This window comes from Pelophylax lessonae (assembly GCF_965119305.1).
Source record: "Pelophylax lessonae genome assembly, chromosome: 6".
Lineage (NCBI taxonomy): Eukaryota > Metazoa > Chordata > Amphibia > Anura > Ranidae > Pelophylax > Pelophylax lessonae.
Window position 1 is genome coordinate 49,026,770 of NC_138773.1, and position 72,089 is coordinate 49,098,858.

General features: G+C 45.5%; 1 protein-coding gene across 2 annotated transcripts; it reads left to right on the forward strand.

Moving 5' to 3' along the window:
* The first annotated feature begins 11,528 nt into the window (after window positions 1–11,528).
* FLCN (folliculin) lies at window positions 11,529–50,190 on the forward strand. Of its 2 annotated transcripts, none has more exons than XM_082260133.1 (12): window positions 11,529–11,607; window positions 14,147–14,444; window positions 15,524–15,670; window positions 20,660–20,881; window positions 23,497–23,657; window positions 27,012–27,103; window positions 29,623–29,804; window positions 32,740–32,853; window positions 34,814–34,937; window positions 41,216–41,341; window positions 44,742–44,847; window positions 49,529–50,190. In XM_082260133.1, the coding sequence occupies exons 2-12, from the start codon at window positions 14,196–14,198 to the stop codon at window positions 49,728–49,730; spliced, it is 1,725 nt and encodes a 574-aa protein (XP_082116259.1). In that variant the 5' UTR covers window positions 11,529–11,607; window positions 14,147–14,195; the 3' UTR covers window positions 49,731–50,190. The 2 variants fall into 2 exon arrangements, with proteins under 2 accessions (XP_082116259.1, XP_082116258.1); XM_082260132.1 differs by having other exon boundaries at window positions 41,216–41,344; window positions 49,529–50,183.
* Window positions 50,191–72,089: the final 21,899 nt, after the last annotated feature.

Genomic DNA, 72,089 nt, shown 5'->3' on the forward strand with positions numbered 1-72,089 from the left:
TTTTTCACCGCACACAGTTGCCAACGCATCATTGAGAAATATGCCTGGTAGACCAAGAAAAGGCATACGTGGCCCTGCTGCGGAAAGGGGCACAGCTTCTAGGGTGTCTAGAGGCAGGGGTGGACGTGGTGGTCAGTCCTCAGCCAGGCCACCATTTGGATTGTTCTCCGGCAGTGGCCAAGCTATACGTCCACAGTATGTACAGCAGTGTTAATTTCGTCGACTAAAACCGACTAAAACGTTTTCGTCGACTAACACAATTCAGATGACTAAAATACGACTAAAACTAAAATGGCATTTTAGTCTTAAGACTAAAATATGACTAAAACTAAAATGGCATTTTAGTCAAAAGACTATAACTAAAACTAAATCGAAATTTGCTGCCAAAAATTAACACTGGTGCATGCTCAAAGCATAAATAATAACATATTAGATTTTTCACTCCAGGACCAGCAGTAGTATATAATGAGTTTGAAAATTGTAGAGAAATGCTTAAATAATGCATTACAAATTACAATTGAACTTCACCCATTTGATTATAGATGACTAAAATGAGTTTTAGTCGACTAAAATGTAGGGCGTTTTAGTCGACTAAAATATACTGGAGTTTTAGTCTACTAAATACGACTAAAACACTTGCAGAAGACTAAAATGGGACTAAAACTAAAATGCCATTTTAGTCCTAAGACTAAGACTAAAACTAAATTGAAATTTGCTGCCAAAATTAACACTGATGTACAGGAGGTGGTGGACTATATGAACAAACCCTCATCATCGGCATCATCTGCAACTACAGTGACCCAGGCAGAGAAAAGTGGTCAGTCTTCTGCAGTTGTCAGAACAAATACAGATGAGTCCATGTCCACCTCATGTCCTCCCTTAGACCCAATTTCAGACATGGCAGAGGAGTCAGCTGAGCTGTTTGACCACAGTGTCGGCCATCTACTCCAGCCTGATGCTCAGTCCTTTATGGAGTCTGATGTTGGGTCTGAGTTTGAGGAGGAGGCAGAGCAAACAAGAGGGGAGAGCAGACGGCCCGCTCCATCTAAGGCCGCACCTGTTGTCTCCCAGGCCAGGCCTGATGCTCAGTCTTTGATAGAATCAGATGTTGGGTCTGAGGTTGAGGAGGAGGCAGAGCAAACAAGAGGGGAGAGCAGACGGCCCGCTCCATCTAAGGCCGCACCTGTTGTCTCCCAGGCCAGGCCTGATGCTCAGTCTTTGATGGAGTCAGATGTTGGGTCTGAGGTTGAGGAGGAGGCAGAGCAAGCAAGAGGGGAGAGCAGACGGCCTACTCCATCTAAGGCCGCACCTGTTGTCTCCCGGGCCACTATACACACCTCATCTTGCTGGGCCTTTTTTGAGACATCCCATGCAGATAAAACAGTTGCGATCTGCAAGATTTGTAAGAAGGGTATAAAACGTGGCAAAAATGTCAACCACCTGGGTACAAGCTGCCTAAACAGGCATTTGACAACCCACCACTCGGCCCGTTGGCAGGAGCATTTAAAGAACCCACAAAAGGGCCAAAGATTGGTCGGTCGGCCTCCTAGTTCTCCTCGCGCTCCTCCTCATGCTCCATCTGCTCCACCTGCTCCACCTGCACATCAGTCTGTTCCTGGCCCTGCTATAGTCACTCGTCACCTGTTGGCAGCCTCCACTGGCAGGGATGATGATATAGCAGGCAGTGTCGCATCTACCTCCAGCACACCACCAGCTGTATCATCTAGACGCCAAATTTCGATTCCACACATGCTGGAACGAAAAAAAATGTATACTCCCCGCCACCCACATGCCCAGCGTCTAAACAGTAGTTTGGCTAAACTACTGGCTCTGCAACTATTACCATTTAACCTGGTAGAGTCTGCTCCCTTCCGTGACTTCGCAAAATGTGCAGTTCCACAGTGGCAGGTGCCAAGTCGGCATTACTTTTCCCGTAAGGCCCTGCCATCCCTATACCAACATGTGGAAGGCAATGTAGTGTCATCCCTGGCCAAGTCAGTCAGCCGTAAGATACACTTGACGGCTGACACTTGGTCAAGCAAACATGGGCAGGGACGGTACATTTCTGTCACTGCTCACTGGGTGACACTGCTTGCCAGTGGAAGGGATTGTAGCCAGGGCTCGGTGCTGCAGCCAGTGTTGCCCCCACGTCTGCAAACAGCTGGTGGTGTCGCTGATCCGGGTAGATCGATCACTTCTACCCCCTCCTGCTCCTCCTCCTCTACCTCCTCCATGCCCTCCTCTGCAGAATGGTCCTTTGAATATGATGAGATACCACGTAAACGTTCAAAGGGCTATTCTATGTCTCAGGCCAAAAGGTGTCACGCAGTGCTGCAGCTTGTGTGTCTAGGGGACAGGCCGCACACTGCCCCTCAGATTCTTGGGGCTCTGCAGGCACAGGCCCAGAGGTGGTTGACACCACGCCAGCTGCAGCCAGGGATGGTGGTTACTGATAATGGGTCAAACCTCCTGGCCGCCCTTCGTCAGGGAAAGTTAACCCATGTGCCATGCCTGGCGCATGTCCTGAATCTCGTGGTACAGCGGTTTTTGAACTCGTACCCGGGAATGCAGGATGTGCTAAGGATGGCAAGAAGGGTGTGCAGTCACTTCAGGCGGTCGTACAGTGCCACTGCACGTTTGGCCGAAGTGCAGCGCGAGTTTCACCTGCCGGTACACCGCCTCATCTGTGACATGCCCACCCGCTGGAACTCCACCTTGGCTATGCTGCAGCGCCTGTACACGCAGCAGAGGGCCCTCAATGAATACCTATGCGAGTACGGCACTAGCACTGGCTCTGCGTGCCTGGGCTTCTTTTCACCACGGCAGTGGCTTTTGATTAAGGATGCATGCGCTGTCCTCTCGCCATTTGAGGAGGCCACAAGGATGGTCAGCCGGGACAGCGCATGCATCAGTGACACCCTACCGGTACTGTTTTTGTTGGAGCACACTCTGCGTGGCATTATGGACAGGGCACTGGAGGCAGAGCAGCAGGAGGAAGAGGAGGACTTCCTTGCCTCTCAAGGCCCCCTTTATCCTGAGAATCCTGACCCCATTATGCCTAGCTCCCAGAGGCCCGAGCAGGATCCAGGGGTGGAAGAGGAGGAGGAGGACGATTCTGCGGGAACTTTTGCAGGGTTTGAGGAGGAGGAGGAGGAAGACATGCGGCAATCTGCAAGGCCTAGTTTGACTCCCTCGGGACACTTTGGAGTAGTACGTGGCTGGGAGGAGGAGGAGCCCGTTGAAGATAATGTCGTTATGAGTGACCCCGAGGAGTCAGCTTCTCAGGCCTTCGCTAATTTGCGACGCATGGGAAACATCATGCTCCAGAGCCTGCGAAAGGACCCCAGAATCAAGGCCATTAAAGAGACTAACCACTATTGGTTGGCCACCCTACTTGACCCCCGGTACAAGTGTAAAGTCTCGGAGCTTTTCCCATCCACCCATAGAGTCCACAGGATCAAATCCCTTGAGGACAGTCTCAAGAGGAATCTGGTGAACATGTTCCCCGACTCCCGTAGGGTGCAGGGGCGGGGACAACCTACCATGGATTCTACTGGTGGTCACGAGAGGAGCGTTGGAGAAGGCGTGCGGTTGACGGATGCCTTTCGGTCTTTTTTTTAGTCCTCACCGCCCAGGCCTCTCAGCTGCCACATCGCATCGACACCGTCTGCATCACATGGTGGACGATTACGTGAGGGCACAAAGTGACACAGAGGGCTTTTCATGTGACGAATCCGATCCACTGGCATACTGGGTCTTAAGATTAGACCACTGGCCAGAACTGGCCCAGTATGCCATGGAGTTGTTGGCCTGCCCTGCTTCCAGTGTCCTATCGGAACGGGCATTCAGCGCAGCAGGAGGATTCGTCACAGACCATCGAACTAGACTCTCCACCGACTCAGTCGACCGTTTGACATTCATTAAGATGAATCAGTCGTGGATATCAAGCTTTGATGCACCTGATGCAGACCTTGTAGACTAGGCTATCGTTGTGATGTGGCAGTTGAGCCTCAGTTTAAGCCTGGACCATGGTGCCACCCTCAAACCCTCCTCTCATTCTCTTTACGTTCACAGAACCTCATTTTGGTTATGACAAAAACGACAATGTTTGCGCACCTGTTCCACAGGTGCACACCTTTACAATTTTTGGGCCTCCTTCAACACCAGCTCTTTGGGGTTAAGGTGGGGAGGCTATGCTAAAACAAAAACGACAATGTTTGCGCACCTGTTCCACAGGTGCACACCTTTACAATTTTTGGGCCTTCTTCAACACCAGCTCTTTGGGGTTAAGGTGGGGAGGCTATGCTAAACAAAAACTACCATGTTTGCGAACCTGTTCCACAGGTGCACACCTTTACAATTTTTGGGCCTCCTTCAACACCAGCTCTTTGGGGTTAAGGTGGGGAGGCTATGCTAAAACAAAAACGACAATGTTTGCGCACCTGTTCCACAGGTGCACACCTTTACAATTTTTGGGCCTCCTTCAACACCAGCTCTTTGGGGTTAAGGTGGGGAGGCTATGCTAAACAAAAACTACCATGTTTGCGAACCTGTTCCACAGGTGCACACCTTTACAATTTTTGGGCCTCCTTCAACACCAGCTCTTTGGGGTTAAGGTGGGGAGGCTATGCTAAAACAAAAACGACAATGTTTGCGCACCTGTTCCACAGGTGCACACCTTTACAATTTTTGGGCCTCCTTCAACACCAGCTCTTTGGGGTTAAGGTGGGGAGGCTATGCTAAAACAAAAACTACAATGTTTGCGCACCTGTTCCACAGGTGCACACCTTTACAATTTTTGGGCCTCCTTCAACGCCAGCTCTTTGGGGTTAAGGTGGGGAGGCTATGCTAAAACAAAAACGACAATGTTTGCGCACCTGTTCCACAGGTGCACACCTTTACAATTTTTGGGCCTCCTTCAACACCAGCTCTTTGGGGTTAAGGTGGGGAGGCTATGCTAAACAAAAACTACCATGTTTGCGAACCTGTTCCACAGGTGCACACCTTTACAATTTTTGGGCCTCCTTCAACACCAGCTCTTTGGGGTTAAGGTGGAGAGGCTATGCTAAAACAAAAACGACAATGTTTGCGCACCTGTTCCACAGGTGCACACCTTTACAATTTTTGGGCCTCCTTCAACACCAGCTCTTTGGGGTTAAGGTGGGGAGGCTATGCTAAAACAAAAACTACAATGTTTGCGCACCTGTTCCACAGGTGCACACCTTTACAATTTTTGGGCCTCCTTCAACGCCAGCTCTTTGGGGTTAAGGTGGGAAGGCTATGCTAAAACAAAAACGACAATGTTTGCGCACCTGTTCCACAGGTGCACACCTTTACAATTTTTGGGCCTCCTTCAACACCAGCTCTTTGGGGTTAAGGTGGGGAGGCTATGCTAAACAAAAACTACCATGTTTGCGAACCTGTTCCACAGGTGCACACCTTTACAATTTTTGGGCCTCCTTCAACACCAGCTCTTTGGGGTTAAGGTGGGGAGGCTATGCTAAAACAAAAACGACAATGTTTGCGCACCTGTTCCACAGGTGCACACCTTTACAATTTTTGGGCCTCCTTCAACACCAGCTCTTTGGGGTTAAGGTGGGGAGGCTATGCTAAAACAAAAACTACAATGTTTGCGCACCTGTTCCACAGGTGCACACCTTTACAATTTTTGGGCCTCCTTCAACACCAGCTCTTTGGGGTTAAGGTGGGGAGGCTATGCTAAAACAAAAACTACAATGTTTGCGCACCTTTTCCACAGGTGCACACCTTTACAATTTTTGGGCCTCCTTCAACGCCAGCTCTTTGGGGTTAAGGTGGGGAGGCTATGCTAAAACAAAAACTACAATGTTTGCGCACCTGTTCCACAGGTGCACACCTTTACAATTTTTGGGCCTCCTTCAACACCAGCTCTTTGGGGTTAAGGTGGGGAGGCTATGCTAAACAAAAACTACCATGTTTGCGAACCTGTTCCACAGGTGCACACCTTTACAATTTTTGGGCCTCCTTCAACACCAGCTCTTTGGGGTTAAGGTGGGGAGGCTATGCTAAAACAAAAACGACAATGTTTGCGCACCTGTTCCACAGGTGCACACCTTTACAATTTTTGGGCCTCCTTCAACACCAGCTCTTTGGGGTTAAGGTGGGGAGGCTATGCTAAAACAAAAACTACAATGTTTGCGCACCTGTTCCACAGGTGCACACCTTTACAATTTTTGGGCCTCCTTCAACGCCAGCTCTTTGGGGTTAAGGTGGGGAGGCTATGCTAAAACAAAAACGACAATGTTTGCGCACCTGTTCCACAGGTGCACACCTTTACAATTTTTGGGCCTCCTTCAACACCAGCTCTTTGGGGTTAAGGTGGGGAGGCTATGCTAAACAAAAACTACCATGTTTGCGAACCTGTTCCACAGGTGCACACCTTTACAATTTTTGGGCCTCCTTCAAAGCCAGCTCTTTGGGGTTATGGTGGGGAGGCTCCGCCAACACCAAAACTACCATGTTTGCGCACCTGTTCCACAGGTGCACACCTTCATAATTTTTACGCCTTCTTCAACACCAGCTCTTTGGGCTTACAGTGGTATGGCTCCGCCAACACCCAAACAACAATTTTTGCGCACCTGTCACACAGATGCATATCATTGTAATTTTTTTCCTTACAAAGGCAATTATTGCTTTCATTACCAGCACTTTCATAGGGATATGGTGTCAAGGCATCGTCCGCACCACCAAATGCCCAATTTTTAAGCATCCTTTACTTCTATTCAAAGTCAAGAGACAACAGTATTCATCCAAAACATCTCTAATCTTGTTCACTCTGCACTACATTGTGGCCCCTACCCCTAACCCTCAATGTATCCGTGCATATATGTCTGTTTCTTGTGAGATTTCAAGTTAAAGTGCACCAAACACCATTTTACATGAAATAAAGTGCAATTACATACATCTTTGGACTTCTTGAAACATTTGGTAATAAAAGCCCCATTGTGGAAATACACCCGTTAATTATATGCACATTTAAAGAGACAGCACCTTTTTCCAAAAAAACCTCTAATCTTGTTCCCAGTGCACTGCATTATGTCCCCATCATACACATTGGCTGAGCCGTTGATTAGGAGCAAAAGAAAGGTGCGGTTAAGCAAAAAAGTCATTTTTGAAGGTTTGGTATGCTGTAATTCTGGTTCTGGACATGCTACAGAGCTGAAACTTCACAGGTACACCTTTTAGACCCCCCAGACACTAAATCCAAAGAAATCTCTTTTTTTTTTTTTTTTTTTTTAATTTTTTCAATAATTGGCTATCTATCAAAAACGACAAATTTTAAGAACTTTTTTTTGTGTGATTAATAGTCCCTGGGGCATGACCCAGAACCCTAGGCACTTTTTAGGGGCATTTATTGGGTTTTAGGGCTTAAAAATGGTGTTTTTTGATTACAGAAGTTCGGGTCCCATTGATTTCAATGGGGTTCTGAAATCCGAACCGAACTTTCGTGAAGTTCGGGTGTTCTGGTCGAACCGAACTTTTCAAAAGTTCGATCATCCCTAGTAAGAACCCTACTTTTTCCTACATTGTTAAATTACATGATTATAATGTATACTTTTGTTGTACAGACTTATCTCAAACCCTTAATAAAAAATGTATAACTGAAAAAAATAAAACCCAATAAATGCCCCTAAAAAGTGCCTAGGGTTCTGGGTCATGCCCCAGGGACTATTATTCACACAAAAAAAAATCTTAAAAATTGTCGTTTTTGATAGAGAGCTAATTATTGAAAAATTATTGAAAAAAAAAATGAGATTTCTTTGGATTTAGTGTCTGGGGGGGTCTAAAAAGTGTAGCTGTGAAGTTTCAGCAATGTAGCATGTCCAGAACCAGAAAAAAAAGATCATTTTTCTTAGACATTCAGTAGCGCAGAGATGGTGTTACCCTCCTTTCACACCTATATGTGTGTATGTGTATATATATATATATATATATGTGTGTGTGTGTATATATATATATATATATATATATATATATATACCCCTTTACAGAAGTTCAGATGTCATGCCTGCCTCCAAAGACACCCAAAAAACGTCCAATAAACGCCTGAAACAAAAACGCCCAGGTGTGAAAGGAGGGTAACACCATCCCTGCGCTACTGAAATTCTAAGAAAAATTATCTTTTTGTTCTGGTTCTGGACATGCTTCAGAGCTGAAACTTCACAGGTACACTTTTTAGACCCCCCAGACACTAAATCCAAAGAAATCTCATTTTTTTTTTTCAAAATTTTTTTCAATAATTGGCTCTCTATCAAAAACGACAATTTTTAAGAACCTTTTTTTGTGTGATTAATAGTCCCTGGGGCATGACCCAGAACCCTAGGCACTTTTTAGGGGCATTTATTTGGTTTTAGGGCTTCAAAATTGTGTTTTTTGATTCCATATATAAATATATATACACACACATATATATATATATATATATATATATATATATATATATATATATCAAAAACGACAATTTTTAAGAACTTTTTTTGTGTGTGAATAATAGTCCCTGGGGCATGACCCAGAACCCTAGGCACTTTTTAGTTTTAGGGCTTCAAAATGGTGTTTTTGATTCCATATATATATATATATATATGTATATATATATATATATATATATATATATATATATATCTACATTACGGTCACCCTGACATGGAAGATTTCGGTCACCCTGGCATAGCAGAGTCAGTTCACCCTACACTACGGTCACCCTGACACTAAAACTTTCCCTACAAAAACTAGATTATTTAATCTAACTATAGTGGTATATAGTACCCTAACTACACTGCATATCCCTTTCCTCACACTAATAATTGCAAAATGACACTGGAGCAGCAGGAGTAACAGAAATACTTCCACTCTATTGCACAGCCTCTCTATTACAGTGCTAGAGATTTGGCGGGGCTATGTTATATACTGGGGGGCGTATTCACTCCTGATTGGCCTCTGGACCCCCTAGTCACTCCAATCAGCTTTTACTGATGTTTTGGGCCAATCACAGGCTTTTAAAGCCCAGTTCCAGTCCCATTGCATTTTGGGCGGTTCTGGTGGCCGAATTCTGAACTTTTACTGCAAAAAGTTTGGAATTCGGCCGAATTTTCGAACAGCCAATGTTCGGGTCGAACAAATGGTCGACCCGAACCGTTCAATCATCCCTAATGCAGAGGTTTACTTTACTTTAGTCTTCTGAGAAATTTGAGCTTTATTGAAAATCCAAGTGTACAAACATCACAGGCCCAGTGTACAAGATGACAGCAACAATGGATAATGTGTTTCATGCAGACTGCACTTAATCATAACAGATATCATGATCGTCCCTAAATACTATCAAGTTCAGCTGGATACAATCAGGTGGTCCCTCTGTCTACCTAGGTTTCACTAATTATGACATACATATACATTTAATAGTAAAACCAGATCTAAATTACCAAAAAAAGATCTCTAAACAGTACCAAACCGTAAATAAAACATAAAAAAGTTGCAGATATCTATCTATATATATATATATATATATATATATATATATATATATATATATATATATGGAAACCCTTAGCGAGGAACAGTGTTTTATGTCCCCGGTCGAACCACTCCAAACATACTATTAGAGGCAATTCAGTAGGCCAATTTTTACAGCTTTACTGTATTTGCAGCGAGTTGGTGGATTTTAAACAGGAGTCTGGCTCTACTGACATACACTCTAATAAACCCCCGATGTCTCCATAAAGACTTCATGGCATCCCAGTCTTAGATCTGAGGGGACGTGCAAGTAAAATAAAAAACATCAATTTTGCTTGCATGTGCTTGGACAATAGAAATCAGCAAAGCTTCCTCTCATTTCAGATCTTCCCCTCAGATCTACAGTGACTGCACTTCCAAGTGCACAGTGGATTTGCCTTTAGTAAATCAACCCCTTAGTTCGTAGGGTTGAATATTGAGTTGACCCACCCTGGCTTTGCAGCTATAACAGCTTCAGCTCTTCTGGGAAGGCTGACGCACTCCGCACCGATTCTCCCCTTGCCCCGTGTGCCTGAGCCCCCTACAGGTGGACTGGTGGTCCCCCCTATCAGCAGCCCTGTATATACATATATATATATATATATATATATACATATACATATATATATAATATCCAATGACTGCCACCACACACAAATCAGGGATGAGAAAAATGGGCCCGGGTGCACAACAGAGACTGCAGCGCATATAAAACCAAAAAAGAGAGCGGCACTCACGCGTCCTGAAAGGTAAACGCACAATAACGGTTTTAGTCAACATTTCGATGAGGCACAAGCTCTGCTTTTTCCGGAAGCTTGTGCCTCATCGAAACGTTGATCAAAAACCGTCATTGTGCGTTTACCTTTCAGGACGCGTGAGTGCCGCTCTCTTTTTTGGTTTTATATGCGCTGCAGTCTCTGTTGTGCACCCGGGCCCATTTTTCTCATCCCTGATTTGTGTGTGGTGGCAGTCATTGGATATTATATATATATGTATATGTATATATATATATATATACAGGGCTGCTGATAGGAGGGACCTCCTGTACGGGGCCCAGGTACACGGGGCATGGGGAATCGGTGCGGAGGGATAATTACTGAAGGAAGCCCTGTGCGGCTCTCTGCAGCAGCTGAAAGCCAGTTTCTCCCCCCTCTTGCCAGCTTTCAGCTGCTGCAGGGGGAGAGACAGACAGTGCATCATTCCTATAACTGCCTTTCTGACACCGATCCCCCCCTCCCTGGTCTGCCTGCTTCTGATCTCCCCCCTCCCTGTGTGCCCCCCTTTCACTGCAACACACACACACACACACAAATTCTAAAAAAAAAATAATAATAATAATTATATTTAAACATTATAATAAATAATTAAAAAAATTGTAAAATAAAATTCCTGTAAAAATTCTAATAAAAATTAACATTTAAAAAAAAAAAATATATATATATATTTTTTTAAAAAAAGTAAAACACAATTTATAAAGGGCTAATTTGCACAGGTTCTCTGTGTGTTATATTTGTGTCTGCTTATAATGATTTTAGTATATTTTTTAGTGAAAATATTGCCTTGATATAGGCGGGGCCCAGCCAGGTAGACTGTATGCCCCCCATGATTTCTAACAGCAGCCCTGTATATAGAACCAATATATATATATATATAGAACCAAATTTTTGTTACAAGTTTTCATAACATTTCCTCCCCCATAATGTTAATGGTACGGTCAAGGAAGGTGCCTAACACATGCGTCAGGACGATACCACCTTACACATTTAGGAGGGGGAAATTGTGCTCTGAATCAGATGACTCGTCCCGTGACATACTCTGCGGGTTATACCATTCTCTCTGGATCGATGGGGGAGCCACAGAATCCTTTCTTCGGTTTTCTCTAATATACGAGTCACAATTTATTTTATTTTTATGAAACGGAAAGTATGTCAGACCGCTAGATTAGTATCTCTATTGATATATTTTTGTGTAAGTACTGAGCGCCCCCCTCCTCCTCCCCCGCTTTACATAATCCATGTGATCGCCCATAGAGCAGGAAGTCAGGGAATGTCATGTGATGTAAACATGGCGAGCTGACAGGTGGGTCTGTGTGGTGCCTGGGAGCAGGGGAGAGCTGGGGGTGATAGAGGGTATAATGGGGGTGATAGAGGGTATAATGGGGGTGATAGAGGGTATAATGGGGGCTGGAGCGGTAGTTGGATAATAGGGTGTTGGGGTGGCAGAGGGCATAATGGGGGTTGAGGTGGGGGATGTGTGGTGGAAGAGGGTGATAATGGGGTGTGGAAGTACTGAGGGGGTGTTGGGGGGATAATGGGGGCTTGAGGTGGGGGTGGAGATAATAGGTGGTAGGGGGGCTGAAGGGGGAAGTTTGGGGTGTTTAGGTAGTGAGGGGTATAATGGGGGGTTGGGTGGTAAGGAGGGGATAATAGGGGGGGGGGGTGAGGGGGTATAGCAGAGGAGATAACAGGGGGCTGGGGTGGAAGGGGGGATAATGGGGGGGGGGATTAAAGTAGTTGGGGGGGGTGCTAGAGGGGATAACGGGGGTTGAGGAGGTGGTGGGGATAAAGGGGGGTTGGGATGAAGGGGGAATAATGGGGTGTTTAGGTAGTGAGGGGTGTAATGGGGGGGGGGGGTTGGGCTGGTAGGGAGAGGATTTGGGATGGAAGGGGGTATAATGGGAGGGGGGTTGAAGTAGTGAGGGGGTATAGCAGGGGGATAACAGGGGGTGGGTGGAATGGAGGGGGTGCTAGGGGGGGGGAACACAGGGATTGGGGGGATAATGGGGGATTGGGATGAAGGGGGGATAATGGGGTATTTAGGTAGTGAGGGTATAATGGGGGTTGGGATGGTAGGGGGTATAAGGGGGGTATGGGTGTTTGAGGTGTTGGGGGGGATAATGGGGTGTTTAGGTAGTGAGAGGTATAATGGGGGGATGGGGTGGGGGGATATTATGGAGTGTTTATTTTAGGTAGTAAGAGGTGTTGGGGTGGCGGGGGGGGGGGGTAAAATGGGGGGTTGGGGTGGTAAGGAGGGGATAACAGGGGGCTGGGTTGGAAGGGGGGGGTTGAAGTAGTTGGGGGGGGGGTGTTAGAGGGGATAACGGGGGTTGAGGAGGTGGTGGGGATAAAGGGGGGTTGGGATGAAGGGGGAATAATGTGGTTTTTAGGTAGTGAGAGGTGTAATGGGGGGCTGGGCTGGTAGGGAGAGGATTTGGGATGGAAGGGGGTATAATGGGAGGGGGGTTGAGGTAGTGAGGGGGTATAGCAGGGGGATAACAGGGGGTGGGTGGAATGGAGGGGTTGAAGTAGTGAGGGGGTGCTATGGGGGGATTGGGGGGATAATGGGGGATTGGAATGAAGGGGGAATAATGGGGTATTTAGGTAGTGAGGGTATAATGGGGGTTGGGATGGAAGGGGGTATAATGGGGGGGGGGGGTATAATGGGGTGTTTAGGTATAATGGGGTGGTGAGGTGATTATGGAGTGTTTAGGTCGTAAGAGGTATAATGGGGGGTTGGGTTATAATGGGGGGTTGAGGTGATGGGGGGATGAAGGGGGGATAATGGGATGTTTAGGTAGTGAGGGGTATAATGGGGGGTTGGGGTAGTGGGGGGGGGTAACTGGGGGTTGTGATTGGCACAGTTGCCAGAGGAATAGAGGGGAATCTTTCACTTGGGGCCTTTTATTCCAGTAACAACTAAGAGCTAATTTAGACTTGTGGATGGGGGGGCAGTAAAACCAGGTGGTTGAGCTGCATTTTTTTGCCGTCTCTCCCAAAAACCTGAGCTGCAAAGGCAGCCAAACAGGGGTGTACACATGCTGCGGCTTTGATGTAAAAATGATCCCCTCTGTTGTGTTTGGTGGGCGGTACCGCCTCTAAGCACAGCCCATTACTGTGCGACAACCTCATGCAGTGCACACTATTGTGGCAGAGTGGTGCAGCATTTACGGGATTAAAGCAGGTGGTGTGATTGCCTGTTAAACGCTTCACAAATGCATTCCACCACAGATTGTAATAACAGCCGCACATCTAATCACAGCTTCAGGGCTCATTCTCACAGGCAGGAAAAAATGCTGCCTTTAAATGCGCACAGCATATAGTTTTATAACGATCTAAAAGCAGCACTATGGTAATCAATGAGCCCAAACACACACAGCTGCATCTCCATGCCAAAATCTGCACCGTGTTAAGTGGCGCACAAAAAAAAAAGTAGGACAGATCTGCAGATTTTACGCATGTACGCTCATACATGTCACTAAACACGGTGCAGATTTCGGCATGGAGATGCAGCTGGGTGTGTGGGCTCATTGATTACCATAGTGCTGCCTTTAGATCGTTACAAAACTATATGCTGTGCGCATTTAAAGGCAGCATTTTTTCCTGCCTGTGAGATTGAGCCCTGAAGCTGTGATTAGATGTGCGGCGGTTATTACAATCTGTGGTGGATTGCTTTTCAGAGGCATTTGGATGTGCACAATACTATACGCTGTACACATCTAAACGTGGCATGTTGTCTGCCTGTGTGAATGAGCCCAAAGAGAAGAATGTCTTTCTTGTTTGAGAAATGATTCCAGTTTATATTTGTCTGCTGAATTCCTTCCTATGAATCTCCCCTCTAGATCTTTTGAAGCCAGAACTTTGCAGCGTGGCGGATTCCGCGTGGTAGAAATGAACGCCATCGTAGCTCTGTGCCACTTCTGTGAACTCCATGGACCACGCACCCTTTTCTGCACAGAGGCCCTGCACTCTCCCATCCCCCAGGGAGCGGGCTGCGGAGACAGCTTGAGCCAGGGGGAGCAGGTGGAGGAGGAGGAAGGGGGGATCCAGATGAGCAGCAGGATCCGGTCACATAGCCCCGCCGATGGAGCAAGCGCAGGATCCAACAGCCCGAGGCTTAGGAAGTCTGAAATGTGTGAAGTGAGTAAGAATAAAGGAAATATGGACCTCTACTATGGGAAGTATTTAAAGTAAGCCTTTCCTAAGAGAAATACAGTGATGGCTGAAAATGCTAGTTGTCTGGCTGTCTCTGGGTTTAGTTCTTTGGGTCAGTGATGCAGAACCAGCACACAGCAGGTGAAGTCTGAAGATCTGATCCTTATACTTTTTCTGGATCTGTGGCTCTGCTGTGTAGAATCATAGCAGGAGTGACCCTCCCAGTGGCACGCACCCATGCCCAATACCCAGAAGTGCAGAATAACACACACATATATATATATATATATATATATATATATATATATATATATATATATATATATAAATATACGCAATCCTGCACAGCCAGGCCTCCCTTTAGCAGTAAAACTGCTATAAAGCAGTCAGCAAGTGGTTACCAACCAATGGTTCATCCCTTCTACTGACAGCAGTGATGATTCACTGGTTGTTAGGTCACCGGTGAGGGACGGCTCCTAACAACCATGCTCCAAAACGCGTGACACGCTCAAATCTCACATTTCAATGCATTGCGCTAATATCACGTGACCTGAAAATCTGGATCTACCACCATTTTAATTTTTAGGGTTTCTGCTTTTAGAAAATGTATAATGTCTTTGGGGATTTTGGTAATCCATCAGGCCTAAAATTAGTTTTAAAACGTGCAAAAAAAACCAACAAAAAACGTGCTCTGGCAGTGAAAGAGTTAAAACAGGACCATCTAAATGCATGAAAAGTGTGACCTGGGAAGTATAAAAGCTGTTAATAATTTTCAGATAAATTCTCCTGTATTTAGAAAAGCTAAATGCAGGAGTGCCAGTGTGAATGAGGCCCAAGGACTGGTAAGCTGCATGTTTGTTCTCGGGTAGAGATACACTTGAGTCTACTCTGCTTCTAGCAGCTAATCTGGAAAGCTCTGCAATTAATAAACGAATAAAAGGCAAGAATCTAAAAAATGGAAAATCCCCATAAAATCTATACTACAATAATAACTAAAAATACATGCATCCTTAAATATAAATACTTTCCTCTTAATACGATCTTCCCTTCATTTCTGTTTTTAGGGTTGCCGGTCTTTGGCTGCAGAACATCCTGGGTACATAAGCCACGACAAGGAGACGTCCATCAAGTATGTCAGCCACCAGCACCCCAATCACCCGCAGCTGTTCAGTATCGTACGCCAAGCCTGTGTACGGAGCTTAAGTTGTGAGGTAATAATACACCGACAAACTGGCTACATTTTTTTTACATGGTCTTCTATATATCCACCATATACTGTATTTTTCTAGGTCACATAATCCACTGAGTTTCTATTGTAATTTAAAGAGACCCTGTCACCAAGTAAAACTTATGCAGGTAAATTTACAGAAAAATCCCGTATTTGAAAGTAGCCTAAGAGCCCGTTCACACTGGGACGACCTGTCAGGCGACCTGGTCGCCTGACAGGTCGCCTTCCATAGAGAAGCTGTGGTCCCGTTCTAATAGGAGTGACACAAGTCGCTCCGACTGAGAAAAAGGGTCCGGAGCTTCTTTGGGGCGACCTGGAGCGACCTGCATTGACTTCAATGATATGAAGTCCGTGCCGGCCGCTCCGAGGTCGCGGTGCGAGCAGCACAGGTCGCCCCGGGAAGTAGCGTCGCCCCAGTGTGAACGGGGTCTTAAAGTGATAGTAAAGTCTTGTTTTTTATTGTTTTAAAAAAAACAAAACATGTTATTCTTCCCTGCTCTGTTCAGTTGGTTTTGCACAGAGCAGCCCAGATCCTCCTCTTCTCGGGTCCCTCGCTGGCACCTCCCTCCTGCTGAGTGCCCCTAGAGCAAGAAGCTTGCTATGGGGGCACCCGAGCTGAGCCGCAGCTCTGTGTGTCCATTCAGACACGGAGCCATGCCTCTGCCTCACCCACCTCTCTCCTCATTGTCTCACTGACTTTAACAGCAGCGGGAGCCAATGGTGCCCTCTGTGTGTCTAAGCCAATCAGGAGGGAGACAGACAGCCGAATTCCCTGTGCAACATCTCTGGATCGAGATAGGGCTCAGGTAAGTATTAGGGGAGCTGTGGCAAACAGTAGGTTTTGGATCTTAATGCATAGAATGCATTAAGATCAAAACCTTAAAGAGGAACTAAAGTCACGAGAAAAAAAAGCCCTGTAAAGAGAAAGGCATAATGAGCTAGTATGCATTGCATACTAGCTCATTATGAAGTACTTACCTTAAAACAAAGCCCCCGCCGTGCCGCCCCCTCAGCGACAGGACGGCCGACATGTCCAGCCGTCCTGCTTCCGGGTTTGCGTCCTCCGGCCATCTGATTGGCCAGAGGCGCGATTACATCACTCCCGCCATTCACGGCATAGGACTCTGAAGGAACGGCACGGGTGGCCGTTCCTTCAGAGCGCATGCGCATATAACGTCATCGGCAGTATGCACTCTAAATATCTCCCAAACAGTGCATGTTTAGGAGATATTTTTAGCACCTATAGGTAAGCCTTAATATAGGCTTACCTATAGGTACAAGTTTGTGAAGTGGGTTTACAACCTCTTTAAGCCTTTAGAACCACTTTAAAGTTCAGCTTCAAGGAAAAAATAAATAACAAGTTTCTGCACTCTCTCCCTTCACCTTTCTGCCTGTACCTCCTAAAAGCTTTCAGTTTGGGTAGATTTGAACACACGTGTCTATATCTCCCTTGCCTCTGAAGCTCAATCCTTGCTCAGATCACACTCCAGAGGCTACTGACTGGCGTTGAGGAAGCCTACAAATGTGCCGCAACCGCATGCATTGCACCCGGGCGCTGGATCTTACAGTGCTTCCCCATTAAACTGAACGTGTAACGTTCAGTAGGCTTGCTGCCTGCCGACCGCTACAAGTCGAGTCAATTTTGACGGGGGTGCAAAGTTAACCATAAAGGTCACGGCATGTACACACCCCTGTCTGCTGCCTATTGCAGCTTATGGGGGGGAAAGCCAATTAAAGCGCCGCTCAACCATGCATTTTTGCTGACCTCCAACCGCCAGTCTAACCAAGGCTTTAGAAAGCTGGAGGGAGTGTGACTGGACTACGAGTGCAATTATCAGTGCACTTGTAGTGCAGTGAGAACTACAAGCTGTCTGCCACGGTGGTAGATGGGACTTGTAGAACTACAAGCTGTCTGCCATGGTGGTAGATGGGACTTGTAGAACTACAAGCTGTCTGCCACGGTGGCAGATGGGACTTCTAGTTTATTCATTCTCAGAGGAGCCCTGCACAACCGTGCCCATTTTAAATGTTACAGCGGCTGTAGGGGAGAGAAAGCCCCATCTGCTGTCACCGGGAAGGGGCAACTCGGGGTGCAGAACATGTTACACCCTAAATACAAGTGTAACGTAATATAAAGTGAACAAATTTAAACACTTACTTGCAGTGTTTTTCCTTTCTGTAAATGTGCCTCTGAGCCTGCTAATCAATACGACTAACCTGGGGGGGGGGGGGTCTATCCCCCAGCACAGCCCTCTTCTGTCATTCCAGTCATAGCCCTCTCCTCCTATAGGTGTGTCTAATTACTCTGTGCTGGCCCATCTTCTTAGTCCCTCACCTTACCCTTTTACATACCCTTTTATGAAGCTGCTGGGGAAGGATTGAAGAAGAAGAATACTATAGTGCACAGATGTCAAACACAAGGCCTGCGGGCCTGAATCCAGCCCCCTAGGCCTTGTCCTGTGGCCCTGACACCCAGTTTTGCAAATTAAACATGGCAGAACTCCATTCCACCAACTTCGGCTCTCACCTCCTGCTGTGTTTGCAAGGGCTAGCTTTGCTCTCAGCAGCTCCCGGTATTAACAGATTCCCTGCATGCACTCCCAGCAGGGCATGGTTGGGACAGATCTCCAGAATCTGAGAGAGAGCGAATGATCTCCCTGCAATGGCAGGCAGAGCTGCCTACAGAAGGAGGAACTAGAGCCGGGCAAGGTAGGAGAGAGAGATGAGAGGAAGCTTTGGGGGGAGGGGTTGGGGGTTGCACACGGTGCATAGTGCACCCCTAAACCCTGCACTCTGTACACAGCACACCCCTGAACTCTACACACTGTATGTAATGCACCCCTAAACTCTGCATTCTGTACACAGCGCACCCCAGGTACTAAACTCTGTACATAGCATGCCCCTGTACACTGTACAAAACACACTCCTGAACTATGCACGTAGTGTAATCCTGATGTCTGCACTCTGTACTTAATACACTACTGAACCCTGCACTCTGTACGTAGCACACCCCAGATACAACCAGCCCTTTGAGGGCAACCATACTTCTGATGCGGTCTACGATCAAATAGAGTTAGACACTACTGCTATAGAATGTCACTTGAGTGACAGCTCTGAGTCTGCTGGGGCTGATATCACATCCAAGATGGCGGCCCCCAGCTGTAGTCTCGGGGGTTTTGGATGTCTACACAATGGAGGCTTTTTCCACGTACATAAGATGCCTAAAATATGTTTTATGCACATGTAGTCTTATGATATGATTTTGATATGAAATGAATGGTCTGGTGACAGGGTCTCTTTTAGTGTTAAGTGTTTTAGTTAGGAGCCTGTAAAGCATTACAATCACGATGGGCAGATTGTGGGTGTAATGCCAGCTCCTGCAGACTGTCTATGTAGTTGTCTGCTTGTACCTCCTATATGGGCAGGCAGTTATACACTGACAGGAAGCTCAATGAACTACCTAGAGCGCTCATCAGCGCCCTGGTTGTTCATTGAGAACTACAAGCCATCAGCTGCAAACGCTGTCGGTACTTGTAGTTCATTAATTCACAGGGATCAGGAACTCCCTTTGAATTTTGACAGCAAGTACAGGGAGAAGATCCCCGGATCGCTGTCATAAGCATAATGGGGGGGGGGGGGAGAGATTGGGGGGGGGGGGGCATCAGATGCTCAACATGTTTCATGCTACACCCCCTAAATATGACTGTAACATGTTCAGAAAGGTGAATTTATCCTTTAAACCCTTGTTGACAAGTTGAATATGTATCACTATACCTCCTGTCATGCTATGTTGCTTGTCTCTGCTACCTGCAGCTCAGTGTTCAAGTAAAGTTTATGCCTTTGGTATAGCTGCCTGTAGGGTGGTTCCACTGCCTCTATATCTTGCTGGAGCCAACCTGATGTACACACTCCAAGCAGGGATTCTGAAGGCTTGGGCATGCATGCACAGAATGGTCTGAGCACAGGGAAGCAGAGCGGGGCATGCATGTGTACTATGGGTTGGGTGCCTGTAATCTTGGGACATTTGTCTGTATGCAGGAATGCCTCTTGCATCGGGACTAAAGGTGAGATCACCTGATGCTACTGAGAGCTCTCCCTGAAGTGGAAGTTCAGGGAAGCGTCACTGTGCAATCTGGATTTAGCCACTTTGAGGAAGACCAATTGAAGTTTGAAAAAACAATTGCTGTAAACATTGAGAATGTTTCTCTAATTGGTTAGAATGCAGTGAACTTGTTAAATAAAAGAAAGCTTAAAACAGGTACACATAATATACCTTCTTATCTATTTACTAAAGCTAGCAGCATTAGGATTAAAAATAGGTCAGTAATATGTGCTAGTAACAGTAATAGTAATATGTTAATTAGTTTAGTTCAGCTTTAAAGTGGTTCTAAGTCTGGGTTCACACTTATGGGATGCGAATGGGTGCGATTCTCAAGCAAATTTTTGCTGGAGTTCAGTGCGATTTGGCGTTGCGATTTGTGCTAAAGACAGTGCAATTGTAATGCAAATTTAATGCATTTTCAGATGGGATTGAGCGCAGCAGCGATTTTTGGGAGGAGGGAAATATGTAAAAATCTACACAGAAAAAGCAGTATTCGCACACATCTGCACACAAGATGGGATTTCATGTCAGTTTCCATTGATGTCTATGAAGAAGAAAATTGTCTGGCAACGCAGTAAACTCGCACATGCTGACGAGGAGCAGGGGGCGGGGCCGTGCCACTCAGTCTGTGTCAATGGACGCAGACAAGGCAGCTCCGGAGCGGGCCCGCATAAGTGCCCCAATAAGAAGCGGCTTCCTATAGGGGCCATAACTGAAGATGAGGTGTCGGGAGCACCAGCGGGGGACCTGAGAGGAACCATTGAACAGAGCAGGTAACTATGACATGTTTATTATTTTTTAAAAAGGAATCTTTAATATTGTTTTAAATCTATTGCATAACAATCAGGCTGCTTTCTCTATATTGTCCAGGTCTGCCCCGGACGCGAAGGTCCCATTTTTTTTGGTGATGAGCAGCATGGTTTCGTCTTCAGCCACACTTTCTTCATAAAGGACAGCTTGTCACGAGGCTTCCAGCGCTGGTACAGCATCATCGTCATCATGATGGACAGAATCTACCTGATCAACTCCTGGCCCTTTCTGCTGGCTAAGATCAGAGGGGTGATAGATGAGCTACAGGGGAAGGCATTGAAGGTGAGTCCAAGCTTAATTCCAGGCAACGCATCATGGAGATGGGGGGTGGACAGTGGGCGATGTGGGCATGGGTAGGAGAGAAATGATGGAAGGGAGAGCAGGAGCCTTTGCAGAGTCGCCTCCCTAGGAAACATGGTCTCTCTGCCAAGACCTTTAATCTAGCTAAGCTGGCCATACACATATTGATTCCTTTGGTACGAATCTCCTGCTGCGTCTATCGTATTTGGAAAGCTAGCCCTATCAGTTGTCAAAATAACCTAATGGCACTTTTCCACTGCAAGTACCGACTCGGCTCCACTCTGCCTTGCTTGGCTCGGTTTGGTTTTCCACTGCATGGTACCGCATTGTATGGTGTTGGAACGGTTCGGTACGGTTTGGTACGGTTTGCTTTTACACTAAAGTAGTAAGTGGGTGGGATAACAACGATTCTCTGACCGATCAGTGGCTAGTAGTCACATAAGTCAAGGCTGCATGCAAAGGATTGGGGGATATGGTACCGGTACGGCCCACTTTGAACCACAACCGAGGTGGTACTGTTTAAGCGAGCCGTACCGTTCGGTTCCATGTAGTGGAAAAGTGCCGCTGTACCGTACTGTACCGAACCGTTCCAACACCATACCATGTAGTGGAAAAGCGCAAAAGCGAGCCGAACCGTTCGGTTCCATGCAGTGGAAAAGCGCCATAACAGTACCTGCCATTGATTTGGATGCAGGCGCTGTTCAACTGATAATTTTCCAACGGTGCTCCTTTGATTTTTCAATCAAGGGATGTTGTGGAGGAGGTAGCCGACAGGGCCTGCCACTGAATGCATTTTGTCTGGTTCATTAGGAACCAATTGTCATTTGCTCTGTGTATGGCCAGCTTTATTAGAACAGACTGAGATATGGGTTGGAATGACTTTAAAAACTCTTAGGACTAGGAGCGGAAGATACAATCCGCTTATTGTCCTAAGTGTTTTTAAAGTCATTCCAACCCATATGGGCGATGTGCACGAGTTCCTCCGTTTCTTGAGTTTTCTTGATTCACTTGATAAGAGTGGATAGAAGAATGTCAGCTGCTAGCTATTGTATTGAGCAGTAGTTAAACACCTGAACAGTGGTTGCATGTATTTGGATACAGGTACTATATATTGAAGATGGGTCCAACATGCTATCTGTAATTTCTCAAGCTGGTCCCTGTTGAGGAACTTACCAGCGCAGAAAAAGGTTCAGGCAATAAGTATTATCTGTTTGGGCCAGGAGAGGAGAAAGTAAGAGTGCATGCCTTGGTCTGGGTTTTTTCCCTGTATGCGTTATCTGGCTCAGTTGCAAACACAAAGCAAATTTTCTTCTGAGGCAGTGGTGAAGAATTTGTATTTCTATCCATCCGGTCCTGAGATATACACAGCTCTACCACACAGCACAGCCCCGTTTGGCAGGGCAGGAGAGCTTTTTTTTTTTTTTTTTTCTCTGCTGCAACCCAGTAACTGTCTCCCCAGTCTGTGATTGGACAATAAAAAGAGAAGCCGCAAACTGATGAGCTCATCTGTCATGTCATATATCATTCTGCATTCTCCTCCTTGTTAGCACATGAGCACTGCAGCATACCTGAGTGGCTACTTGTGTTGTTTAATTCCTCTCTGTGTGTGCTCTGCTGTACAGGGGAATGGAATGGGCTGATTCCAAGCCAATTCTGGTACTTACTGGGTAGTAATGAAAACAAAGCTGTATTTCTGTATTTCTTCCTGCCCGTCTCAACATCCCTTTAATCTGTTCTGAACGCCTGGAAGGGGGCAGGAAGGATTAGTGATCACGTGACCACTGTAACAGTGGTCACATGCTTGGAAACCAGTCCTTCTGGCTACCGATATTTAGCCCAGAATGAGATCTGTCTTTGAGTGTGTAGTGAGCGCGGTTTCAGCACATAAACATCCGATACCCAGCAACACATATGTGCAGGATGCGGGTGGTAAAGCCCACCGTTTTGCCACCGCAACCCCATGGTGTGGGGCTGTTTTTCAGAGGTTGGGCTTGGCCCCTTAGTTCCAGTGAAGGGAACTCTTAAGGCGTCAGCATACCAAGACATTTTAGACAATTTCATGCTCCCGACTTTGTGGGAAGAGTTTGGGGATGGCCCCTTCCTGGTCCAACATGACTGCGCACCAGTGCACAAAGCAAGGTCCATAAAGACGTGAGGCTGCTGGATGTGCGGCATAAACTGTATGAAGCTGAGGCAACATACAGCATGCCGCACTGTGTTCCGTTTTAGCTGTGACTTACTGTCTCCTACCTGAAACACCAGAGAGTCTATCTGATCGGTGCTCAGCCATTCAGAGAAAGCAATGTATTCTAGCAATGGATACATAGCTTCCTCTGATTATCTAAGTCAGAGAGACAGGCTGATGATGTCACAACCTCGGATTCAGCCAATCAAAGGAAGCTTTTGCCAATGCTAGAATACATTGCTTTCGTTAAATGGCTAAGCCCCGAATAGACTCATTTGTGTTCCTGGTATGAGACTGGAAGTCACGGCTCAAACCTGGAACACAGTGTTGTATGCTGCCTCAGCTAGCTAAATACAATTTTTATTGTTTCTTGAGTTACTTATTAGGAAATCTTTTGCCCAAACTCTTGCAGGTGTTTGAAGCAGAGCAGTACGGATGCCCACAGCGCCCTTTAAGGATTAACACAGCCTTCACACCATACATGCACCAGCGGAATGGAAATGCAGCTCGGTCCTTAACCTCGCTCACCAACGACGACAACCTCTGGGCCTGTCTGCACACTTCTTTTGCATGGTACATTGGTTTCTGAATGTCTTTCTTGGCCATACACATCCTAGATCCTGCAGATATTAGTCAGCAGGCAGTTTTTGTTTATAATGCCAATTGTAAAGTTTAGTGTGTGTTTTAGTGCAAGTGCTGCCTGAAATATACCTATTCATTCCAATGGTAAGGTTTGTATCTAGTCTGCAAAACAGTATGCAGTATCCCATATGCCACTCTACTGACCCAGCCAGGGTGCAGTGTTAAGCAGACTCAGCAAGCACTACTCCTCTAACCACACCCTGCTGATACGTTTCACCCCACCACTAGGGCTTAATCAGAGGTGGGTGGGGTGAAATGCATCGGAGGGGCATGGTTAGTGCTAGCTAAGGCTGCTTAACACTTCACGCTAGTCGGATCAGGAGAGTGACGTCCAGAATACTGCATATTGTTACTACTGGATCATTTTTTTTTTTTTTGGACGACTGGCACCCCCATATGAGGACCAAGGGGAAAGAGTCTCCTCCTGCTTGGAGCAGCTTTACAAGCTTTTTCTGATCTTAGTCTGCAAAACTAAAGCAAACGTTGCTTAAAGTAGATGTCCAGCCAGAACTTTTTTTTTTTTTTTTTTTTCTAGTTTTGGATAGAGTAGGGAAGAATTAACTCTGTCAGCTTTTTATTGTCACCTGCAGGATTATTCACCCTGGTTATTTGTTAAAGTGTCTATTATTGGGACAGAGGGTTAGGGGACATAAACAATTTTTACTGAAGAGGGCTAGAGCTAATATCTTCCAATGGGGACATCTTTTGGTGGCAACTGTCAAAGGTTGGATTTTGGGGAACACATCCCCACACTTTTTGGATTCTTGCCTAGGCAAGAATGTCCTATTCAGCTGCCCGTGACTTCCTGGGATACCCACGTGTTCTTGCAGATGATATGCTATATAACATGTATGTCAACAAGGGGCCAGCTGTATGAACACAGAAGAGACGGCTGACTCCTCATGATGTCAAAGAAGGAAATAACAGCACAAGAACAGACAGTTAAATTCCTCAAAAACACTGCTATATGCACAGGAAGGGGAGTGCAGCAGAAGACCATCAAATCCCTACAGAATACTGCTGGATGAAGGGGAAGAGATGTGCAACAGAAGACCATAAAATTCTTACAGAACACCATTGGATGCACAGGAAGGGGTGTGCAGCAGAAGACCATCAAATCCTTACAGAACACCGATGGATGCAGGGGAAGGGGTGTGCAGCAGAAGATCACCAAATACTTACAGAACACCACTGGATGCAGGGGAAGGAGTGTGCAGCAGAAGACCATCAAAGCCCTACAGAGCACCACTGGATGCACGGTAAAGGAAGTGCAGCAGAAGACCATCAGATCCTTACAGAACACCGCTGAATGCAGGAGGAGGAGTGTGCAGAAGAAGACCATCAAGTCCTTACAGAACACCGCTGAATGCAGGATGAGGAGTGTGCAGAAGAAGACCATCAAGTCCTTACAGAACACTGGTAAATGCAGGAGGAGGAGTGTGCAGAAGAAGACCATCAAGTCCTTACAGAACACTGGTAAATGCAGGAGGAAGAGTGTGCAGAAGAAGACCATCAAGTCCTTACAGAACACAGCTGAATGCAGGAGGAGGAGTGTGCAGAAGAAGACCATCAAGTCCTTACAGAACACCGCTGAATGCAGGAGGAGGAGTGTGCAGAAGAAGACCATCAAGTCCTTACAGAACACCACTGAATGCAGGAGGAGGAGTGTGCAGAAGAAGACCATCAAGTCCTTACAGAACACTGGTAAATGCAGGAGGAGGAGTGTGCAGAAGAAGACCATCAAGTCCTTACAGAACACTGGTAAATGCAGGAGGAAGAGTGTGCAGAAGAAGACCATCAAGTCCTTACAGAACACCACTGAATGCAGGAGGAGGAGTGTGCAGAAGAAGACCATCAAGTCCTTACAGAACACCGCTGAATGCAGGAGGAGGAGTGTGCAGAAGAAGACCATCAAGTCCTTACAGAACACCGCTGGATGCAGGGGAAGGAGTGTGCAGCAGAAGACCCTCAAATCCTTACAGAACAATGTGGGTTTGCAGGGGAAGGGGTGTGTAGCAGAAGACCGTCAAATCCATACAGAACAACGTGGGTTTGCAGGGGAAGGGGTGTGTAGCAGAAGACCATCAAATCCTTACAGAACACCGCAGGATGCACAGGAAGGGATGTGCAGCAGAAGACCATCAAATCCCTACAGAACCCTGCTGGAGATTATCTTGGCATGTAAATATTTTGGTGGATAACCCAGCAAAAAATTAAGGGGGGGGGGACAAAGGAGGAGAATAATGCTCCTCTTTAGGGAGATTTCCACTCACTTCCTGTTACATCTGTGGGATAATAAGGGATATGTCCCCAATGGAAATACAGCAATAAAACACAACAGAGGTTCTTACGCTTTCCCACTTTTCCATAAACAACGCTGCTGAATCGGCTGAAATCTAAGCTGTGGGCGATCCTGCCCACATCACCTGGCTCCACAAATTTTGATTGAGAAATTGGAACCGGTTGGAAGAAAGTTTGCAGTCATCTGCTGGTACTATTCAGGTGTTCTGACAGCCAAGGGTTCCAGCTAAAAGCATGCACATTTATCTGCTAATAACATTATGTATATGAATACCAGTGGTGTTTTACCCTAGGCACACGGCCAAGAAAACAAAGTTGTGGCTACGGGACCACTATGTGAATGTCCTTGAGTGGCCCAGATTTGAACCCGATTGAACACCTCTGGAGAGATCTGAAAATGGCTGTATATTGACATATTGACACTCCCCATCCAACCTGATGGGGCTTGAGAGGTCCTGCAAAAAAGAATTGAAGAAACTACCCAAAAATAGGTCTGCCTGTTGTAGCGTCATACTCAAAAAGACTTGAGGCTGTAATTGGGGCCAAAGAGGCTTCACCAAAGTATTGAGTAAAGATTGTGAATGCTTATTTACATTGGATTTTTTTTTTTTGTTTTTATTTTTAATATAAATTTGCAAATATTTCAAACAAACTTCTTTCACAATGTCATTGTGGGGTATCGTTTGTAGAATTTTGAGGAAAATAATGAATTTATTCTGTTTTGGAAAAAGGCTGTAACATAACAAAATGTGGAAAAAGTGAAGCCCTGTGAATACGTTCCAGATGCGCTGTATGTTCAGCCTAAATCTCCCTTGGTGGGAAGGGGGCACAGTCTTTAGATGAATATTAGCCCTTTGTAATATACATTATGTTGTTATCATCATAAATATTATTTCATAGTAATGACACGCTGACTGTTATCTCTAGATTTCTTGCACTGTATTTTAGTGTTTTGATGTACTACACTTCATACATCTTCTGCAGGTTGTTAAAGGCTTGTGGATGTCGCCTTACTGAAAAGCTTCTTGAAGGGGCCCCAACAGAGGACACTCTGGTGCAGATGGAGAAGCAAGCAGGTAAGTGTCCAACCTTCCTGGCCGTGTTAAAAGAATGCTAAATATTATACCATTTTTTTTCCCTTGCTATTTCTGCTTTTTGTTTTATTTACAGTATCTCGCAAAGAAAGTACACCCCTCACATTTTTGTAAATATTTTATTATATTTTTTCATGTGACAACACTGAAGAAATGACACTTTGCTACAATGTAAAGTAGTGAGTGTACAGCTTGTATAACAGTGTAAATTTACTGTCCCCTCAAAATAACTCAACACAGCCAATAATGTCCAAACCACCGGCAACAAAAGTGAGTACACCCCTAGGTCAAAATGTCCAAATTGGGCCCAAAGTGTCAATATTTTGTGTGGCCACCATTATTTTCCAGGGATACAAGCTGTACACTCACTACTTTACATTGTAGCAAAGTGTCATTTCTTCAGTGTTGTCACATGAAAAGATGTAATAAATATTTACAAAAATGTGAGGGATGTACTTACTTTTGTAAGATACTGTAGGTGGGTTTGAAAAAATCGAATTTTCTGCTCAGAATTTACCTTTTACGATAGTGCATGGTTTGTAGGTTTGCACATGATTTAGCAAATTGTGCGTATTATTTTTGGGCACAGCTTTTTGTAAACCTCTCATCCCTAAAATCTTGTGTGTTACTTTAACTGACAAATGTCGTGCGACGCTGTACCAAAATAAATAAAATGTTATCCCCCCCCCCCCCCCCCAAATAGAGCTTTCTTTTAGTGGTATTTGATTATTTTTTGCACTATAAACAAAAAAAAAAAAAGCGACAATTATGTAAAAAAAACAATATTTTTTATTTTCTGCTGTAAAAACATTCCCAATTAAAAAAAATAAAAATCAAATTTTTTTTCATCCTTTTAGGCCAATTTGTATTCTGCTACATATTGGTAAAATAAAATCCCAATAATGTGTGTGTGTTGATTGGTTTGCGCAAAAGTTATCGCGTCTACAAGCTAGGGGAAAGATTTATGTCATTTTCATTTATTTGTTTACTAGTAATGGCAGTGATCAGCGATTTTTAGCAGGACTGCGAAATTGCGACGGACAGATCGGACCCCTAACTGACATTTTTGACACTTTTGGGGGGACCAGTGACATTACTACAGTAATCAGTGCTAAAAATATGCACTGTTACTGTACTAACGCCAACGGCGATCAAAGGGTTAAATGTGTCCCTAGGGAGTGTTTTCTAACTGTGTGGGGGGATGGGCTCACTGGATGAACAGAGAGACCTGTGTTCCTAAATAGGAGGAACACAGGATTCCTGTGTTCATCACTGACAGAACAGCGGTCCGCCATGTCTCCACAGGGAGCGATTGCAGGTGCTTGGTGGACATCACGTCCACCGGACCTGCTGATTGGCTCCCCCTGTTGCCCCCCACTCCCCCTCACTAGCTGTCTCGTGAAACGATGTACATGTATGTTGTTTCGCGGGACAGAGCCGACCTGCCCCAGTATAAGTACGGCATCTGGTCGGCAAGTGGTTAAATGAGAAAAGCAGCCACCAGCTCAAGGGACACATCTCACTCAATGAGTACTCTCCCTGGTGCCAATTAAAAAAAAAAGTATAATTAAAGGCATAACTTTTTTTTTGGAGAGGGATTAGAGCCCCTTTCAGGTTTTTATTTCTTCCTGTGAAGGAAGATTCACCCTCTCTATTTGTCCTGTTTACCATTATCATTGAAAGTGAAGGTAAAAGAAAATCCCAAATTTTGGGTTGCCCCCAGAAAAGTAATAGAAGGGAAATCTTCCAATGGGGATACTAGTTTCTTTCACTTCCTGTTTGGATATGGGACAGGAAGTGAAGGGAAATCTTTACAATGTGACACCGATGGCGAAAAATAATCTGACTGTGGTTATAACCCTCCCTTGCTCTATCCAAAATGGAAAAAAAAAAAAGGTTTTGCCCATAGTACTACTTTAAAGCGGAGTTCCAGCCATTTACTCACCTGTCCAACGGTCCAGCGATGCGGCCGCCGGAAGCCTCGATCCTCTCCCTCGGCGCCGGCATCACTGCTGTGGGCACCCGGCTGTTACAGTTTGCGGCTTCACAGCCGGGTACCCACTGCGCATGCGCGAGTCGCGCTGCGCGCCGTGATTGGCCGGCAATCTTCTGGGACCTCTGACGTGTCCCAGAAGATTGCAGGGAGGGAGGGGGAGAGGAGAACTTCCGCTCAGGGCGCCGCGGCGCTCCGAGCGGAAGTGGGAGCGGGTACCTGTCAAAACTAGGTACCCGCTCCCCCCCCCAAAAAATGACATGCCAAATGTGGCATGTCAGGGGGTTAGAATACCTAAAGCGGAAGTTCCACTTTTGGGTGGAACTCCGCTTTAAGCTTTAAACCATATGAATAAAAGCTGACTGTTGTAAGCCTCCCCCAGCAGTGTTATTTGGTTTGTCCCAAACCCTGAAATCTTTGCTGGACAGCCTGGCCTGTTTCAAATATGTCGCTTTTAATTCTGCCCATAGTTTTTCATTTCAACCTTACTCTTTTTTTTTTCTTGCAGACCTGGAGGAAGAATCTGCAGCCTGGGAAAGCCGTGAAGAAGAAGAGGGAAGGCCACGTCCCATACCTGACGTCTTGGAGGGCAGAGAATTGTTAAAGTGTCCCACAGAATCCTCTGTGCTCTCAGATTGTAGCTGGACGCGAAGGACGGCCGAGTTCAGATCTCTCCGCCACATGAGACAGGTGCTATTTCATGAATGCTTACAGTAGAGGGAGAAATATTTATTTGTGTAGCACTGCCCCCTAGGGGACTGCTGAGAATTACACTTTCTGGATTAACCTGGGTTACCCTTAGCAACTGATAGATAATTAGCATCAAAAGTCCTTGGCTCAGTCAATAATCAATCCAGGGGATTTGGGTTTTGTGTTTTTATTTGGAACTGGGATGGGAGAAGGGACGAATGGGATACTCCAACTATGAACTATGCACAATCTTGAGGACAACTAGCTGTAGTGTGTGGCAAGGCCGCTGCTTCACCTTGCCACTGAAGTGCCGATAGATAATGTGTTCCTGCTTGAATTACTCTTTAGGGTTCTAACTTGGCACCCCTTTTCTCACTTGCTGTGTGTGCTGACTCCTGTCCACTGACTCTCACTGGAGTGGTCCCCTTCCTCGGCAGACCCCCGGCAAGCTTCCCGGTACTCACGGACACTTTTTCCCAAGGTTGCTCTGCCTCCAACTCCACCAGTCAGCTTTCCTGGACCTCCTGGCTCAGCACCACACTCCTGGCTCACAAGGCCGACTGCCTGTGACCACCATCCACACCAACCGAAGGAGAGACAAATGTCACCCTCCTTCTGTGACCTGGCTTCCCGCCCAAAGACACCCTGTCACATGTGCCCTTAGCTTTTAGAACGTATCCCAGGATGCACCACTGTTTGTTCCAACCCACTTGGACAGTTACAAAAGCCTGTGTGTCACTGGCTGTGTTTCCTCCACTGTCCAACAGGTTCCCCTATTGGATACAGTGGGGACACTCCCTCAGCCCAGATGAATCACACCCTGGACACATGCAACAGGCATAACTATTAATCAGGCTCCCCTGATAAGCAGATGGAGATACTAGGCTTTACCTACCTAGCACCTATCTAGGAGGGTGCTACATTTGTTTGAAAGTTCTACAAGATAAAAGGAATATTGATGAATGTGGAACTAAACGTAAGTATTAACAATCTGCGGACAGGCTAAGGAGTACAGTTGAGATTGGGCAGGGTGAGCTTTCTATACATGTACTTGGGAAATCTGGGTTTCCTTTTAGCGTGTGGGCTAGGTGCTGATGTGTACTCCTGGTTCATCCTACCCCATGGCTACAGCTGGGGGGTCAGGGTGGCTCTGACTTAGAGGAAAGAAGGAGGGAGGCTGTTTTTTTTTTTATTTATTTATTTTTTTATTGTTTTTGTACTTCTTTTTTTTTCTCATTATATAGGGGCAACTGCCTATTGAGAAGCTTGTGATGGGCTTAGCTCATTGAGGGGGGTGATAAATATTTGTGATTGTTATGCTAGTTTGTTATACACTGCTGTTTCCGCCAAATTGGGGTTACAGATTGGTAACCAAAGAAAATAAATAAGCTATTGCATTGACTAGGCTCCAAGCATCATTTAACAGAGCACATAAAAGGGCCATGAGATTGATGAAGTGGGAGCAGCTGCTCTGAGATTAGGTCTTGATATCCTAATGCACGTATATAAAATAAACACAAGAGGGCACTCCATCTAGGCGTAGCAATTTATTAAAAAGAAAAAAAAAAAACAATAAAAATGCACTCACTATTTATTTAAAAGTGGATCAAGGCTTGTCATAAACCAGTAAAGACCTCCACAGGATCCCCGTGAGGCTGCAGAGCTCTGTTGGCTAAAGAAGAGTTCTTGGTGTAAGTACAGCTGTCAGGCTTCAGGCTGGAACATAGGCAACAGAAGCTTCCGGGTGTAGCAAGATGGCTGCAGCCTCAAACAGCAGCTATCTGAGCTGGGTTATGGTGACGGTAAGTGGAGGGGGCGTGGCTACAGGTTTCAGGACAACAGATCAAGAAAAACGAAGAGATTTCCAGTCACAACTTACCAACCAGCCAGCGACCAACCGAATTGCACTGTCTAACAGTATGCGTTAAAAACAGGGGTTTGGTTGCACACATTTGCAAATACATGCGTAAGCTGCAGGCCGCGGCAAGGCACCCTGTGATCTGCAGTCCCTAACTCTACAATTTAAAGAGTCTCTACAATGAGAGCACATGCATTTAATGGGATACCAGAACCACTCCTTTATCAAACCACAGGAAGTTTCATTTTTATTGTCTTTTATTATTGTTAATAAATTGCTACACCTAGATGGAGGCGCCCTCTTGTGTTTGTTTTTTCAGATTTGTAACCCCTTTGTGATGTAACAATGTCTTGTATATTTTTGAAAAATGTCAGTAAACTTCTTATGGAAGAAATAATCTGCAAACAGATAAATATTCGCCAGCACACCATGGATCTTGCTAAAGCAGTCCAAAAAGCTTTATTGCAAAGAAGATCACATTGAAAAAATATTGGCTCCGAAACGTTGCACTATATTTTTTGATGTGATCTTCTTTGCAATAAAGCTTTTTAGACTGCTTTCGCAAGATCTATGGTGTGCTGGTGAATATGTGTCTACTTGTAACTGATCCAGTGGCCAGCTGGTGATCGCTTCAGCACCCAGTATACAGGTGCTTACAAACCAGGAAGGTGTGCGATAGGAATATGAACTTTATTATAATCTGCAAACAGGCAGCTTTTTATTGCTGGAGAGACATGCAATAAACACTTACCAGCCTTTTTGCAATCTTCTATTGAAAACACACGCTCAATATGTATTTCCGACACACTCCTGTGCACATGCACAGTATGACGACATTCTCCAATCACCCAATCAAGAGGCCAAAAATCTGGCACCCGGAAGTACTTGGGCAGAAGATGACAGCAGCTGGTGAGGCATTTAATCTGCATTGCTGGAATGAGGAAGTATTTCTGTGAATTTAGTCCCGCTTTAAATAGAAAAGACCTTGTCATGCAATGAGTATTGGACCAGAAGGGTTCAAACAACCGTAGCTTTATTCAGAGATAGATTTTGACAGCTCTGATGTCTTTCATTTAGGTGCTCGGTCCACCTGCTTTCCGAATGCTGGCCTGGCATGTTCTGATGGGAAATCAAGTCATATGGAAGGGGCAGAACCAAGAGCTCATCCAGTCTGCCTTCGATGTTCTCCAGGTCTGTCTATTGTTACAGATTCCTGAGTGTAGGATATTTGCTATGAGTATTATTGGTATTACTGATTTATGTAGTGGGGTGGATTTACTAAAACTGTAGCACTCAGAATCTGGTGCAGCTGTGCATGGTAGCCAATCGGCTTCTAACTTCAGCTTGTTCAATTAAGCATTGACAATAAAACCTGGAAGCTGATTGGTTTCTATGCAGAGCTGCACCAGATTTTGCACGCTCCAGTTTTAGTAAATCTATGCCTATGCCTTAAAGAGAAGCCATAAGGTGATAGGAGAAGGATCTTGTGTGTCATTCAGAAAAGCTGGGTTCTGGCAAACATTTTGCTTTATTCGTTAAATTGTTAGCTGGTGACTTGGGTCCCTTTCACACTTATGCGACGCGATTTTACCGCGATTTTGCGACGCGACTTTGCCGCGATTTTGAGCAATGGCTCAGGGCTATATACTTCAAAACACATTAAAATCGTGCCTAAGTAGTGCAGGAACTACTTTGAAGTCGGTGCGACTTCAAAACGCACTGATATGAATGGGGCTCATTGAAAATAATGGAAAACGACTTGTCATGCGATTTTGCGGTCCAAAATCGCTGGACAAGTCGCACTAGTGTGAAAGGGGCCTTACTGGGCTCTCTGTCTGTACTACAGCTTCCCCTCCTCATTTTATTTAGAAGAAGAGAGGAGAAGCCATTCTTTATTCCTGTCCTAGGGTGACAATACTGCTCCTCTGTAGATACAATACAGTGAGTAAGTGTTGTCACCTTAGGACAGGAATAAAGAATGGCATCCCCTCTCTTCTTCTAAATTAAACGAGGAGGGGAATCTAAAGAAGGCGGAAGGAAAAAAAATGAAAAATAAGTAATCTAATGCAGACAGCACATGTAAGGATTGGTAAGCTGCAATATATTACATTTTTTTGTTGTTGGGTTTAACCACTTGGCGACCAGCTGCCATACATATACTGTGGCAGGTTCCCGCGACGTCGCTTCTCGGGAGCGCCTATTCACCAGAAGGAAAGCTGATCTGCTGGGCTGGTGGGCACCCGCGATCGCTCCCCGTGGGGACAGAACGGCGCTCTGCTTTTGTAAACACAGCAGACCGCTGTTCTGTTAGCAGTGAACACAGAGATCCTGTGTTCCTCCTATTTAGGAACACCGGTCCCTGTGTTCATTCCATAAGTCCATCCCCCACACAGTTAGAAAGCACCCCCTAGGGACACATTTAACCCTTTGATCGCCCCTGGTGTTAACCCCTTCCCTGCCAATGTCATTAGTCAGTAACTGTGCATATTTTTAGCACTGATTACTGTAGTAATGTCACTGGTCCCCCCAAAAATGTCAGTTAGGGGTCCGATCTGTCCGCCGCAATGTCGCAGTCCCGCTAAAAATTACTGATCGCCGCCATTACTAGTAAAATAAATAGAAATTACATAAATCTTTCCCCTAGTTTGTAGACGCCATAACTTTTGCGCAAACCAATCAAAATACACTTATTGGGATTTTTTTTACCAAACATATGTAGCAGAATACAAATTGGCCTAAAATTTTGAAAAAAAATTGATGTTTAAATTTTTTTTGATTGGGAATGTTGTATAGCAGATAGTGAAAAATATTGTTTTTTTTTTTTTTATAGCGCAAAATATATAAAAATTGCACAGGGGATCAAATACCACCAAAAGAAAGCTCCATTTGTGGGTAAAAAAGGACATCAATTTTATTTGTGTACAGCGTCGCACGACCGTGCAATTGTCAGTTAAAGTAACGCAGTGCTGAATCGCAAAAAATGGCCTGGTTATCCGGTCCAGAAGTGGTTAAATAAGATTTTATGATCAGAAGGGAAAAGACAAATGCCTAATGACCTGTTAAAAGGGGCTGAAGAAAAATAGAGCAGTTTTTCTACATTGTTTAGTAGTTTATGAACACCGTAGCTAATCTTTTCTCTTATTGGTGTCAGGCAATGCTTCCTGTGGGCTGTGTTCGTATAATCCCATACAGCGAGAAGTACGAGGACGCCTATCGATGTAACTTTCTGGGATTAAGCCCACAAGCTGAGATCCCCCCACATGTGCAAAGCTCTGGTAAGTTTGTCCTACAGTTCACTCTTATCTAAGACAACACATCCTATGGTCCAAAAAAAAAAAAAAAAAAAAAACGTGCATCTATTTATTTATTTTTTTTAAAAAGTGAACTTATCCTTTTAATTTGATTTGTCTCTGCAGTCTCAGTGGTCTCTATTCTTTGTGGATGCTTCGCCATTTAAAATAAAACATAATTGGTGACTGTCCTCATTTTCCTTATTCTGTGCTGGCCCACCAATGACATCCACATTTGATCCTGCACATATGCCACAAGTCTAACACAGTTTGCTATAGAACAATAATAAACCATGCCAGGTCCCTACAGCACATACGCTAGAGAATGGCACCAGTCATGTATACTTCCAGGGGGAAGATATGAGGCCCTAGTTGTATCAACAGTGCTAGAGTCATACATCACTTCTGTAGAGACAAACCATTCCTATGAGGGACCATTTGTATGATAAATAAGCTCATAAAAAGTCTTTCTTCCCTGTGAATAGATGACAGGTACACTTGCATGCCACAGTGATATCTGTAGTTCTGCTGAAGTATGACGTGTGCCAGTGGTGGTCTATGGCAGGGCTTGGAATGTCACTGGGTGCCTGTAAAAGAATATTGTATTTTTTTTCTATTGAGAACTGTCAGGCACTACAGGAATAAAATAAAAAGCAAACCGGTCACAAGAGAAATATTACTGCTACCATTACTGGTCTGGCCAGTGCTTGTCTGTAATGCTGATCCACTGGCTTCCCTTCTTTTTGAGTCACTGTATCAGAACAAGCATGCAGATCAGGAAAGTCCAAGCAAAATAACTTACACCTTTAATGATGTTGTCCTAAAATAGAGCCCCCCAACTCCCAGTGCAGGCAGCCTGGGCTTGTAGGTCTCTTTAGCCCCAATTTAAGGATCTTCCCACCAACATAGACCTGCTCCTCTATATTCTGTGCATGCATGCCAAGGCTAGTTTATCCTTATGGGGTTAGCCATGCTTTGAGCGACCGCTGGAGGGAGCCATAAGTGAGGGGGAAAAAATTTACATTTTTTTTTTTTTTTTAAAATAACTCCCTTACTTCTCAGATAAATGAATGATGTTGCTGGATGTGAATGCAGAGCTGCACGCAACATGGAATTTTGTGCTTGGGCGGGTAAACGTCCGCTTTAAGCAGGAAAAAGTCCAGCCCTGTAATACTGAATCCTGGTTCAGGATATTCAAAGCTTTGGGTTTCCTCTGAGTACTTTTGTGTCTACACAGTTTACTAGTAAAAGCCCCGTACACACGTACCGATCGTCGGCCGAACGATCGGCCGTCTTTTGTCCAGGGCTGTTGTGTCTGTTGAAAACTGCAAAAGACTGCACATGAATTTTGTCGGCCGACTGCAGAAGTGATGTCATGTGATGGTTAACTTTACGTGTGTTTTGTCTTTTCTGAGCATGCCCAGTCTTGCAAATCTGCTGATTGTCGGCCGAATTCTGTTCTGACTGGCGAACAATCGGCCGTTCTGGTGTTGGCCTACAAAAATTTTAAAGCATGCTTATCAGATTCTTTTCGGCCGAAAGTGCGCTGTCGGCTGTTGGAAGCATCATACTAACAAGCCTACAATCGGCCGATCGGTCGTCGGCCGAATATTTACGGCCGACAATCGGTACGTGTGTACGGGCCTAAAGGGTCAAAGTGGCATTTCATTCAGATATGCTGTGTACATGTTTACTGGTTTACCCAACAAAGAATTTTTCATTTTGCCACCTCATCGTCATAGGCACACTTCTGCCATTTTTAGGATGATAACTTTGATACTTCCTACTATTACTGTTTCCTGAGTCACCTTCCTGAGCCTGTGGTGTTCTGCCGAACACTGTAGAGAGATCTTAATTGGAGAAGAAGGCTCTCCTGCTGCTGGCTTTTTACTTATTTCTTTCATTCACTGTTCTGAATAGTGCTTTCAACCATTTGGCTGCCAGATTTTTTGTGTTTTGTTCACTCCTGTTTAAAAAATAATAATTTTAGGCCTGAACATTAGTTTAAACCTCAAGACTTCTGTCTTCAGAAAACCGAGATTAAAATGGCGGTAGTTCCAATTTTTTATTATGTTTTTGCAACTGTTGTTTTTTAGGCATGAATTTTCTGTAAAAAAAAAAAAAAGAAAAACACTAAGGTCTATTTTAGGGAACACAGATGCAATATATTGCCCAATTTTTTGGTAAAACATAAAAGATGAGGTTGTGCCAAGTAATGAGATTTACCAAAACATAACATGTCAAGTTTTAAAATTGTGGATGCCTGCACAGCAGCAGCAAATTTCGGTACCCTATATCTTCCATTGACAACGCTTTAAATACCCCTACAGGTCATTACATTAGAGACAGCCATGAATATTGGCCCTAGAATGATTGCTTTCACTCAGATGCGTACATCGATATGCATGTGTAGCACGAGCGTCATTTTTGTACATAGTCGACCCTGACAGCTGCATCTACATTTGTGGGGATGGGTTTTTTTTTTTTAATTTTATTTGAATCACATGGGGGAGAGAAAGTCCCCTATTTGGTATAAATTATTTGTTACAGGTTCTCTTTAACCACTTGCCGACCGCCGCACGCCGATCTACGTCGGCGGTCAGCCCCTCACAGGCAAAGTGACATAGGGCTACGTCACTAGCTTGTGAGGGTCTAGGGAGCGAGCGCGCGCCGACGGAGGCGCGCTCCCGCGTGGTCACGGACCTCCCCGCGCGTGTGACCGGCGGACCCGATGTCCGCCGGCCACTCTGCGATCGGCGGGGGAGAGGGAGAAAGTCAGGCAGCTTGTGTAAACAAGCCACCTGTCATTCTCCCCTCTGTATGAGAGCTGATCATATGGATCTACTATGTAGATCTGTTGATCACTCTGCATACAGCTGAAGCCACAGCCAATCACAGTTAGAATCACGCCCCTAGGGACACACACAGCCCCTCCCTCTCAAATAAAGTTAACCCCTTCACTACCGGTGTATTTTTACAGTAACAGTGCATATATATAGCACTGATTACTGTAGAAATGTCACTGGTAACCCCAAAAGTGTCAAAAATGTCAGTCAAGGGTCCGATCTGTCCGCCACAATGTCGCAGTACCGCAAAAAAAATCGCAGATCGCCGCCATTACGCGTTAAAAAAAAAAACAACAAAAATGACAAAAATCTTTCCCTTAGTCAGTAAACGCAATAACTTTTGCGCAAACCAATCAAAATACGCTTTTTGCGATTTTTTTTTTTTTTTACCAAACATAGGTAGCATAAAACAAATTGGCCGAAAATGTTAAAAAATTTTGATTTTTACATTTTTTTGGGGGGGAATTTCATATAAAAAAAAGGGAAAAATATTGCTATTTTTGCAAAATTGACGCTCTTTTTTTGTTTATAGCGCGTGATCAAAAAATCGCACAGGTGATCAAATACCGCCAAAAGAAAGCTCTGTTTGTGGGAAAAAAAGGACGTCAAATTCGTTTAGGTACAGCGTCGCACGACCGCGCAATTGTCCGTTAAAGTCACGCAGTGCCGAATCGCAAAATACCCCCTGGTCGTTTAGCAGCCAAATCCTTCGGGGCTTAAGTGGTTAAGGAGACGTCAGGGGTCTTTTAGGCCACAGTGGCCAGGGAAAGTGACACCAGAAGCCGGAAGTGATATTGTACACATTACTTCTGGTTTCTTTACAGAGATCAGTGAATAGGTGATTGCTGGTCTCCTTCCTCTCCACCCCTAACACCTACCATGCTGGTCCCAGGTCCATAGGTGGGGCATAGTTCCAGGAGTCACAGAAGCGATCAGTTGGCTTGTGGAATGTACATATACTCCCGGCTGCTGTAGCAGCCAGGAATGTGTGTAAAAAGCAGAGTTGTTTAAAGTACTTGAAACCCATACTTGAGTAAAAGTACAAGTGCTCGATCAAAAAGTGACTTGACTAGAAGTGGAAGTGCTCTATCAAAAAGTGACTTGAGTCGAAGTACTAAAGTATTCAACATTTTTTGTACTTAAGTATTGCAAGTAGTTTTTTTAAAAAATTTTGCTACTCAAGTACTGAAAGTAAAAGTACAAGTACTGTGTTATGAGTTATTAAAGAAAGAAGTCAAAAGTTTGAACATCATATTGTTTTTTATTATTTCAAATGCAGCTTTTATTTATACATACAGTAGCTTTTATTTTTGTATGCGCTGATAATACACATGTTTTGAACTTCATGAAACCTGCCATCTACTGTTCTGGCAGTGGTAATTTTTATAATTGTAACGAGTAACTATGCAGCACAAAAAAAAAATATCTGAGTAGAAGTATTGAAATCATTGAAAAAATGTAGTGAAGTAAAAGTGGAAGTAGGAGAAAAAAGTTCTACTCTAGGAAAGTACAGATACCGCCTTTCGGCACTTAAGTACAGTAGTGAAGTAGTTCTACTTAGTTACTATACATCTCTGGTAAAAAGTAATTTTGTGTCTTATGGTAATAGATGTGAGTCAGAGAGATTTGGGAGAAACCAGCCCTATAGCTACATATGAAAAAAAACAGAAAGGAAGAGGTTAATCTAACCCCACATATTTTGGGCTTTTAAATGGTGGCTCCCAAATGAAAGAACAACCATATCCATAACTTATTAGAAAAGTACAAAAATGCATTTATTTAGTATCCACGGACATATATAAACAACCTCATAGTATGTAGGGCCATGAACAGACATGGGGCCCAAGTTGGCTTGTGGAATGTACACACACTCCCGGCTGCTGTAGCAGTCAGGAGTGTGTGTAAAAACCCCCACTGCTACCATCATATGACATATGTCAGTGCCAGTAAAAGGATTAAAGCAGTGGTATGTCCATGGTAAAAGCCATACTGCTGCTTTATAAATTAAAGCGGAGTTCCACCCTAATTTTATACTTACCTCCATCTTCTCGCTCCGGGTCACCTAAAAAAGAAATGGATAATCGCATTTTTTTTTTTATTTTTTTACTTACCTCGTAGGGAAGAAAATATACTTACCTTACTTCCTTCTTCCTCCTTCCTCGGCCGCGGCCCGTCGTCACTTCCTGGCTCTGCAATGATTCCTGGGAGCTGAACGTCATCGCTCCCAGGAATCATTGCGCCTGCACCGGCCCCGACGTCAGTTCCGGGGCACGCGCGTCATCCCCTTCTAAACAGCTTCTGGGCATGCCCAGAAGCTGTGAAGGGATGACGCGCACGACCCGGAAGTGACGGCGGGGCCAGCGCAGGGCATCGTGGGACTGAAGAAGGCGGAAGAGGACACAGAAGAGGATCTCGCTGGCTTCAAGCTGCCCTCATCTGAGAAGGCAGCGCTGGACAAGACGTTTTCAAGGTAAGTATTTGTCCTAACAGGTAAGTGCAACCCGGGACAGATCAGAGGCTAGCCATTGTGGAATGCACTAGCCCTGACTGTCCCGGGGGTATTTTAAAAAAAAAAAAAAATTCCAGGATGGAACTCCGCTTTAAGCCCAAAGGAAACCAGAAAACTGATTCAAGAAGCTGCATTGCTGAACCAGGAAATAAATGTCACCTGTCTGGGTGTGCAGTGTGCAAAAGATGCATAATTTACAAGATCAGCTGTATAGAATTACAAATCCTTTGGTAGGTTAAACGATAAACTAAGATATATTTACTATATCTGATTAGCTCACCAAAAAAGCCCTAGCATGTGAGACTGTTACAGCAGAAAGGATATTATTATTGTAATTCCTTTGGGGGAAGCAAATGAAATGAGGAAATGGGTCTCTATACTCTAAAAAATGTTGCATTTAATTTAATTTTATTTTTTTTACAGTATTCAGATGGGACAAAGTACATGTACACTTTGTCCCATCTTCCTAGGTGCTGTATACTGCTAGCTGCCATGTTGGTGCATGACCGTCGCAAGCTGTAGCTAGCATGAAGAGAAGACGTCTGCTTTGCATGTGAATGCCTGTCTTTGGCTCCCAGAACCCACCATAGGAATGCCAAGAGATGGCAGCTTCACGTCCCCTATGCATTCCTTGTGCAAGTGCTGGGAGACGGAGACAGGCACTCACTAGCAAACCCAGCTGGCATTACAGGGCACCAAGAAAGATAGTACAAAGTATTACATGTAATTTGTCCCTTTGGGAACTAAATATATTAATGTAAAAAAAAAAGTGATGCCTATTTATTATCACCACTATATAAGTCGAGAAAATGTTATTGTAGAGTTTGTCCTTTCTATATATGCATCATTGTCAGCAAACCAATCAGAACTCGCTCCGTGAATCTCTTGCGGTTTCTTTGTGATGACAGAATTTGCAGTCATGATCGACGTCCGTACCGCCCCACGCAGCAATCTCTATCCTGTTCTGTTCGATGAAGAGCCTCTCAGCAAGTATGAGTTTTCGGTGGCCAGTGGGAGCCCAGTAGCCATAGACCGTGGTAAGTACACAGGCTTTTTTCCCTTTTCCCCTTGTGTGTATATGTACGTTTATATCTTATATACTTATATTTGTATATTTGTGTGTTGTTTAAACCCAATAAAGACTTATTAAAAAAAAAAAAAAGTACACAGGCTAGGTAAGTCATATGTAGGGGGCTCCAAACTTTCTAAACAAAGAGTGGGAAGAATAGTGCCCCATCATTGGTGTCAGTGGATAGAATAGTGCCCCATTGTTGGTGTCAGTGGGAAGAATAGTGCCCCATAGTTGGTGTCAGTGGATAGAATAGCGCCCCATCATTGGTGTCTGTGGATAGAATAGCGCCCCATCATTGGTGTCTGTGGATAGAATAGCGCCCCATCATTGGTGTCTGTGGATAGAATAGTGCCCCATCATTGGTGTCAGTGGATAGAATAGTGCCCCATCATTGGTGTCAGTGGATAAGAATAGTGCCCCATCATTGGTGTCAGTGGATAAGAATAGTGCCCCATCAATAGTGTCAGTGGATAGAATAGTGCCCCATCATTGATGTCAGTGGAAAGAATAGTGCCCCATCGTTGGTGTCAGTGGATAGAATAATGCCCCATCGTTGGTGTCATTGGGAGAAATTGTGCCCCATTGTTGGGGTCTGTGGGAGTAATTATGCCCCATTGTGTTTGTCAGTGAATAGATTAGTACCCTAAGGGCCTAAGAAAAGAAACCAAAGGGACACATCGGGCCCCCAGGCCACAGTTTGGAGACCACTGTCATAAATGATAACTGTTAGTAGAGCTGTGCTGAAGAAAAAAAAACACATTCCCCGTTCTGTGAGCTGAACATTCCGTTCCCAATGAATATACATAATTGGGGGGAAAACCCAGTTTACATTACTACCCTATCAACCAACCATGATCAATCAACCAACCATGATCAATCAACCAACCATGATCAATCAACCAACCATGATCAATCAACCAACCATGATCAAACTCTCATGTTTACCAGAGGCTAAAAAAAATTAAAACTCATAACTGTGACTATGAGTGACACCTAGTCTTTTGCTACCCACCAAAGTTCTCCCTGACTTTTGCGGCTTCTTCTTTGGCCTGCCTGTACACAAGCCATCATGAATGCTGCTGACAGACCCATCCACCTTACCAGCTGTTCAGTGTCCACCACCCCTCTGCCATTCTCTCCGCCTGGCTTCCATTTGCCCAGCTAAAAAAATTCAACATATTAAGCGATTCACAGCTGTGCCCTCAACTACATCTCCATACTCATCACAATCATTCACTTCACTTCTCTGAATACCTTCTGCTTTTAAGCCCCCTCATCTCCTTTTCCCCAGTGCTTACCTTCAAGACTTCTCCAGAGCCTCTCTCATTCTCTGGAACTCCGTTCCCCAGTTTGCTTGACTAGCTCGTACTCTGACCACTTTTAGGCGATGCCTGAAAACTCGCCTCCACCCAAAACACTGTATTTTAGTTTCTCCATCAGCTCATCCCTCCTAGTTATCACCTTTTGTATCACTTGATCCTCTCTTTTAGATTGTAAGCTCTCAGGCGCAGGGCCCGCCTAAGCCTCTTTTCTTGAATTGTATTGTAACTGTACTGTCTCCCTTTAACTACTTGCTGACCGCATGTCGTTATACTGCGGCAACGTGACTCTCCTGTGCCGGATCACGTACCTAGTACGTGATCCAGCACTTCCCAGCAGGGGGCACGTGCCGCTTCTGCTATGATTAGTTACAGGAAAAGCCGATCAGCGGGTGCCAGCCAATTGGATGTTCACCACTGGTACCCGCTGATCAGCAAGGAGAATGACAGAACACAGCTCTGTCTATCTAAACAAGGCAGAGCTCTGTCCTGTAAGCGGAGATGTGCTGGATTTTATTTCCCTGCAAAGGGAATAAATTCCAGCACATCCCTTTGTAAAAGTACCACATAGTAAACACAAAAACGCTGGCTAGGCACACATTGAACCCTTTGAGTGCCCTAGATGTTTAACCCCTTCCCAGCCAGTACAGTGACAGTGTATCTTTTTTAGCCCTGATCACTGTATTAGTGTTACTGGTTCCCACAAAGTCTCATAAGTGTCAGATTGTCCACCGCAATGTCGCAGTCCCCTTATAAGTCGCTGATCGCTTCCGTTACTAGTATAAAAAAAATTAAAATTCCAGTATATATATCCCAAAGTTTGTAGATGCTGTAACGTTTGTGCAAACCATTTCAAATATTTTAATTTTTTTCCAAAAATATGAAGCAGAATACAAATTGGCCTAAATTGAGAAGACATTTTTGACTTCTTTTTTTTTTTGGAACTGTTTTATAGCAGAAAGTAAAAAAATATTATTTTTCTCTCAAAATTGTTAGTTTATGTTTTTTGTTTATATCGCAAAAAATAAAAACCACCAAAAGAAATCTCTATTTGTGGGGAAAAAGAGACATAAATTTAATTTGGGTACAGAGTTGCACGATTGTTCAATTGTCAGTTAAAACTGCAGTGCCTTATCACAAAAAAATGGCCATGGTGGTTATATTGTAAAGCCCTGCACAGGCTGTTAGTGCTGAATAAATCCTGTATAATAGGAATGATAAGTAACATTCTTATTCAATCGTAAACCTTATTCTTAAAAAACGAACACTCGATCGTGAGTACAAACAATCGTGCCATCATGTAATGACCAATTAAATCGTTCAATAGACATTAATCCATTTTTTTTTTTTCTTCACATTTCCCGAGTGCAAACAGTTTGGACGAGAAACACATTTACCTTTCAATTTATCGTTCGTTCGGTCGAAAATTTCCAAACTTGTCCTCTGTTTTTTTGGCTCAAAAACGTCACAACTGATTACCAATTTGTGTCCATTAAAGCGGAGTTCAACCCAAAAGCGGAACTTCCGCTTTAGGCAGTTCTAACCCCCTGACATGCCACATTTGGCATGTCATTTTTTTTGGGGGGGGAGCGGGTACCTAGTTTTGACATGTACCCGCTCCCACTTCCGCTCAGAGCGCCGCAGCGCCCTGAGCGGAAGTTCTCCTCTCCCCCTCCCTCCCTGCAATCTTCTGGGACATGTCAGAGGTCCCAGAAGATTGCCGGCCAATCGCGACGCGTAGCACAACTCGCGCATGCGCAGTGCGTACCCGGCTGTGAAGCCGAAAACTGTCACAGCCGGGTGCCCACACCAGCGATGCCGGCGCCGCAGACAGAGAGGGAGAAGAGCGAGGCTTCGGGCGGCCTCATCGCTGGACCGTTGGACAGGTGAGTGTGTGTTTAGGCTGGAACTCCGCTTTAACTGGCTGAAAAACAAACAAACTGTCCAAATGACTGAATTTCAGCTGATTTTTCGTATAGTGTATGGCCAGTATTCGATGTTTACCCTGATGAAGTATCTAAAATGTGTTTTTACTTTCTGCAGTGGGACTGACCATCCTGAACAAGATTGAAGCTGCCCTGAACAATGAGAACCTGTCCATGGATGTAGTAGACCAGTGTCTAGTTTGCCTAAAGGAGGAGTGGATGAAGTAAGACTATTACTTGGCTAATACAGAAGGGACAGCCATTGCTTGTCCATAGGATAGCTGCACACAGCTCCAGGCGGCTCCAGCCGCATGGACAAGTGGCCCATGCATGTGGAACAAGACATAGCGCCTGTGTGAATGAGGCCTCATTTTTTTTTTTTTTTTTTTTAAAACATAACTGACGTTTGTGTTTTTTTTTTTTTTTTTTTGTTGATGCCGTATACTTTATACTTTAATAGCCAGAGTCTGCTGACTGCTTTTGTCTAGGTGCTTCCATCTATGAGAGACGGCCAGTGCCGGCTTGTTCTGTTTCTGAACAATGTTATGTGGTCGCTCTGACCTCATACAGCCATGATGAATGTTCTCTGACTGTTCTATCTGATAGCAGGGGGTTCCAGGTGCGCATTCTGCTATGGGACCTTTATTACCATATCCTCAGCACAGGGTATCAATAACGGGAAAGGGGTGGGGGTGGGGGGAGAGAGGGTAAGATGGCAAAATTCTAGGAAGAATAAAAAAAAAAAGTTTTGGAGCGTTTAATATTCTAATAGTTAACGGGATCAAATCGACTATTGTTTTCAACTGTAGTGACAAACAATTTCTATCCCGCTCTTTTTTGATTTTTTTTTTTTTTTTTATCTAACAAAATTCAACTGTAAATGTGGTTTTCATTCAGAAAATTCCATTCCTTTCAAAACTGAATGTGAAAAGCAAACTCATTTTTTAGATACTTTTGAACAACATTAGTCATAGCATATTATTATGGAATGTAATGAAGCGATTTTTAATATGAACGGTCGTACAAAAATCTGCCAGTGTATGGTCCGCTATAGTGTGAGAACTAGGGTTACAGGATTGCAGGGAGGGTTAGAGTCACAAGCAGGATGTTAGCGGGAGGATTAGTGTTAGGATTACATGGAGGGATAGTGTTCAGATTACAGGGAGGGTGTTAGCAGGAGGATTAGTGTTAGGGTTACAGGGAGGATGCTAGCGGGAGGGTTAGTGTTAGGGTTAGCGGGAGGATGTTAGCGAGAAGATTAGTGTTAAGGTTACAGGGAGGATGTTAGCGGGAGGATTAGTGTTAGGGTTACATGGAGGGATAGTGTTTAGATTACAGGGAGGGTGTTAGCAGGAGGATTAGTGTTAGGGTTACAGGGAGGATGCTAGCGGGAGGGTTAGTGTTAGGGTTACAGGGAGGATGCAAGCGGGAGGGTTAGGGTTACAGGAAGGATTCTAGCCGGAGGGTTAGTGTTAGGGTTACAGGGAGGATGTTAGGGGGAGGGTTAGTGTTAGGGTTAGCGGGAGGATGTTAGCGAGAAGATTAGTGTTAGGGTTACAGGGAAGATGTTAGCGGGAGGGTTAGTGTTAGGGTTACAGGGAGGATGTTAGAGAGAGGGTTAGTATTAGGGTTACAGGAAAGATACTAGCAAAAGGGAGTTGGGGCTACAGGAAGGATGTTAGTGGGAGGGTTAGTGTTAGGGTTACAGGGAGGATGTTAGTGGGAGGGTTAGAAGGAGGAGGTTAGTGGGAGGGTTAGTGTTAGGGTTACAGTAAGGATAGTGTTAGGGCTACAGGGAGGATGTTGGTGGGAGGATTAGTGTTAGGGTTGGAGGGAGGATGTTGGCGGGAGGGTTAGTGTTTGGGCTGGAGGGTTAGTGTTAGGGTTGGAGGGAGGATGTTAGCTGGAGGGTTATTCTTAGGGATGGAGGGAGGATGTTGACGGGAGGGTTAGTGTTAGGGTTGGAGGGAGGATGTTGGCGGGAGGGTTAGTGTTAGGGTTGGAGGGAGGATGTTGGCGGGAGGATTAGTGTTAGGGTTGGAGGGAGGATGTTGGCGGGAGGATTAGTGTTAGGGTTGGAGGGAGGATGTTGGCGGGAGGATTAGTGTTAGGGTTGGAGGGAGGATGTTGGCGGGAGGATTAGTGTTAGGGTTGGAGGGAGGATGTTGGCAGGAGGGTTAGGGTTGGAGGGAGGATGTTGGCAGGAGGGTTAGTGTTAGGGTTGGAGGGAGGATGTTGGCAGGAGGGTTAGGGTTGGAGGGAGGATGTTGGCAGGAGGGTTAGTGTTAGGGTTGGAGGGAGGATGTTGGCGGGAGGATTAGTGTTAGGGTTGGAGGGAGGATGTTGGCGGGAGGATTAGTGTTAGGGTTGGAGGGAGGATGTTGGCGGGAGGATTAGTGTTAGGGTTGGAGGGAGGATGTTGGCAGGAGGGTTAGGGTTGGAGGGAGGATGTTGGCAGGAGGGTTAGGGTTGGAGGGAGGATGTTGGCGGGAGGGTTAGTGTTAGGGTTGGAGGGAGGATGTTAGGGGGGAGGGTTAGTGTTAGGGTTGGAGGGAGGATGTTAGGGGGGAGGGTTAGTGTTAGGGTTGGAGGGAGGATGTTGGCGGGAGGGTTAGTGTTAGGGTTGGAGGGAGGATGTTGGCAGGAGGGTTAGTGTTAGGGTTGGAGGGAGGATGTTGGCGGGAGGGTTAGTGTTAGGGTTGGAGGGAGGATGTTGGCAGGAGGGTTAGTGTTAGGGTTGGAGGGAGGATGTTAGCGGGAGGGTTAGTGTTAGGGTTGGAGGGAGGATGTTGGCGGGAGGGTTAGGGTTGGAGGGAGGATGTTGGCAGGAGGGTTAGTGTTAGGGTTGGAGGGAGGATGTTGGCGGGAGGGTTAGTGTTAGGGTTGGAGGGAGGATGTTGGAGGGAGGATGTTGGTGGGAGGGTTAGTGTTAGGGTTGGAGGGAGGATGTTGGCGGGAGGGTTAGTGTTAGGGTTGGAGGGAGGATGTTGGCAGGAGGGTTAGGGTTGGAGGGAGGATGTTGGCGGGAGGGTTAGTGTTAGGGTTGGAGGGAGGATGTTGGCAGGAGGGTTAGTGTTAGGGTTGGAGGGAGGATGTTAGCGGGAGGGTTAGTGTTAGGGTTGGAGGGAGGATGTTGGCGGGAGGGTTAGGGTTGGAGGGAGGATGTTGGCAGGAGGGTTAGTGTTAGGGTTGGAGGGAGGATGTTGGCGGGAGGGTTAGTGTTAGGGTTGGAGGGAGGATGTTGGCAGGAGGGTTAGTGTTAGGGTTGGAGGGAGGATGTTAGCGGGAGGGTTAGTGTTAGGGTTGGAGGGAGGATGTTGGCAGGAGGGTTAGGGTTGGAGGGAGGATGTTGGCGGGAGGGTTAGTGTTAGGGTTGGAGGGAGGATGTTGGCGGGAGGGTTAGTGTTAGGGTTGGAGGGAGGATGTTGGTGGGAGGGTTAGTGTTAGGGTTGGAGGGAGGATGTTGGCGGGAGGGTTAGTGTTAGGGTTGGAGGGAGGATGTTGGCAGGAGGGTTAGGGTTGGAGGGAGGATGTTGGCAGGAGGGTTAGGGTTGGAGGGAGGATGTTGGCGGGAGGGTTAGTGTTAGGGTTGGAGGGAGGATGTTAGGGGGGAGGGTTAGTGTTAGGGTTGGAGGGAGGATGTTAGGGGGGAGGGTTAGTGTTAGGGTTGGAGGGAGGATGTTAGGGGGGAGGGTTAGTGTTAGGGTTGGAGGGAGGATGTTGGCAGGAGGGTTAGTGTTAGGGTTGGAGGGAGGATGTTGGCAGGAGGGTTAGTGTTAGGGTTGGAGGGAGGATGTTAGCGGGAGGGTTAGTGTTAGGGTTGGAGGGAGGATGTTGGCGGGAGGGTTAGGATTGGAGGGAGGATGTTGGCAGGAGGGTTAGTGTTAGGGTTGGAGGGAGGATGTTGGCGGGAGGGTTAGTGTTAGGGTTGGAGGGAGGATTTTGGCGGGAGGGTTAGTGTTAGGGTTACAGGAATGGTTAATGTTAGGGTTATAGGGAAGGTTATTGTAAGGACAGGGTTAGGGTTACCGGGAGGGAAAGTATTAGAACTACAGGGAGGGTTAATGTTAGTGTTACAGAGAGGGTGTTGCAAGGAGGGTTAGTGTTAGGGTTACAGGAAGGATACTAGCAGAAGGATGTTAGTGTTACAGGGAGGATGTTAGTGGAAGGTTTAGTGTTAGGATTATAGGGGAGGTTATAGTAAGAATTGGTGTTAAGGTTACAGGGAGGGTTAGCATGATGGTTATCAGTAGAAATAGTTTTAGGGTTACAGGTAGGGTTCATGTGTTGTGGGCTTTAAGGTGGCCATATGCACTTTAATTTTTTTTTTTTATTTGTTTGTTGTGCATATGATCAAAACAATGAAATCCACAAAAGAAATGCTGTAACTTCCCTTCTGATCGATTTAGACTCAATTTCAATCAGATTCCATTAAACTGATTTGGTCAGCCATGGCTGAGTATTATCGATCATTTGGCATTGATTTGCAGCAACAAGATACTTTACTTTTTCATGAAAACAATCATACTTTGCTGAGTCACATTATGAGATAACATAGTGGAAACAGAGATGTGATTGGTAATTTATGATTGCAAGCTATGCATATTAACCATTAATCCCTGTGTTTGGTATATCGATATTGATCAAATGGGTTATTGACTATAGATCGATTATTCCTATTGAAAGAGAAAATAAATCAATTATTTATTAAGTGTGTATGGCCATCATTATTATAGGACATCAGTCTCTGTGTAAAAAAAAAAAAAAAAACTAGGAGTGCCACTCTTCTTGCACTGAAGCTAAATAATCTCTATATCGGAGGCCTTTAATATTGGAGGCCTTCCTATCTCGGATCTTGGATGTGTGTACTGTATGTCTTGTAACTGCGTTTCTTTCTCTCCTCAGTAAAGTGAAGGTCCTGTTTAAGTTCACCAAAGTGGACAGCCGCCCTAAAGAAGACACCCAGAAACTGCTTGGCATTTTGGGGGCTTCAGAGGAGGACAATATCAAGCTGCTAAAGTTTTGGATGACGGGACTCAGCAAGACCTACAAATCGCACCTGATGTCCAGCGTACGCAGCCCCACTTCTTCTGAATGCCGGAACTGAGTTTCTCTGATCCATCAGGAGCCTTAAAAGACTGAGCTCTGGCCAGCAAATTCTAAGCAGTATTTTTACCCACCGAGCATGTTTATACTCTGTCTTCCAGAGGCCAAATACCACATTTTATTTATTGCTGTAAATTTTTTAGAAAATGTACTCTCAGCTATTTGCTTCCGATCATGATTGGAAAGAGAATGAACTATGCAATCAACTAAATGATTTGGGTTTTAGCATTTGAAATACACAATTCTCCACTATTAGGAGATGCTAGGACTACAGAACACTACGTGTAGCCTATGTCTGCAAGGACACGCTTGTATCAAAGTCAAGTGTCAGGACCACCCTACACTGCAAGGATTATATACCTAAATTATGAATTACCCTATTCCTCATTTTAGAGCTTCTTTCCTATTGGACAACGTGAAGTATATGTAAACCCTAAGGGCTCATTCACGGGGGCAATACCTATCCGTATTCCTGCGTGAGGGGCTGCCTGCAACCACCCAGGTATGCACAGATGTTCTATGCAGGGGCATGCAGGCAGCCTGTTGAAATCAACAACACGTAGCTGGCTGCACAATCCTCCACCCACATCCCAGAGTGTACATCCATGTGGGACTGATTCATGGATCCGAGTGCAGACAGCCGGCGTTCCAATCTGCACATGCAGGTCCGTGCAGCCGATCACCTGTCATTGCTTTCAGCAGGCTGCCTGCACAGAACACTTGAGCATCCTGGGTAGCTGCAGCGGGCACTTCTAGTGGGCATATGGATCAGTATGCCCGTGTGAATGAGCCCCTACAATGAACTTTTCTTGGAAAAAGAGTCAGCTGCACTCCAGAAAGAGTCAAACCCTGGCAACTTTATTGTTCCTGACAAACAAAAAGTCACAAACCAAGCAAACAACCTCCTGCTCTCAAGATAGACATTCTGGTAATGATGTACCTTGGATCTTCAATATCTCAAGTTTTTGGCAAAACTTTTACAGCCCCCTAAAGACTGGGGAAGCGCAAAAGAAACACCGGGGAAAAATAAAAACCAAGGGTGCACTAGTCTTTTTATAAATCCTTTTATTGAAGTAATAAAACAGATGTATACTCACAAACAGCATATGATCTCAAGCTTGTCAATATCCAGGGTCCTGCATCACCAGGTCCACTGTGCGGATCCCAAACATAGGGAAGACACTTAGAATTTTTTGACGCATTTCAAGGGGGCCCACTTCCTCAGAGCCAGTTGAAACGCATCAGTAATTCTAAGTGTCTTCCCTATGTTGGGTTCTGCACAGTGGACCTGGTGATGCGAGACACTGGATATTGATAAGCTTGAGATCATATGCGGTTTGTGAGCATACATTTGTTTTATTACTTCAGTAGAAGGATTTATAAAAGTAATGTGCAAGGTTGGTGCGCCCTCTGTTTTTGTTTTTCTAACTAAAAGTCTCACCTGGGACCTCCTCTGGATCATTTCCCCCAAAAACTGGGCTTCATCCTAGAGGTGAGAAGGAGCAGGAATGGAGATGTTTCATTCATTTCTTGATTTTAAACTTTGTCTGAAATAAAGGGTCTTTTAACGGGTATTTTTTTTTTTTTTTTATTATACCGCTCTGTTCTCTCACCGGAAAAGGTTAATACTTACTAGGAGATATGTTCCACCTATATATTGTATATACCTTTCAGTAATGATGGCGTGTCAGATGAGGAGGTCCCAGTTGAGCAGTCTTTGTTCGCCCGGAACAATAAAGTTGCCTGCATTTGATCCCATCCAAGGTGTGGCCAGCTAATACCTCTCTCCTGGACTTGTGAGGTATGAGCCCCTGTCGATGTTTAGCACCCATATTGATAGGAGAATGACCTATTATGGGGGTTTGGGAGCAGCGTCCTCTGCATTTCTGCCAATAAACGTCTCTTATTTGTACCTTTTTGTGGTCTGTTAAATATACCATTGAAAACTTTTGTTTGTCCTGTGTAATTTCAAAGAGTCTAATTAGCCCTCCTCGTTCTTTTCATGGACTACAAAATAAAGCGGCCATACACTGAAAGCTGCAAAATACAGCAGAAACCGGCCGAAGTTCGATAAATGTGTGGCTGTCCCCGCTCAACAGAAATCAATTTCTGTCGAAAGGACATGTTGGAAAATTTTCCACCAATCAGCCGCTGCAGCCCCGCTGATTAGTGTATTTTGAAAGTGGTGGGTGGTGCTGTCAGAATACAATGAGGTTTATTTATTAACCACTTGCTGACTGCTGCACGACTATTTACGTCGGCAGTCAGCCCCTCACAGGCAGAGTGACGTAGATCTACGTCGCTAGCCTGTGAGGGTCTAGGGAGCGAGCACACGCCCCCGGAGGCGGGCTCCCGCGTGGTCACAGACCCCCCCCCTCCCCCCGCGCGTGTGACCGGCGGACATCGGGTGACACTCGGCGATCGTCGCTGCAGAGGGAGAAAGGCAGGCGGCTGATGTAAACAAGCCGCCTGTCATTCTCCCCTGTGTAGAAACAGTGATCATACGGTTCTACTATGTAGGACCGTTGATTACTGTTCCTACACCTCAAGCCACAGCCAATCACAGTTAGAATCACGCCCCTAGGGACACACACCACCCCTCCCTCTCAAAAAAAGTTAACCCCTTCACTGCCAGTGTAATTTTACAGTAACAGTGCATATGTATAGCACTGATTACTGTAGAAATGTCACTCAAGGGTCCGATCTGTCCGCCGCAATGTCGCAGTACCGCAAAAAAAAAATCGCAGATCGCCGCCATTACGCGTTAAAAAAAAAAAAAAACAACAAAAATTACAAAAATCTTTCCCTTTGTTAGTAAACGCGATAACTTTTCCGCAAACCAATCAAAATACGCTTTTTGCGATTTTTTTTTTTTTTTTTTTACCAAACATATGTAGCATAAAACAAATTGGCCGAAAATGTTAAAAATTTAGATTTTTACATTTTTTTTTTGGGGAATTTCATATAGAAAAAATGTGAAAAATATTGCTATTTTTGCAAAATTTGCGCTCTTTTTTTGTTTATAGCGCATGATCAAAAAATAGCACAGGTGATCAAATACCACCAAAAGAAAGCTCTGTTTGTGGGAAAAAAAGGACGTCAAATTCGTTTAGGTACAGCGTCGCACGACCGCGCAATTGTCCGTTAAAGTCACGCAGTGCCGAATCGCAAAATAGGCCCTGGTCAGGAAGGGGGTAAAATCTTCCGGGACTTAAGTGGTTAAAGGCTAATCCACTGTGCATTACAAGTGCACTTGGAAGTGCAGTCGCTGTAGATCTGAAGGGAAGATCTGAAATGAGGGGGAACTCTGCTGATTTCTATCATCCAATCATGTGCAAGCAAAAATGCTGTTTTTTTATTTTCCTTGAACGTTCCCCTCAGATCTACAGCGACTGCACTTCCAAATGCACTTGTAGTGCACAGTGGTATTCGCCTTTAGTAAATAAACCCTACTTGGCACAGTCTTTCATAATTCAATGTCTTTTACAAAGTTTTGATCTCATATGCAATATATACTTTGTACACTAGATGGCAGTCTGCAAACACAGAACAAGCTGACACTATTAAAGTGATTGTAAACGATCACCTTGTAAACAACCCATTCAGTTTAAAATGGAAATGAAAAGACAAAACATTTGTGTATAGATATAAAAAAACATTTATAAATATCTTTCTTTCCCCTTTTTATAAGTGATCACATTCTTTCTGTTCCCTCTGTTCTCAGCTGCATAAGAGCTGTGGGGGAAGTAATAGTACACTGAGCTTCCCAATGAATGGCTGTGCAGCGGTGGGGGTTGACAGGACAACTCTGATCATAGGAGGAGAGCAGATTGGGTTCCCAGCATACAGATCATCTAGAAAGTATTCACAGCGCTTCACCTTTTACACATTTTGTTATGTTACAGCCTTATTGCAAAATGGATTAAGAGCCGGTTCACACTACTCCGACTTGTCAGGCGACTTGGTCGCTGGACACGTAGCTCCCAATGCTGTGCAATGGAACCGTTCTAATCAGAGCTCAGACTCAAGTCGTTCCGACTTAGAAAAAGGTTCCTGCACTATTTTTTAGCGAAGTCGGAGCGACTTGCATTGACTTCTATTATGAGAAGTCGTTTGCAAGCCGCGATGAAGTCGCGCTGCATGGGCAACTTCAAAGTTGTCCGAAGTCGGGGCGACTTTGAATCAGATTAGTGTGAACCGGGTCTCAATTCATTATTTTCTTCAAAATTATACAAACAATACCCCATAATAACAACATGAAAGAGGTTTGAATCCTTTGAAAATGTGTTAAAAATAAAAAAAAACATGCTCGTAAGTAATCACAATACTTTGTTGAAGCACCTGTGGCACCAACCAATTACAGCCTCAAGTCTTTTGGAGTATGATGCTACAATGGGCACAACTATTTTTAGGCAGTTTCTCCCATTCTTCTTTGCAGGACCTCTCAAGCTCCATCATTGGATGGGGAACGTCAGTGCACGGCCATTTTCAGATCTCTCCAGAGATGTTCAATCTGGTTCAAGTCTGGGCTCTGGCTGGGCCACTCCTTTGTTATCTTGGCTGTGTGCTTAGGGTCGTTGTCCTGTTAAAAGATGAACATTTGCCCCAGTCTGAGGTCCCGAGCACTCTAGAGCAGGTTTTCATCAAGGATGTCTGTACATTGCTGCGTTCATCTTTCCCTCGATCCTGACTAGTCTCCCAGTTCCTGCCACTGAAAAACGTCTCCACAGCATGATGCTGCCGCCACCATGCTTCACTGTAGGGATAATATTGGGCAGGTGATGAGTGGTGCCTGGTTTCCTCCAGACATGACGCTTGCCATTCAGGCCACAGAGTTTAATCTTTGTTTCATCAGACCAGATCATTTTATTTCTCATGATCTGAGTCCTTCAGGTGCCTTTTGGCAAACTCCAGGCGGCTGTCATGTGCCTTTTACTGGGGAGTGGCTTCCATCTGGCCTTTCTACCATACAGGCCTGATTGGTGGGGTGCTGCAGAGATGGTTGTTCTTCTGGAAGGTTCTCCTCTCTCCACAAAGAAACGCTGGAGCTCTGTCAGAGTGACCATCAGATTCATGGTCACCTCCTTGACTTTGGAGGCAGGCCCCTTTCCCCTGATTGCTCAGTTTACACTCTAGGAAGAGTCCTGGTGGTTCCAAACTTCTTCCATTTAGGTATGATGGAAGCCAATGTGCTCATTGGGACCTTCAATGCTACAGAAATGTTTCTGTGCCCTTCCCCAGATCTGTGCCTCCATACAATCCTGTCTCAGATGTCTACAGACAATTCCTTGCACTTCATGGCTTGGTTTGTGCTCTGACATGCACTGTTGACTGTGGGACATAATATAGACAGCTGTGTGCCTTTCCAAATCATGTCCAATCAACTGAATTTACCACAGGTGGACTCCAGTCAAGTTGTAGAAACATCTCAAGGATGATCAGTGGAAACAGGATGCACCTGAGCTCAATTTTAGGTGTCATGACAAAGGGTGTGAATACTTAGGCTCCATTCACACCTGTGCGTATTGTTTTCAGGCGTTTTTTTTTTTTTGCAGGTGTTTAGAGGCAGGCATTGAGATCTAACAATAACGCTTATAATCTGCCAAAAAAGAAGCTCTTGTACTTTTTTGAGCTTCAGGCATTTTGATTCAGGTGACAAAACTCTCATATGTGAACAGGGGCCAATGAAATGAATGGGATTTTGCTTGTTGGGCGTTTTGAGATGAGCGTTTTACGAGCTGAAAAATAAATTGTCAAAGTTTCAAACAAACTTCTTTCTTGTTGTCATTATGGGGTATTGTTTATAGAATTTTGAGGAAAATAATGAATGGAATCCATTTTGGAATAAAGCTGTAACATAACAAAATGTGGAAAAAGTGAAGCGCTGTGAATACTTTCCGCATGCACTGTAGCTAGAGAACTGACCATGGTGTGCTCTCCTGCTTAGTGTGGTCAGTTATTAATAGGAAAGCAGAGGGACTGGCAGGAACACCAGGGATTTCACATAGAGGAAGAAATACAAAGAGAACAGGAGACTTTCTCAGAAAGTATATGGTACAACAGGCACATATCAGGAGTATGAAATGCTGGGTATACAGTATATACTGTTTAGTGTCTGTAAAGGTTCTCTAGTATCCAGGTCATAGCATAGCTAGGAGCGGTTTGGTCACATTCATCTGAATACGTCCTATAATGTTAGACATTTTGTAGCTTCTCCAAGCCTTTCCTGCAATTCTGAGTCCCAGAAATCAGAGGTCTCACTCAGTACGTCCGCCATTCCCAGAACGCCTTGTATTTTTTTAAATGAATACAAGGAGTCCTCTGATTTGTCAAGATAGAGAGGTGATGTCACAATACCCACCTTGTCCAATCAGAGAATGCCTTATATTGTTTAAAAAAAATACAAGGCAATCTGTGAATCTCCTTCCCCCTGGTTCCTCCTGTGCAATGGGGGCACCTGTGCGTGCGCTGAGCTGGGCTGTATGCATCCACAGACACACACAGCACCGGTAAGCCACGCCCTCGCTTCCTCCTCAGGAGTTTGACTGACAACAGCAGCAGCGTATGGCTCCCACTGCTCTCAGTGTCTGCTATGTGACCAAGAAGTGAGCAGAGCAGCGCTGCAGCAGGGACAGCACTCTGGAGCGGTGGGAGGAGTCAGGTGTTTAGAGATTGGGGGAGGGGGTGTACAGTTGGTGGGGTGTTTTATTTTTTATCGTTGTGCAGGAAATGCATTAAGGTAGAACTTTAAAACCACTGTAAGTGGAACTTTGTTATTTTAACGGGGGGGGGGGGGGGGGATAATAATGAAAAAATGATTAAAACTACGGTTCTACTATAATGTCACACTAAACATTATCCCTATGCCCCCAAAATAATCCAAACATACATATAGTATTCCTGAAGTGTTCTGCCTCCTTGACCTCCGTGAGCTCCCGAACCTCCCATTTTCCACCCTCGCTTCTGTTTGTTTGGGACAAGCCGTCTGCATTAGTTGTGGTCCGGTACACCGCTCTACAAATTCTATAGTCCATCATGGGAGAGAATAAGAGAGGGTGGCTATGTTCTTACATACAGGGCCTTGAAAAAGTATTTATACCCCACGACATTTTCCACATCTTGTCACGTTACAACCAAACACGTGAATGTATTTTATTTGGATTTTATGTGATAGACCAACACAAAGTGACACATAATTGTGAAGTGGAAGGAAAATTATAAATGGTTTTCACATTTTTTTACAAATAAATATGTGAAAAGTGTGGTGTGCATTTGTATTCACCCCCCGGAGTCAATATTTTGTAGACCCTTTCTCTGCAATTACAGCTGCAAGTCTCTTTGGGGATGTCTCTACCAGCTTTGCACTTCTAGAGAGGGACATTATTTCCCATTCTTTTTTTGCAAAATATCTCAAGCTCTGTCAGATTGGATGGAGAGCGTCTGTGAACAGCAATTTTCAAGTCTTGCCACAGATTCTCAATTGGATTTAGGTCTGGACTTTGATTGGGCCATTCTAAAACATGAATATGCTTTGATCTAAACCATTCCATTGTAGCTCTGGCTGTATGTTTCGGGTCGTTGTCCTGCTGGAAGGTGAACCTCCGCCCCAGTCTCACGTCTTTTGCAGACTGTAACAGGTTTTCTTCTAAGATTGTCCTGTATTTGGCTCCATCCATCTTCCCATCAACTCTGACCAGCTTCCCTGTCCCTGCTGAAGAAAACCATCCCCACAATATGATGCTGCCACCACCATGTTTCACAGTGGGGATGGTGATTTACGGGTGATATGCAGTGTTAGTTTTCCGCCACACATAGCGTTTTGCTTTTAGGCCAAAAGGTCCAATTGTGGTCTCATCTGACCTGAGCACCTTCTTCCACATGTTTTCTGTGTCCCCCACATGTCTTCTCACAAACTGCAAACGGGACTTCTTATGGCTTTCTTTCAACAATGGATTTCTTCTTGTCACTCTTCCATAAAGGGCAGATTTGTGGAGCGCACAACTAATAGTTGTCCTGTGGACAGATTCTCCCACCTGAGCTGTGGATCTCTGCAGCTCCTCCAGAGTTCCCATGGGTCTCTTGGCTGCTTCTCTGATGAATGCTCTCCTTGCCTGGCCTGTCAGTTTAGGTGGACGGCCATGTCTTGGTAGGTTTGCAGTTGTGCCATACTCTTTCCATATTCAGATGGTGGATTAAACAGTGCTCTGTGAGATGTTCAAAGCTTGGGCTATTGTTTTATAACCTAACCCTGCTTTAAACTTCTTTACATTTTTATCACTGACCTGTCTGGTGTGTTCCTTGGTTCTATGATGCTGTTTGTTCACTAAGGTTCTCTAACAAACCTCTGAGGGCTTCACAGAACAACTGTATTTATACTGAGATTAAATTTCACACAGGTGGACTCTGTTTACTAATTAGGTGACTTCTGAAGGCAATTGGTTCTACTAGATTTTAGTTAGGGGTTTAGAGTAAAGGGGGCTGAATATAAATGCACCCCACACTTTTCACACATTTATTTGTAAAAAATGTTGAAATCCATTTATCATTTTCCTTCCACTTCACAATTATGTGCCACTTTGTGTTGGTCTATTACATAAAATCCCAATAAAATACATTTACATTTTTGATTGTAACATGACAAAATGTGGAAAATTTCAAGGGGTATGAATACTTTTTCAAGACTCTGTACAGGGGGACCGTGGAGAACAACAGAACTACTCTCTAACAGGAAGTCAGATCACAGCAACAAAATAAAAAGAGATTTGGCAGAGGCGTAACTAGAACCTTCAGGGCCCCAGTGCAAGAAACCATGAAGGGCCCCCCTGACCCCCGGGGTGACCCAGCCCCATGCGTCACCCCTGTACACCTGGATAGGAGGGGTGGCATATAGAGGAACTCCTGCAGCAGAGAGGGGATTGCATCCTCTATATGCCCCCCTCCTATCCAGGTGTATAGGGGTGAGGCATGGACCCCCTGGATTTGGAGAAGGTTGGGAGCAACAGAAGGGACTTTTATGATACATAAAACACATACATGAATAGAATGTTTTTATCTTAGACCGGAGTTTAGGCTAGATTTGCACTTACAGTGGGTACGGAAAGTATTCAGACCCCCTTAAATTTTTCACTCTTTGTTATATTGCAGCCATTTGCTAAAATCATTTAAGTTCATTCTTCTTCCTCATGAATGTACACATAGCACCCCATACTGACAGAAAAACACAGAATTGTTGACATTGTTGCAGATTTATTAAAAAAGAAAAACTGAAATATCACATGGTCCTAAGTATTCAGACCCTTTGCTCAGTATTTAGTAGAAGCCCCCTTTTGATCTGATACAGCCAGGAGTCTTTTTGGGAAAGATGCAACAAGTCTTTCACACCTGGATTTGGGGATCCTCTGCCATTCCTCCTTGCAGATCCTCTCCAGTTCTGTCAGGTTGGATGGTAAACGTTGGTGGACAGCCATTTTTAGGTCTGTCCAGAGATGTTCAATTGGGTTTAAGTCAGGGCTCTGGCTGGGCCATTCAAGAACAGTCACGGAGTTGTTGTGAAGCCACTCCTTCGTTATTTTAGCTGTGTGCTTAGGGTCATTGTCTTGTTGGAAGGTAAACCTTCGGCCCAGTCTGAGGTCCAGAGCACTCTGGAGAAGGTTTTTGTCCAGGATATCCCTGTACTTGGCCGCATTCATCTTTCCCTCGATTGCAACCAGTCGTCCTGTCCCTGCAGCTGAAAAACACCCCCACAGCATGATGCTGCCACCACCATGCTTCACTGTTAGGACTGTATTGGACAGGTGATGAGCAGTGCCTGGTTTTCTCCACACATACCGCTTAGAATTAAGGCCAAAAAGTTCTATTTTGGTCTCATCAGACCAGAGAATCTTATTTCTCACCATCTTGGAGTCCTTCAGGTGTTTTTTAGCAAACTCCATGCGGGCTTTCATGTGTCTTACACTGAGGAGAGGCTTCCGTCGGGCCACTCTGACATAAAGCCCCGACTGGTGGAGGGCTGCAGTGATGGTTGACTTTCTACAACTTTCTCCCATCTCCTGACAGCATCTCTGGAGCTCAGCCACAGTGATCTTTGGGTTCTTCTTTACCTCTCTCACCAAGGCTCTTCTCCCCCGATAGCTCGGTTTGGCCGGACGGCCAGCTCTAGGAAGGGTTCTGGTCGTCCCAAACGTCTTCCATTTGAGGATTATGGAGGCCACTGTGCTCTTAGGAACCTTAAGTGCAGCAGAAATCTTTTTGTAAGCTTGGCCAGATCTGTGCCTTCCCACAATTCTGTCTCTGAGCTCTTCAGGCAGTTCCTTTGACCTCATGATTCTCATTTGCTCTGACATGCATTGTGATCTGGAAGGTCTTATATAGACAGGTGTGTGGCTTTCCTAATCAAGTCCAATCAGTATAATCAAACACAGCTGGACTCAAATGAAGGTGTAGAACCATCTCAAGGATGATCAGAAGAAATGGAAAGCACCTGAGTTAAATATATGAGTGTCACAGCAAAGGGTCTGAATACTTAGGACCATGTGATATTTCAGTTTTTCTTTTTTAATAAATCTGCAACAATGTCAACAATTCTGTGTTTTTCTGTCAGTATGGGGTGCTATGTGTACATTCATGAGGAAGAAGAATGAACCTAAATGATTTTAGCAAATGGCTGCAATATAACAAAGAGTGAAAAATTTAAGGGGGTCTGAATACTTTCCGTACCCACTGTATGCATGTTGTGATTGATGATATTTGCGGTACATTTTTGATGTGTTTTATGTGTATGTGTAGGGGGGGGCAGAAGTTTGGCCAATAGGAAAATATTGAGAGCAGCTTTGATGCATAGATTTAAAGGAGTTTCATTGCAATCAATGGGGCTGCAACTTTGTGTCCAAAGTCGCATGTTAGGTTTAGGGGCCAGGGTTAGGGTTAAATGTTAGGGGTAGGCTTATAGGTTAGAGTTAGATGTTAGGGTTAGAACGCTAACCCTAACATTTACAGATAACCTTAACCCTAACACATTAAGTTGCATGACAAGTTACAGCCTATTGATGGCACCACTTTAAATCTATGCGACTTAAAGTTGCAGCGACTTTGAAAAGGTTCTCCTGCTACTTTGATGCCACTTGAGTGCCAGAGAGTGTAAAGTAGGGATCAGCCGATATATATCGAGGGCCGATATGCACTTTCCCCGATATATTGGAATCGGCCCCTGAGGTTACTGATATCGCCGATATTTCAGGAAAGTGCTTGTACCGGAGTGATATCTGCAGCTAGAGGCATCACCCCGGTACCGGCGTCCATAGCCGACGGTCGGCTGTCTTGTAATGACAACTGATGCGGCTGAGGAGCCACTCGGCTGTCATTACAAGGAGCGGGAGGGGACGTTCCCCCCCCCTTCCACCGCCTTCCGCGGCTCGCCTGGATCTCCCGTCCCACCGGGAGATCCGGGCAACCAGCCTGCACGGCGGCCGCCAAGGAGAAGACCCGATCAAAGCCGCATTCGGTTCTGATCAGGTCTCCATGTAAAAAACTCAGAAGTGATGTCATGACATCACTTCCAGGTATTCGGCGGTAAATTCAAAAAAATGCGAGCATTCAAAACAGCCAAACTTGGCGTTTTGAATGCTTTTAAAGAGGAAGTAAACCCTCCTCTGTAACTTGTACCTATAGGTAAGCCTATGATAAGGTTTACCTATAGGTACTGTAAATATCTCCTAAACATGTACCGTTTAGGAGATATTTACCTTACATGCAGCCAGTGACGTCACTGGCGCATGCGTTCTGAAGGAATGGCCGCTCGTGCCGTTCCTTCAGAGCTCCGTGCCGTGACCATCGGCTCCCGCGCGCGTGCGCAGGAGTGACGTCACCACGGCTCCGGCCAATCAGATGGCCGGATGTCACGATCCCGGAAGACGGGCGACTGCACATGTCGCCCGTCATAGAGGTAAGCGGACGGCACGGCGGGGGCTCGTTCTAAGGTAAGTATTTCATAATGAGCTAGTATGTGATGCATACTAGCTCATTATGTGTTTCTCTTGCAGGTTGCAAAAAGAAAAAAAAATTTTTGGGGGGGTTTACAACCTTAAGTGCAGAGGAGGGGTTTGGGGTCTTTTAGACCTCCAGATCCCTTCACCAGAGTACCTGTGAAAAAAAATGTCTGAAATGCGTTTCTGCAAAACACACCAAAAAACGCATTGGGGTGAACCCAGGGTAAGTGTAAGCTTTTTTTTTTTTCCCTATCGTTGATTTTCAGCACGTTACACGGCGGTTGGTAAAAATGAACCTTTAGTGGCTTTTCCTCCATCTTCCGATCAATAGAAGAATGGTATTAATGCTTTCCTGGGATTCCTTAATGCACAAACGATGTACAACTGAATGTAAATCAATCAGCCGATGGTTTCTTCTTCCTCCCCGGCAATGTACCAGCAGCCAGTCATTCCGCAGATTCGGCCAGCAGCATCTTATCAGTGCGATCTGTTTGCAGTTACACACCCTGCTTTATCTTCACTGGCCGTGTAGTGTTAACATTCTGTAATATCATAATACTCCTCTCACATAATGTATTGCCTGTGTATGTCATGTCAGTAAAGGATTCCTCCGCCTAACGCTTGGTTCACATCTATGGGCGTCAGGAACGCATGCAAAATTGTGCGCTTTCCCAACACACACAGAAACACGCTGCCCTTTAGGCTAGGTTCACACTATGAATCACACAGGAATCACACAGGAATCACACCACATTCATCTGCGATTCAGAGCTTGGATAAGGGGTGGGCAGGAGGGGATGGCTGCCCTGGGCGCAATGGTTTACTGTAACAATGGGGGCGCCTTCCTTCTGTTACAAGCAGGGGCTGACTGGCAACTTTCAGCCCAGAGAGCAAGTACAAACCAGAGACTCATGGTGGAGAAAACTCGTCCCCCCCCCCCTCCCACTTTACCCTCCTGATCCCCATTCCAGGCTGAAGCTCCGCTCCAGGTACTCTCTACTCATCGGCTAAATCCGGGTTCCCAACCTGGCCGGCAGGGAACGATTGGGGGAATGTGGGACAGCTCAGTTGGGGCTGGCCGGGGGAGAAGAGTCTCCAGTGGGGCATGGAACCGGCCTCATCTCAGATACAGTTTACACCATCCATGCTGGGGGGGGGGGGGGGGGGGGGCCTGTGCTCTGTCTTTGTCTTCAACCCACACTCAGTAGGTCTAATGCACGGACTTTTACTTCTCTTCACCGGGAATCCCTTAGGCATGTCTGTGGCAGATGAGGTGCAGCCTTTTACGTGGCATCAGAGTGGCCCAGGGGGCAATTGCCCTCCTGCCCCCTGGCCCAGTCCTTCCCTGGTTACAAGGCTGACAGGAGTAGTGGCAGTGGAATGGAATCACTACTCCTGTCAGCCCAATGATGGGTGCGGCAAGCAGAGGAGGAGAGAGCAGGGAGGCTGTGCGGGCTTTGTTCTCTCTCCCCCCTCCTTCTCCTTACCAGTGCAATGCTCCTGTATTCAGAGGCCAGCACTGGTGTACACAGACGTACAGGAGTGACTGCTGGGCATAAGATCCCCTAACCTTGTACATCATGAACTTGGGGGGGGGGGGGGGTGGGGGGACAGTTTGGCATCTTTACCCTGGGCACTGGATGACCTTGTCCTGGCACTGCAGTGCGGTGCAGTTTCAGTCCATTCATGTTGGGCTCAAATCGCACAGCACCAAAGTAGGGCATGCACTATTTATGTAAACGCACTGCAGCCGGCATACAACGCAATCCGGTGCAAGCAAACGCAGTGTGTTTGCGACCTGTGTTTGGGGGTGTGGTTACTATTGTACTGACACTCACTGCGGAACACAAGGGCAACGCGTTTTGAATGTGGCTCGCAGATTTCTAGCACTGCGTTCTAGTGTGAATCGATTCCTTGCGACACCCGACGGATCGGCAACCACATGCATTTTCACGCACGCCAAGCCGTATGGTGCTACAGCAAAGGCTTTTCTACAAAAAGGGTCACAGACTTTTTTCCTTGCATTTAAATTGGCTGCCCTACATGCCATGCACACCCACCCGCGCATGCAAAGATGTAAACCAAAGCTTAGGCTGAACTCCAGGCAAACAGCTAAATGCACATATGAAATACATATAGGGGAACGGCTTTATCTACCAAATGAGTTGTATTTCTGTCCATCCAGTCCTGAGATTTACACAGCACTGCCACCGCCTAACAGCAGACAAGACCTGATTTTCCTCTGCTGCAGTTGAGTGGTGGTTACAGGTTTGAGCTCTGCCGTTCAGAAAATGGCAAGAGTCTGGTGACCACTCAAATGCTGGTGCTTGCACTGCTCACACCTAAATTCTTTAACACTTATAGGTCTTGTCCCTCCCTACCTCAGATTGTTACAGTGAAAGACAAGCAGCAGACTGATAAACTCATCTCTCTGCCACACTGCTCTCTCCTCCTATCTGCATGTTCCTTGTTAGCACATGCATGATGATACAGCACAACCGATTGACTCCCTGTTCTGCTTCTCTGTTCTCCAGTCTGAGCTCTGCTGTACAGTGGATTGCAAGTGGCAGATACCAACCATTGAACACATTTAAAGATGTATTACTGGAAACAGAGCTGCATTGTTGTTTTGCAGGAAGACGGGACACTGTTTGTGTAAATTTTTTCTTTGCAGCATCCATGTGAAAAGCCACAATTGTGAAGCTCACTTTGTTTCTGTGAGTCATGTGTATGTAGCACTGCCCCCCGCAGGGACTGCTGCATATTGACTCTGCGGGCACCCTTGGTTACCAACACACGGTTATAAGCAGGGCTTTTTTTTCTCAGAGAACAGGTGCAGGAACGCCCCCTTCTAAGATACTTTGTATCTTCGCCCCCTACCCACCTCCAAGCACTGACACTTGGTTCCACCCACTACCCACCTCCGAGCACGGACACTTGGTTCCACCCCCTACCCACCTCCAAGCACCGACACTTGGTTCCACCCCCTACCCACCTCCGAGCACCGACACTTGGTTCCACCCCCTACCCACCTCCGAGCACCGACACTTGGTTCCACCCCCTACCCACCTCCGAGCACTGACACTTGGTTCCACCCCCTACCCACCTCCGAGCACCGACACTTGGTTCCACCCCCTACCCACCTCCAAGCACTGACACTTGGTTCCACCCCCTACCCACCTCCGAGCACCGACACTTGGTTCCACCCCCTACCCACCTCCAAGCACTGACACTTGGTTCCACCCCCTACCCACCTCCGAGCACCGACACTTGGTTCCACCCCCTACCCACCTCCAAGCACCGACACTTGGTTCCACCCCCTACCCACCTCCGAGCACCGACACTTGGTTCCACCCCCTACCCACCTCCGAGCACCGACACTTGGTTCCACCCCCTACCCACCTCCAAGCACTGACACTTGGTTCCACCCCCTACCCACCTCCGAGCACCGACACTTGGTTCCACCCCCTACCCACCTCCGAGCACCGACACTTGGTTCCACCCCCTACCCACCTCCGAGCACCGACACTTGGTTCCACCCCCTACCCAGCTTCCAGTACAGCCCCTTTTAGAGAATATGGAGCCAAGTATAATTTTGTATTGGAATGTATGGAATTTGGTTATGATAACAAGAAAAGCAATAAAATAGATCCCCCACAGCCAGCAGCAATAGACCCCCCCCCCCCCAGCAGCAGCAAAAGACCTCTGGGTTCAGCTCCTCTCGACCAGTCCTAAGAACGACCTCCTGAGATGGCATGGCCCCTCTACAGAGGAGGAGGCAGCTGCCCCCTCCGGGACTCCGCTCCCCAACGACAGACCTCGAGCACATGTGCTCCTGGCTTTTATACAGTATCCCAGCATGCACTGAGGCGTCCTGCCCTCTACCAATCATCAGGACTGTATCAAAAGCCCATGCACCCATTTGTCTGGTTTCCTCCCACTGTCCAACATGCCTCCCTATTGGACCAGTGTGAAACACTCTGTAGACAGAACGAGTTGCATCCTGAGCACAATGAGCAGACCTCATTACCCTCTCTGGTAGGCAGAGAACAATATAGATTTACCTGCAGCTCCTCTGGTAAGCAGAAAGAGCTCAAAACTATACTTTCTCACTAGCACCTACCAAGGAGGGTGCTACATGTAGTTATACACTCTATATTACCAAAAGTATTGGGACACCTGCCTTTACACGCACATGAACTTTAATGGCATCCCAGTCTTAAGCTGGATACACACTATCCAACTTTTGTGGTTAGATTTCCTTCAGATTTACCTTTTCTATGTAGTGCAAGGGCCTGCCAGATTGCATACAAATTGAAAGTGTTTAGGTTTGACCTCATATTATATGGTTTTGGTAAGTCTAAAGGAAAAAGTCTTCAGAAAATCTTATAGTGTGTATGGCCCATTAGTCCATAGGGTTCAATATTGAGTTGGCCCATCCTTTGCAGCTATAACAGCTTCAACTCTTCTGGGAAGGCTGTCCACAAGGTTTAGGAGTGTGTCTATGGGAATGTTTCACCATTCTTCCAGAAGCGCATTTGTGAGGTCAGGCACTGATGTTGGAGAGAAGGCCTGGCTTGCAGTCCCCACTCTAATTTATTCCAATGGTGTTCTATCGGGTTGAAGTCAGGACCCTGTGCAGGCCAGTCAATTTCCTCCACCCCAAACTCACTCATCCATGTCTTTATAAACCTTGCTTTGTGCACTGGTACCAGTGGCATATTATCCATGTGTGTAGGGTGTTCACTGCACATGGGGCCCCAAGGGGTGGGCACCCCATTGTGACCCACTCTGTACACATGGACGGTCCCCCTGGTTTACAGCTGGTACGGCAGGAGGGACAGTTGTGAGCACCGATCTCCTGGCATGGCTTTTCAGCTGACAGCCGCTTCTCCTCCTCCCCCTCCTGCTGCTGTCAGTTGAAAAGTCATGCCAGGAGATCGGTGCTCACAGCTATCCCCCTCCGCCACACCGATCCCTGGCTATTCCCTGTGTCCCCCTCCTCCACCCCTCATGTGCTCCTCCTCTGCCCCCCCCCCTGGACCCCCGCAGCCAGCTTCCTCTCCTCTCCTCTCACGCCACCTGCGGGGGATCTGTCAGATTGGACAGCGGAGGAAGGGGCCGGTAAAAATTTCATTAGCGGCCTCTTTGGGCGTGACCTATTTTTTTTTGTAATGTGTTGTTTCACATTGCAGTGGCGTTGTGTTTCCTTAGTGCATTGGATGCCAATCTAAATGGTAGAAATGCATGCAATCTGCTTTACCGCACGTTACTGCAACGTAAAGATATAAAAGGGCCCTTGGGCTTTCAAATAATTTCCCCAACCCGGTCATACTCTATTAGTGTCAAAGCTCTTACTATAATCTCTCGATGATCTTCTTCTAACGTGTCCCCACCCTGATGTATTATCTTTGTTAGCTGTGGGATCACGTGGTGTTACTGACCGGCTACCAGCAGTAAGTCCTTAATAATGTAATTACATTGGTAATGCAGAATTCCGCCGTGGCAATCCCACGTCTTAAATTCCAGCATGTGAATCCAATAATGGTAAAGCAAAATGGGTAGAAGTTACGGTGGGAACTAAAAACTTGGCTTATAAGGTTACTCCACTTTCATGGGAAAAAAATAGCAAATAAAAAGAAAAAAATAATACTGATTATACAATTGCGACACAAGTCATATTGTAATTGAATGTTAATAAAAATGACCTTTCCTTTAAAATCTGCAGCTCTGTCATTTTCTGTAAAATGCAATATGGCAACCTGGAGGCATTCTGTACAAAGATGGTGTACAGAACTACCCCCCCCCCACCCCCCACCCCAAAATGTAATTTCCTGCTTGTGTGATTGGCTGACTGATTTTCCCAGAAGTCTACACTAAGATACAAGTCAGATTTTGGGCATCCTCTGCAACAAAAATGTCATTTTTGGTGAGATACTGCCAAAGGGAAATCATGCCTAAAGGAATGTAGATCCTGAGACTTTCTTCATTAGAGCCCTGCTGGTGCAGCAGCTGATTAATCATTATAAAGTGACTCCCATTCACATTCATTTTGCACATGGACACAAAAAAACAGATATTTCTTCAGAATAACAAAAGCTACGAATCTGCTAGAAAGTTTGTTAAAATCCCTGCAATGTACAGAGATCACCCCGAGGGGGAGGGTTTTTTTTTTTCTTAACAAAAGTAGAATTGCTCTTTAAGCTGGCCAGGCTGAACTGGAAAAAAAAAACAAAAATAATTGAGGGATGTCGGGTGAGAGGCAGCTACTGAGAGGATTTTGGTTAAATAGGAACTGTCCGAAAGTAAAACAGACTATGGCCAGCCTAAAGTGTTCGTTCACCTTTACAGAAAAGAATGAAAAGGTGAACTAACACCAAACCCTCCCCATCCCCCCAGTCCTTGCTGTACGTACTTCCGTGTGCGATGAGCTATCAGTGCCCATGTTGCTGGTCCAGTGGTCCAGGGATTTGAAATCCCCGCTCATTTCCCTCCTCTCTGTGCAGAACTTCTGTGACAAATCAGAGTGATTCTGAATGGTCAGCGCCGAAGAAAGTGATCTGGTCCGTCCCAGACATGGCTGCCTGGTTCCAAGAATAAAATGCTGCCCCCCCACCCCCTCAAAAAAAAAAACTATGCCACCAAAAGGCCCCCACATCCATTATTTTATATAAATGTTTAGAAAATATTATATATATATATATATATATATATATATATATATATATATATATATATATATATATATATATTATTATCTTCTTCCATAACTCACCACCTGACCGGTCTACCAAACACCCACTGTCTGTCCTCAGTCCTCCTGTCACTCCTGTGTCTGCCGTGGCCACCGCCCTAGAAGATCCAGCCTGTCCTGCGTGAGATGGAGTGCGCTGAATACACCACGATTACTTTCTCTGGAGGAGACACTCCGCCTCCTCATACTCATCAGTTTGCATTACGGGCGGCAGTATAAGATGGGGAAATCCCGCCCGTAACGCGATGCAAATTGAGGAAACTGCTGGAAAAAGAATCTTGGGCATCAATGGGCCCATGGTAGGGCCAGCCCTGGTCTCAGAAGCGCTACACAGAGGGGAGAGAAAAAAGATGGCATTCAAATCCCCGAACCGCTGAGCCGGCTGTATGGGCACTGACAGCTCAGCACCCCCAAGGGTAGGTACAGCGGGGACAGGGGGTTGGGGGTGGGGGGGTTGTATACTGTTAGTTTGCCATTTCATTTTTTTCTGTCAAAGCGAACTAAGCTATTAAGGCCATTCTGACCATTAGGCAGTTTATCCCCATGCCATATCAGCCTGTTTGGGCACAGAGGCAGTGAGTATTTAGCGTGGTAGGGTTCTAATGATCCCCATAACTAAGCCCCAAGGGACGGAGTGAAACGCGTTGGGGGCATGGCCTGGCTGGAGTCCAGGCTGAGGTTGCCACTTACACACTCATCTTAGGGACAGCATAGGTGTGTGGCTACAGTCCTTTCTTAACCTACAGGGTTCAAATGGTGTTAGGTCTTTTTTGAGGGACCATTTAATTCTATGCGGTACCTTAACGCACATGCATTTAGGTATAATGTATACATTGTGACATGCTACAATGTGAGAACGTTGCCTTAGAGCAGTGATGGGGAAGCTTGGTACCCCAGATGTTTTGGAACGACATTTCCCATGATGCTCTTGCACCCTGCAGTGTAGTTGAGCATCATGGGAAATGTAGTTCCAAAACATCTGGGGTGCCAAGGTTCCCCATCACTGCCTTAGAGCCATGAAGTGCCATTTAAATTGCGTCATGTGCATTACGACAAGCTGAAAGGGCTAGGTTTGCATTAGGGGCTTCTAGGAATAAGTGTCAAAGAACTGATTAGGGGTTAATTGTTGTGGGATGAGTTTAAGTTGACTTAACAAAAGATATTTTTTGTCATGTTAAATTCATACGTAATTTATTTAATAGAGGTACCTGTGAAGGTGTTCACCGTCACTGGAATTTTAAGGACAGATGGGTGATGGTTTGGATTGCTTCATATTTGTCAGCAAGGTCTCCATGTAGAAATATTGAGATTTGTTCCCATTTGCCATAAGGTCTTTGACCAGGAAGTACCACTCCTAATATGGTCATTCCAGGAAGTTCAATGAGGAGACTGACTGTCTAACAATGTTGCTTTTGTCGGAGGTGGCTTTCCATTCACCTATTGTCGGGTGTGCTAATGAACCCACCTGTTGTCTGCTAAGGGATGTATTGACACTCAGAGTAATGTGTATTGGGGGCTCGTTATGGAACCATTGTTCTGTGTCTGGCTATTGTGTACATTGATTATCCCCTGGGGGTTTCTGTCTCATTACACATAACAGTCCTTCTGGTCAAGCTAAACAGGCCAATCCCTGCTGACTCATTTTCAAGTCCTCATTTGCATGGCTAAGGAGGACCTGAAGGAGAACGGCATGTACTTTGCAATTGACCAATGGGAAAGCGGTTGTTGGGGGCAGGATGTTCCAAATTCTGTATAAAAGTGTATTGTGTACTTCCAATAAATGTCTTCCTGTTTGAACTTACATACAGCCTGCTTGGTGTTTGTTCTAACGGATTCCGAAAGGCACATAGCTGTAGTTCGGATCCCGGAGCCTTGGTTGACCGAACCATCAGACGTTGCGATCTGCAAGCTGACTCACTAGAAACAGAGGAGTGTCAGGAGAGCGGAAGTGAGCGAGCAAGGGTCTCGTTACAGTACCTATATAGCGACATCAATATATGCAGCGCTTTACATATAGTACATATTGTAAATGCACATCAGTCCCTGCCCTCAAGGGGATCCAATCTAAGGTCCCTAACTCACATTCATACATACACACACTAGGGGCAATTCAGACAGGAGCCAATTAACTTACCAGCATGTCTTTGGCGTGTGGGAGGAAACCGGAATACCCAGAAGAAACCCACACCATGCAAACTCCAGGCAAGCAGTGCCGTGGTTGGGATTCGAACCGGTGACCCTAGTTCTGCTAGGGGGAAGTGCTAACCACTTAGCCACTGTGCTGCCATAATGCTAAGGGACTGATGCTCCTGCCAAAAGACCCTCTGACAGTCATAAACCCTGGTGCACTATTGGCTAGGTTTCCTCCACTGTCCACCAAGGTCCCTCATTGGATACAGTAGGGAGACTCCCCAGACTCAACAGGCTACACCTGGAGGCATGTGACAGATTAGCTAACAGATCCGACCCCCCTGATAAGCAGACAGGGCCACATATATGCTTTTTCCTAGTGCCGACCTAGGAGGGTGCTACATACTGTATAAAAAAACTAAATTTTGATGTACTTGTAATATAAAGTCGGAAGTCCAGCCTAATACCTTAAATTCTCCCCTGCAATCATTAATGTGAGCGGAGTTCAGCCTTATGTGTCAAAATGAAAAAATTAAAAAATCACAGTTTTTCTACCTTTATTTTGCAGAATTCAGTGCTGTCACATGACTTCAATTCATCTTCCTGCTGAATCCAAGAGCAGCAAGTGGGTGTGGTTACTGAAAGCTAGTGACATCACTTCCAGGAAGGGACAGTGTTACTGTGTAGCCAGTGGGCGTATACAGAATGGGAGGAGCTGATCATAGGTTGCCGCCCAGTCTTCTCTCATCAGTAAGGATGCATTGTACATCCAAATTCATGAGAAAATGAAGAAATATTTCACACAGGACACGGGGGAAGGGGCACATATATATAGTATAGCTGTGCAGGAGGGGGGGGCACATATACAGTATAGCTGTGCTGGGGGGGAGGGCACATATACAGTATAGCTGTGCAGGAGGGGGGGCACATATACAGTATAGCTGTGCTGTGGGGAGGGCACATATACAGTATAGCTGTGCTGGGGGGTGGGCACATATACAGTATAGCTGTGCTGGGGGGTGGGCACATATACAGTATAGCTGTGCTGGGGGGGGTCACATATACAGTATGGCTGTGCTGGGGGGGGAGGGCACATATACAGTATAGCTGTGCTGGGGGGAGGGCACATATACAGTATAGCTGTTCTGGGGGGGAGGGCACATATACAGTATAGCTGTGCTGGGGTGGGCACATATACAGTATAGCTGTACTGGGAAGGGCACATATACAGTATAGCTGTGCTGGGGAGGGCACATAAACAGTATAGTTGTGCTGGGCTTTGAATGAAGACTACCATAGGAGAAGGAAGCTGGACAGGGGGGGGGGGGGGACTGTCAGTGTAGCTGAAAGTGCGGGGGGGGGGACTGTCAGTGTAGCTGAAAGTGCGGGGGGGGGGACTGTCAGTGTAGCTGAAAGTGCTCTGGGGTCTCACAGTCTACAATGATCATAGTAAAGACAACCACACTATGTCTACGCTTCCACTAGTGCGACT

Excerpts from the sequence above, each read along its gene's own strand:
- FLCN (XM_082260132.1), top strand. The coding sequence starts at position 14,196 with ATGAACGCCATCGTAGCTCTGTGCCACTTCTGTGAACTCCATGGACCA. Across the intron at positions 27,104-29,622 it reads GCAGATGGAGAAGCAAGCAG|ACCTGGAGGAAGAATCTGCA; the intron begins GTAAGTGTCCAA and ends TTTTTCTTGCAG. Across the intron at positions 44,848-49,528 it reads CTAAAGGAGGAGTGGATGAA|TAAAGTGAAGGTCCTGTTTA; the intron begins GTAAGACTATTA and ends TTCTCTCCTCAG.